The following is a 72,089-nucleotide window of genomic DNA, read 5'->3' as shown; positions in this document are numbered from 1 at the left end:
GTGTGAGGGAGAAGACAAGTGCTCTCTGAACAGATGATTGTGCATCAGTGCCAGCTGTCATTTCTCTTCCTGCTTTTATGGGACTATGATGTGTTTTACATGCTATCATTTACAGCTTTTTAGGGATAATCACATGTATTTTAGTTCAGACTGTCAAAATTAACATATTAACACAGATTGATCCATCATCATGATTCATCTGATTAAAAATTTGAATGCAATCTGCAGCACAGAATGACTGTGAACGTCTCTGCTAATGCATCTGGGTCAGTTTGTCCAAGTAGAGTTAAAGTCACACATGTGCAGTCGATCCGGTAGTGACAGACCGCAGAACCAACCAGAAAGAAGGAAGACGCTAAACAAGAACGCTGGTCCTCTGGATGGAAACATGAGGAGAAAAAAACCGAGACGGAACAGTCGACTGACATAAAGTATGATACACACTCTGCAGGAAGGAGTTTTCTTTTCACCAAAGCACTTCCAACTTAAAATTCCACATCAGTGTGAAGCATACGTCAGGGATTCTGCTGACACTTCGGCTAACACGTCACCCAGCTTGTGACAAACACGTTAAGTGCATAAATATTCCCTTCTTTCTTGAATCTGTTTGCTCATGTAAAATGAAACGTGATTAACCCTTTCATGCACAGTGGTCACTGCAGTGGACAGCTATTCTCCAGCTGTTCTCCTACATATTCATAGATTTTGTTGTTTTAGTTCCATATCAGCCGACACATCTGGCACTCATGCATCATCCCAAACACTGTAACTGATACCATTACTGGAATTGTGCTGTTCTTGGGAAACCTGATCTGTGGTAACATGTTTGAGTGCAAATCAGTGCTGTAATTAAAGCTCTACCTCCAGATGTGGCATGTCTCACAGCACTTAGTAAAAGTTTGAACATGAACAACCGCCTCCCTCCAAAGCCCCGCCCCCTTCCCCTGCCTGAGCTCTGAGGCTCCTCCTCCTCTCTCCTCCTCTCACCTGATGCGCGATGGAAACGGAGGAGGAAGCAGAGGCGGAGGTCCGGTCCGTTTTGGCGTGTCCGTGGACCCCTCCCTCAGTAATCATATCATCATCCACCTGCCGCGGGCCCGCGGCTCCTGTTCCATCAGTAGACCTGTTCCATCATAGACCTGGTCTGTGCAGTACTGGGTCAGGGTCTTCACTGCAGTGCCCAGGGGATGGGCGCACACACTGTGAACGTGCGGCCTCCGCGAATTTTCCATGGACATTTGAAGTTTCATAGTCCATACAATTATCATCCTACATCATCTTACATGTGTGACACCATGTACATGTACCTGTATGAGTCCCACCGTCAGAAAAGCTGAGCTTTATGCAGACCTGTTCAGTCCAGTACAGCTGACTTCCAGACTTTTACCTCCATCCTTCATTCATCAGACTCCCGTTTGTGCCCCTCAGTTGTCGTTTCTGTTCATAAATCCGTTTTTTCCCTTCCACATGTGCATGTCAGTTCTATCATTCACATCCTAGACAGTAGACTGTGGTCAGTGGTCAGTAGACTGTGGTCAGTGGTCAGTAGACTGTGGTCAGTGGACAGTAGACTGTGGTCAGTGGACAGTAGACTGTGGTCAGTGGTCAGTAGACTGTGGTCAGTGACAGGAGAAGCAGCGCCAGTGAAGCGTCAGATTCAGACGGACACATATGGGATGTGAGGCGGTGATAATGGATCGGATGCTGGACGGCCGTAATGGATGATTGACAGGAGGCTCAGTCAGGTTCGGCCAATTATTTCATTCGGACCGACTAAAATGATTGGTCAGACTTTTATCAGAAATATATGAGAATTAAACATTTTTGAGTTTCAATACCTGGTGGATTTCTTTTACATTTTAGTTTGACACACACTTATTAGGAGCATTTTAAGATGACAAAAGAAAAGTATAAAAATGCCACATCATACGGTAGAGCTTTAACAGCAAAAATGTTTTTTTTTTTTTTTGCACATTATCTCCATGATAATGACTAGTACTAGAGTATGTTAAAATGTGAGAAAACAGCAGGTTAGCTGCAAGAAAAATGTTCTTATTTCATCGTTTTCACTCAATACATTTGTAAATACATGTTTTTTTGCTTCAAAAATTAAACGTATGGTTTGCGGCTGAGTGGACATGTTTACAAATCTATGACAAATAGGTCCATAACATTTTTTCAATCACATTGTTTTTTTCATGCCTAAAGAGGAGTAAGAACACTCAGGAAAAAAAAAAAAAATCTTAATTAAGGTTCTCATAATTCTTGCATGAAAGGGTTAATATAGATTAAAAATGAATGATATTTAATCGTGATTAATCAAAATTAATCCACAGCAGCCCTGTGTTGAACCTCCTCAGACCCAGGACATGTCAGCAGTACCATTTTTTTGTTTTTTATTCAATCCTATACTGGAAACATCCTGATGCAACAGTTTTTTCAGATGCAGTTTTTAAAATGTTTATGGAATGTCCTTTGTGGTGGATGGTTTCTTTTCTTTTTTGTATAAAGTTGTGAAACTCTTGTCCACAAATGTGGACAGAAAACCCACAGCTGGGTCTGAGGAGGATAATCCCATTCAAAATTGTAATGGTTTGACAGCACTAATTTGAATCCCTCCCTGTCCTATCACCTACACCCCTTCTACCTCAGATCCAGCAACACAGTACCAGTCATCTTCACAGGTTTATTTAACCCAGCAAAACCCAAACATCCATTAATGACCAAAAGCATCTACTGATCTAAAATATTTAGTACTGCTGCTGATCAGCTTCAGTTAATGATAAATTTTACTGAAAAGTCACGTTTTCTGCACTTCCTCTGTTTTTGATATAATAACCCTCAACTTTATCTGAGCTTTTAAGAACATTCATGATCAGTAAATTAAATACAGGAACATACTCGATTTATACTGATAAAATACAAAATACAGAGGATAATTTTCTAAAGAAATGGTGATGAATCACTTTAAAAAGGTTAGATATCGAGAAAATTTTCAATTGGGAATCGACATAAAAATAGTTCTGGGTTTTTATGGGTTAAATTAAACTGTATTTTGGCAACCTCTACCAATATATTTAAAATTCTGTTAATTTTACTTGCCGTGTTCTTTATGGTGTATATTTAACCCACAAAGAACCGAACAGTCAGTGGCAACCAAGACCATCAACTGATCTAAAATGTTTAATGACTGATGATCCACTCATCCTATCAGTACATGTCAATAATTGGTGTCAAATACAGTTCTTCATCTTTTCATGGTCATCAGATATGACCCATTTGGACATTCAGAGGCTCCGTAGTTACCATGGAAACACCGTCATTCTACAACATTGATTCCCCAGTCAAACCCATGGAGTTGGATCAGTGACAGTGGATGGACACACTGGGTTTATGTTCAGTTAATGACAGACTGGACTGAAAAGTCACTTTTTCTGCAATTTTCTTTATTTTTGATATAATAAGCCTCGACTTTAAACTGAGCTTTAATGAACATCTACATCAGGGGTCTGAAACATGCAGCCTGAGGGCCCATCAAAGGTTCCAAGCCAGCCTGTGTGATGAATTAATAAAGTGCAAAAATTCCACAGTTAAAGCAGTCGAACTGATGTTAATTCAGGTTCCACATACAGACCAATACTATCTCCAGTCAAATAATGGTATAATAACCTACAGAATATAGTGACTCCATATTCTCAGTTTGATGTGAAAAAAATAATCTTACATTATGCCTATAAATAATGACAACTTCAAATTTTTGTCTTTGTTTTAGTGCAAAAAATAACATTAAATTATGAAAATACTGACATTTACAAACTATCCCATAATGCTAAAATGTGACTAACCTGAACAAATGTGTCCAACCTGAAATGTCTGTATTAAATTCAGTCCAGTTTGAACTCTTTTCTTCCTGTTCCTCAGTGTTTAGTGTCTTTGGAGATCTGATCCAGAATGCACATGGACTAATGAGAAGTGGAGGAAGAAGACTGGGAAAATTACACTAAATTTTCTTACGTTTTTTAATTTAAATTTCAGTTTTCTCAGGTTTTTTTTTTTTTTTTGGGATGGTTTATAAAAGTAAGTATTTTCATAATTTAATGTTGTTGTTTTTTTAACACTAAAACAAAGACAAAAATGTGCAGTTGTCATTATTTCAGAGTTCTTCTGTTCTTATTTTCCTGGTTCAGCCCACTGCAGATCAAATTGAGCTGAATATGGAACCTGACTAACATGAGTGTGGACAGGCCTGTATTAGATGTTACATTTGTTCAGTTCATTCTGTTTTAGAAGATCGTCTCAAAGCCATACAGCCACACCATTCCTCTGTGGTGTGGATGAAGTGGTGCTGAAGCCTAGCCTGGGGCACCTAACTGTTCAGTCTGCTGTCGTGTAACATAATGAACACAGAGGTGAATGCATCACACTGATTACGTCAGCGTACAGTAATCGGTCTTTTCCATGCTAACCCATGTCAATGGAAAAAAAATACGATGGAGCTGAAGCAGCGCACGACTCATCACAGGCCTGACACGATGGAAACCACTGTTGAACTGATTCACAGAGAAATGAGTCACGCCATTAACACATGGACATGTTTTATCCAGCTCGTCAATAATGATGCCAGTTTTCCGTGTTCTGTGTTGACATGTACTTTCCTGCAGTTAATGTTTCTATGTGCTATTTGTGGCTTTAGAACACAGGTGTCAAACATGAGGCCCCGTGGGCCAAATCCGCCCCACTAAAGGGGTCCAGTCCGGCCCTCTAAAGGGTCCAGTCCGCCCCACTAATGGTCCAGTCCGGTCTCTCTAAAGGGTCCAGTCCGGCCCTCTAAAGGGTCCAGTCCACCCCCTAAAGGGTCCAGTCCGGTCCTCTAAGGGTCCAGTCCGGCCTCTAAAGGGTCCAGTCCACCCCACTAAAGGGGCAGTCCGGCCCTCTAAAGGGTCCAGTCCGCCCCACTAAAGGGTCCAGTCCGGTCCTCTAAAAGGGTCCAGTCCGGCCCTCTAAAAGGGTCCAGTCCACCCCACTAAAGGGTCCAGTCCGGCCCTCTAAAGGGTCCAGTCCGGCCCTCTAAAGGGTCCAGTCCACCCCACTAAAGGGTCCAGTCCACCCCACTAAAGGGTCCAGTCCACCCCACTAAAGGGTCCAGTCCGGCCCTCTAAAGGGTCCAGTCCGGCCCCTGGGATAAATCTGTGAAATGCAAAAATGACACTGAACATATGAACCCTTTAGTTCAGGTTCCACATTCAGCCCAGTTCAATCTCCAGTGGTTCAGACCAGTACAATACTCCTCATAATAACCTAGAAATAATGACAACTCCAAATTATTTTCTTTGTTGTAGTGTAAAAAAAATAACATTACATGAAATGGTCACACTTACAAAACTATCATTTCACCAAAAAAATGTGAAAAACCTGAAAAAATGTAAACAACCTGTAATTTCTTAAGGAAAATTCAATGTAATTTTACTCATGTTCTGCCTGTTATTAAATGTTTTGTGTATTTGTAGATTCACTGTGATCTGTCCGTTGTATTTACCCTCCCACTACAATTATTGTATGAATTTTAACTTTTTTTTCCCATTTACTTATAATAGGCACAGTTTCCATGTCTGTAGCAGCAAATCTATGGGTTGAATTCAGACCAAATGTGGTTTCTAGATTACCAGTGACCCAGAATGGATCTCATTCCAGTTTGGGAACAGTAGGTCACAGTTCACATTTTTTATAAATGTTTAAAATCTTCCCATTTACTTCTAAGGGCCAAACATGTGTGAGGGGCGGGGTTTGTTGTGTCTGCCACCACTTCTGCACATGTAGAAATGAGAAGATGAGGCACAATATTGTTACATTTGCACTTATTTTTAAATAAAATAATTAATGACAACTCTGAATTGTTTTAGTGCAAAAATGACATTCAGTTCTGCCAATATTTACATTTACAAATGATCCACACAAAAAAGATGTGAATAACCTGAAAAAAATGAAATTTTGTTATGAAAATAAGTACAATTTTATCAATATTGGGCCTCAACTTGTCATTTATACACATGCATTACAGATCCAATCTACAAAGACACAAGTTTTTTAGTCACAGGCAGAAGGTTGTTAAAATTGCTCTGAATTTTCTTTAGACATTTCAGGTTGTTCATATGTGTTCAGGTTATTCACATTTTATTGTTAAAGGATAGTTTGTTAATGTAACATTTTCATAATTGTCTTTATAGTGTATAGTGTATGTCATAAGTGTCTTTGTAGATCTGATTCCATAATGCACATGGACAAATGAGAAGTGGAGGAAGAATATTGGTAAATTGCACTAACTTTTCTTATGTTTTTTAATTTAAATTTCAGTTTTTCAGTTTTTTCAGTTTTTTTTTTTGGATAGTTTATGAAAGTAAGTATTTTCATAATTTAATGTTTTTTTTTGCACTAAAACAAAGACAAAAATGTGCAGTATCATTATTCTAGGTTCTTCTGTTCTTATTTTCTAGTTCGGCCCACTGCAGATCAAATTGAGCTGAATATGAACTGAACTGACATGAGTTTGACAGCCCTGGCGCATACCCTGTGGTTCCACTGTAAACATTTTCGTATCACTGCTCAGTCCAGAACTTTGGATGATTTCAGTCATTTTTGGGAGAATCCATTTTGATATCAAGATGTCCAAAAAGATTTCATTCAGTTATGTTGCTTGTCGCAATTTTGTAACTTGGCACTTAAAGCAGTGTTTTCAACCTTGGGGTCGGGACCCCACGTAGGGTCACCTGGAATTCAAATGGGGTCACCTGAAATTTCTAGTAATTGATAAAAAATTAAAACCTAAGAATAAAAATGTATATTATATAGCCTAAATGTTGCCTAAAATGAACGTTTATTTGCAACATGTCATAGCAAACTATTACATGATCAAAAATAAATTGATTTTGGCCAAAAGAATGTCTCTGTTTTGAATGTCTGGGTCGCCAGAAATTTGTGATGTTGAAATGTGTTTGGGAACCACTGGTTTAACCCCTTCATTCAGATATTTACACTGGTTTCAGATGTTTGTGGCACAAGATTGTATCAGTCTGAGAAAGAACAGACTGTACCAACCAACTGAAAAAAGAGGACTGGGAGCAGTTCATGCAGTGTTTTTCAACCTTGGGGTCAGGACCCCATGTAGGGTCGCCAGGAATTCAAATGGGGTCACCTGAAATTTCTAGTAATTGATAAAAAAAATTTTAAAAATTCAAACTTACAAATAAAAATGTACATTATATAGCCCAAATGTTGTCTAAAATTAACATTTATTTGCAACATAGTATTACAAACTATTGCATGATCAAAAACAAGGTTAGATTTATCAGCTAAATCCAAACTAATTTTCTGACTAAAGGGCCTTCTGACAATAAGGTAGGCATCCTTGAGGAGTACTGATGGGTTCCTCCTCTGAGCCCCATTTGTATGTAGTCTATGGTGGCTCTGCATGCGGCTCTTTCATTGCTCTACACTGTAAAAAAAAAAAAAAAAAAACCTGTTAAAAAAAAACGGTAATATTCCAGCAACTGGGGTGCCAAAAAATACTGTTAAATAACAGAAAATAACCATCTCATAAAATATGGTAATTTTCATAATTAAAATACAGTTTTTTGCCCTAACTTTACATGAGATTTTGCTTTTTTTTTTTTTTTTTTTTTTTTTTACTTTTTAATGTTAATAAAGAATATTTACATGTATTAAAACAATCCAATTCCCTATAAATATATATCTAAATAATTTTCAGTGAGACTCAGTTTGTCCAATCCACTGATAAAAACTGTATTGGACAGTTTATCAGTGCTTATACATGTTATACATTCACAAAAATACATTTATTCAACATTTTTGTTGTGAAACCTCCTGTAATTACACAAGTATTTGTCAATTAACAAACAAGTCCTGGTTCACTGACAGAACTAATACTTCTGTTACCGTTAACTGTCAGTAATTTTATCTGGTTTATTATTATTATTTACAGTATTAAACTTTAAATTAACAGTTTAATCTCATAAATAGAAAAGAAATATTTGTGAAATTATGATACATTTTGCAAATGTAGTTTTAACTGTATTTTCTGTGAAAAAGAAAAATTTCTTTAAAAAATGGAAATTTTATGGATATTCACAGCTACAGGTTTTTCCTGTTATTTTCCATTTGACATGTAAAATCACAGTCTGTTTTTGTCATTTCATTGATATTTTCCTGTATCTTAAAAATACAGGAAACATCTGTAAAATAAACAGTGAAAATTCTGTTAAATTGCAGATTTTTTTTTTTTTTTTTACAGTGTACTGAGGCTCCCTATGGCTTTGGAAAATTACCAAGTACTTAATTTAAATGTATTTCATTTTAGTTACTTTTTAAAATGTAACTGTAATTTGAGGATTATGGTGATATTAGGTTTTACAGGTATTATCTCCTGCTCTGGTCGCTGTCCAGAAGGGAGGTGCTGAAATGCTTTGCACTGTGTCTGGAAGAGGTGAAAAGAGGTCGTCAAACACGTCTACATATGTCAAGATGTGTTGGAGATGAGTTCGATATAGGTTAAACATAGGTTCAAAGCATGTTTCTCATGGGTTAGAAAGATGTTTTGGATACGTTAGATATTATCTCAGTGTATTTCGACTTACGGGGCCGGAACGGATTAATTGTATTTCAATTAATTTTAATGGAGAAAATTTATTTGACATACGAGTAAAATGAGTGATGAGCTCAGTTACAGAATGAATTAAACTCATAAGTCCATCTGCTACTGTATATGAATTCTACCTGCATTGAAAAACCCAAAGTCCTCAAAGTTTGTTTGTTTGTTAAGTTTATTTCAGACACAAACATAATGCAAAACATACGAAAAAAGGAGAAAAAAAAAAAACTAAACTAAAAAAAGAAAAATAGAAATAGAAGTTGATGTCTTGGACTCTTTCTTGCCTAAACGTGCCAACCAATGTACTGCATCCCAAACATTCCGCTACTCTCCAAAAAAACCTTTCAAACCAGATCGGATGAGTTTAGACAACGCTCTTCTGCTCAGTCAAGGACTAATGTCCAATAGCACTTCCAGTACCGGGCAGGGAATTGGAAACGCGATAAAGCCGCTCCTGTGGTGAGCCTGCTGCGCTGCTGGCCATGAATCTGAATGGCTCTTTGCGAGTTCTGTCACGACTTTGAGCTGCTAACCATCTCCTCTAACTTCCTGAGATGTGGTCAGATGCTACAGGCCATCTGCTTTTGTGCCGCCACGCTGAATGTGAAAAGCATCTGCTGCAGCCGCTGACGACACGCTCCTGCTCATCTGAAGAAGTGAGCTTCCTGGATTTGGAAGTGGAGTAGATTCAGTGTCAACATCCATTACAGGCCTGGTAATTGAAACTGAGGGCTAATAGACTCTTGAGCAAATTGGAAATACACTGGAGCAGTTAAAAGTCTAGAGAAGTCATTTGCAGATAAAATGCTTTAGAATCACTTGTGAACTTCCACAATCTTTCACTTTTGTCTGCTTTGAATATTCACATTATTCCGGTTGCATTTCAGTATTCACATGGAAAAATGACGTAAACCAATCTATACGATTTAGATTATTGCAGTATAAATGGCTAATGAGAACTTATATCACACCAGTTATCCCTCTGGTATCCCGTCCACCAAGGCCTTTACTAAGCACCTAGTGTGCCTTTTGGCACACCTGTGGAATAATGTCAAAAAAATGTTCATACAGTTTGTTTTTAATTCTTTTACACTTTTTTCTATTCCATCAGCTTGAGCCGTAATAAAAATACCAAATACTCAACAATTGGTCACATTTTTAACCCTTTAAATGCCCTGTTTGTAATGGAAACAAACCATTTTTTTGATGCAAAAAACACAAAAAATTATTATTTTTTCAATATACTCCATAAAAAGTGGATCACATATTATTAGATTTTTTCATCCTGGCATATGTCAATGATTAACTCCAACACTGGTTATTTGCATTAGTATTTTGGTGCTAGGTCAAATGTTCCAAAATACTAGCATCTGTCACCAAGTGTGCGTAAAATGCACACCTATAAATCAAACTATTAAATATTATATATTGATTTATTTTTCTGCTCTAATTTGATTTTATTTTTGTAAATCCAGGTCAGCCCTAATCATACAGATCAAATAATCATTTATTTTACATTTTTTAACCCTTTAAACGATCTCTTTTCATCATGATGTCATGACATTTTCTGATGCAAAAAACACAAAATATGTTGGGTTTTTTTTTTTTCAAAATACTACATAAAAATTGGATTACATATTATTAGATTTTTGCAGCCTGGCATATGTCAATGATTAACAGCAACATTAACATCGTTAATAAATTTCTTTAGCCCCTCCCCTCTCAAATGAAGCCCAGATCTCAGTAAAAGCAGGAGTTATGCCTTAAAGGCTTTGGATCCAAAACAGTGGTTCTACTGTTGGAAATAGTGCGTTTTATGCACACTTGGCAGACAGAAGCTAGTCTGATCATTTTCTTTTGTTTACAATGTGCACATTTGAGTTGGTGGACAGAATTTAAAGATCATGCAAAAATGAACAACTTTTGAATTCTAACCTTATTTAAATTGTGAAAAAATAATATGAAGTTTTTAATGAGAAGTGCAAAGTGTGCCTAAAAAGCACACCTGGATACCGGAGGGTTAAATTAAATAAATATAACTGGAACATCCTGGATATTTGTACAAATGCATGGAGGTGAAGGGAACACTATTCATTGTGTGTGTCAGTGCAGTCAGGTCAGATCTTTTTGGGAGGAGGTTAAAATGACAAAAGAAAAAATGACTTTGAAAATCGTTCCAATAGATCCTGCACTTTTTGTTTTAGGACTTTACCCAAAAGGTCATAACTACAACAGAAGTGAACAAATATTAATAGATATGTGTCTTTCACATGCCAAAAGATCCATTGCAATGTTCTGGAAACAGACCAGCAGGCCCAGTATTACAAACTGGGAGAAGCAAATGTTGACAACTGTTCCTTTAGACAGACTGACGTACAAACCAGAAGAAAGGAAACATATGTTTGAAAAGATATTTGTTCAAAGTGTTGATTTAGTAAATGACAATGAGGAGGAATAAGTATTCAGTTGTGTAAGCCTTACAACAGGCTTAATGAGTTCAAATACCTGGAACTGGAACAGGGCGTTCAATTATGTACAAATGTTTATGAGTGAGACGTTTGTGATGTGTATGTGTAGTGTTTATTTGTCATTTTTTTGTTGCTTAAAACACTTGTAATGTTGTGGGTGCCTTTGTTAGTGAGGTACAGGTCTACATGCTTGCTACAACTGTGTGTATATTTACAAGTGTATGTGTGTGTATATAAAAAATATGTTAATAAATATATTGTTTAAAAAAATGACGTAAACTCATCAACCTGCATCATCTGACCTGTTTTTTTTTTTTTTTTTTTCATCAGAGCAGGAAGTCAAATACAACTAACGTAAACCTCCTGCATTTGCAGCTTGTGAACTTTCTAACAGGCCTTTCCTTGTGTTTACCCCTACAGGTACACTTCCACTCTTCAGGGAGTTTTCACCCTTTGCTGTTGCTGACAAACAGAATGGATTTGTTCTGCTGCACCTTCTTACATTTCTGCTGTTATGGCCACGGTCACCGGGTGGGAATTCATCCCTCACCACACTTTCCTCTCCTTCTCTTTTTTTAGTCTGTCTCAGTGTAACAGTGGTGTGTTTGGACTCCCCCAGTAGGTTTATAGTAACTATTTAAGACTCCTGAACATGGCACGGTGTTTTTTTGTTGTCTGGCACTTTTATATTTTCTCTTTTGGAGTAAGCTTTTTGAAGTTCTGCTCCTGTGTGATGTTCTGCGTCAATAAATATAAAAGAGACAAACATGCATATTTGTCATTCATAGACTATTGAAAAACATCATGTTTCCATGTATATATAAACATATATACACTGAGCAAAAATATAAATGCACCATATGACACTAATGCCGCGTTTCCACTACGTGGTATCAGCTCGACTCGACTCGGCCTTTTTGCATTTCCATTACGAAAAAGGACCTGGAATCTGGTACCTGGTACTAGTTTTTTGGAATCTGGTACCTGGTCCTAGTTTTTTGGAATCTGGCACCTGGTCCTAGTTTTTTGGAATCTGGTACCTGGTACTAGTTTTTTGGAATCTGGTACCGGGTACTAGTTTTTTGGAATCTGGTACCTGGTACTAGTTTTTTGGAATCTGGTACCTGGTACTAGTTTTTTGGCCTCACCTCCACTGAGGTTCCAGGACTGGGGACCAGATACTAAAGGTGACACTGTGTAAACACTGCAGACCTCTGATTGGTCAGAGTCGTCTCTGTGCCCCGCCCTTTTACAGAAAACAGATGCAGAAGTTTCCAGTAAACCTGTCAGTAGGTGAATCCACACGATGACAGTAAACTGTAAAACTACACCATGGTTTGTCCAGGAGGTTCAGACGCAAACATTCAGCAGGAGTTTGATGAGACAACACGCAACAAATGAGTTTATCAGCAACTGTGAGCAGACGACACAGAAGTAACGCACCGCATCGCTATGATGACCAGGTACTGTGAAGTCTGTAGTATCCTGGAATGGAAACGGTCTGGAATAGGACCTGGTACCCGAGTCAAGTTGAGCCAAGTCGAGCCGGTTCCACGTGAATCCCAATTCACCCCTTGGCCCCTCCCCCTTACCCCTCCCCCTCCGTTTTGTGCGTACATGTGAAGGGGTAGTGTTGTCCCGATTCTCAATTAGTCGGAGGGGAAGGGCTAAGGGGGAGGGCTGTATAACCCCCAAAACAGAGATATTTCAGGACCACACAGTACGAGAAATGTCCTATAATTCTGTTCAAATCATTGGTGAGATGGAGGTAAACACAGCCGAAAAGTGTAGCAGTGTGATGAAAGAAACACACAAATGTACGCATCTTCTTCGTAAACAACCGAATCATTTGATCAACAGTTTAATGCTGTTTCAGTGTGTTATAGATCACATTTCTGCGGTTTATAGTTGATAGTCGTAAAAAGATGACCAAAGCCCATGGAACAGACGGTTCCAGCTGCTGACGGCATGAGGAATACTGTCACAAACAAAGTTGTGTCATCTGTTAGTAGTGGCATCGATGACGGCTGATGATGGAACAGGTCTGGAAGGGTTGTCCCATTTCATTGGAGAATGGTTCAACCCCTGCCCCGTGCAGCTCCGTTTCAAGGGCATTAGGTGTTGCACAATATATGAAATCGTACACAGTTTATTGTGTTGATCAGTGTGGTACAGGTTAGTGTGGGGTAGAACATGTGGTGTCTGGTGTTCGGGGACATTCATGTGAGCAGGGTGGAGGACGGCTGAAAGAAACCACAGCTCCTTATCTCATGTGTCCACCACTGGCTTCCCATAGACCACAGGTGTCCAACTCCGGTCCTGGAGGGTCAGTATCCTGCATGTTTTAGACCAGTGTTTTTCAACCTTGGGGTCGGGACCCCATGTGGGGTCGCCTGGAATTCAAATGGGGTCGTCTGAAATTTCTAGTAATTGATAAAAATCTTTTTAAAAATTAAAACTTACGAATAAAATGTTACATTATATAACCCAAAATGTTGTGTAAAATTAATGTTTATTTGTAAAATATTAGAGCAAACTATTACATGATCAAAAACAAATTAATTTTAGCAAAAAAAAAAAAAAGGTCTCCGTTTTGAATGTCTGGGGTCGTCAGAAATTTGTGATGTTAAAATGGGGTCAGGAGTAAAAAAGGTTGAGAACCACAGTTTTAGATATTTCCCTCTTCCCGCCACACTGGTTCTATTAATAGTCAACTCATCATCGTGCTCTGCAGAAGCCTGAGAATGATGGAAGGGCTTCCAGGTGTGATGGAGGAGGGAAACATCTCAAACATGCAGGATACCGGCCCTCGAGGATCTGAGTTTGACACTCCTGCCATAGAGCAAAACACATGGAGTTGACAGTCTAGTCACCTGTGGCCTGTGGAATGTTCTTCCACTCCTCTGTCAGGACTACACAGAGCTACGGGATATGATCTGGAACCGTTCCTGCATGATCTGCGTCATCTGTGTCATGATGACACCTGAGGAAATGTGACATTTGGAGGTGTCCTTTTATTGTCCCAGTATAAGGAGAGTCTGAATACTGTTAACGCTGTGTGAGCAGCGTCTGGACATGACACAGCTGGACACACAGCTGGACCACAGAGGAAGTGCTCACTCACAGAGATGGACACAAAGTTTGTTCATACGTCAAGAGAATTAACCATGTTTTACAATTAAAAGACATCATGAGCACATTTTGGGCTGCGTGTCTCAAGTTACACAAATACTGTCCATGGTGCATTTATATTTTGGCACAGTGTACACTACCAGTCCAAAGTTTGGACTCACCTGGTTAGCTTACCGGCCGACGGCCATAAGCTGTTGTCGTCATGCAGTGTGCGCCGTCGTCGTCTGTCATCTGTTACAAAAATTTCAATCGTCTTCTTCTCTGAAACTACAATTCCGATTGACTTCAAACTTGGTATACAGCTTCTTTATGATGATGTCAACAAACGTTAGTGAAATTATTTGGATCCAGATCTGATTCTGGATTTGGTGCCACTTTGAAAAATGTCCCCATTATAAGAGGTAGGAAGTGGATGGATGCAATAACTCAGTAAATATAAATGATATTCAGTGTAAATTTCTACAGTCCAGCCCTGATGAGGAGATGACCCAAACATGGGCTATTTCTGTAATCGAATAAATACACAGAAGTGGGGGAGAATAAATGGCATCTGGATACATTTCCCAAAGTTTTTAATTTGGCCGGTAAGATACAGGGCCATAGGTCCTATTTTATTCTTTATTTTCATTGTAGATTCTCACTGAAGGCATCAAAACTATGAATGAACACATATGGAATTATGGAGTTAGAAAAAGTGTGACATAACTCAAAGCATGTTTTCTATTTCAGATTCTTCAAAACAGACACATTTTGCTTTTATTTCTGCTTTGTACATTCCTGTCATTCTCTGGATGAGCTTCATGAGGTAGTCACCTGAGATGTTTTCCACCAGTTTTGAAGGAGTTCCCAGTGATGCTGAGCACTGGCTGGTCATCTGTGGTCCATCTGATGTCATTTAAATGTGAAGGGGAGTCCAGACTTTGGACTGGTAGTGTAGATATAAGCATGTTTGGACAAACAGGTGCAACTGGGGAAGAGTGAGGGATGAAAAGTTAATGTTAAGTCACTGAAAACCACCAAGTAATTCCTGTTAAACGTTTAAATACAGTGGTGTTTTACACAGGAATGAAGTGTTTTTGTCATGTCGGCTTCTGGACTTTGTCTGTCTTTTCTGTTTTGTTTGTCATTTCCTGTTTTATTTTGTTAAGTTTCCCTCATGTGTCTTGTCTGTTGTCTTTACTTCCTTTTGTGTTCACCTTTCACCTGATTACCTTGCTCCTCCCTGATTATCTCCACCTGTGTCTCATTGTCTTCCCGCCCTCTTGTGTATTTAAACCCTGTGTCTTCCCTGTTCCTTTGCCAGTTTGTGCTCTGCAACTCGTTGTATTCACTTACCAGCGTTTCTTGGATCCTGTTTGTTCGTCTGCCGTGTTTGACCTGTTTTCGTCCCTCGACCTTCGATTCAGCCTGACCTCTTCCTGCCTGCCTGTTCCCGACCTGGTTCGTACCCGACTTCGTCTCTGCCTGCTCCCTTTATTACCTCAGCCTCCTACGTTAACCTGTGTTTCGACCTCCGCCTGGATTACTACCGTGAGTTTGCTCGTCCCCTATGTACCGTTGCTCGATTGATTGTTTTCCCGTGTATGACCTGGCTTGGCTATTGACCACCCTCTGTCTGTCCCTAGTGGGGATTCCGTGGGGGTTTTCCCGAGTCGGCCGAGTCGGCCGTCTGTCTATCCCACCCGCAGCCCAGACGTTTACCCCCGGAACCGGAGGCCTCTCAGAAGACAAATATTCTCTGTGTAGAGTTTTTTTTCTTCTGTAAAAGTGTTTAATAAAAACACTAAATCTTATTCGGTATTTGTGGTCTTGCTTTTGGGTTCTGCCTCTGTACTCAGTCTATTACAGTTTTTCAACCTTGGGGTTGGGACCCCATGTGGGATCGCCTGGAATTCAAATGAGGTCGCCTGAAATTTCTAGTAATTGATAAAATAAAAAATAAAACTTACTAATAAAAATCTATGTTGAGTTGACAGAGCCAATCCTAGTCCATAGCAGATAAACTGTGGTTGTGAAACTGCAGCACTGTGGTTCTGTTTGTGTCACATGTTCACTGTGGTCAGTTTCAGATGCTGCAGCTCTTTCATAATTCATAGTTTCAGTTCTTGTTTGTTCAGTATTAATTGTCCTCCTTGTAAATCCCAGCTGGACTGACTGGACAGATCCTGAGCCTTTGTGCAGTAATCTACACCTGGATTTACTGCCTCTGTCCACAATAAGAGACATTATATAGACTAAATGTCAAATAAAATTAACATTTATTTACAACATAGTATAGCAAACTATTACAGGATCAAAAACAAATTAATTTTAGCACAAAAAAAAAAAAAAAAGTCTCTGTTTTGAATGCCTGGGGTCACCAGAAATTTGTGATGTTAAAATGGGGTCAGGAGCCAAAAAAGGTTGAGAACCACTGTTTTAATGTCAGCCATAATCACGCTGCAAACTGGCTTAATTATTAGACTACTTGACCGATGAGCTGCCAAATTATTATTATTGTATTGATATTACAAACTATAAAAAGCAGGAGGTAGTCATATACCAGAATCATCCACAAACATCCACAGCTACCAAAACCATCAATAAATTAATGATTAAATTTTGTCTTTGTTTTAGTGTAAAAAAACCCATTAAATTATGAAAATACTTACTTTTATAAACTATCCAAAAAACAAACAAACAAAAAAAAACCCTGAAAAAACTGAAATTTAAATTAAAAAAACGTAAGAAAATTTTGTGCAATTTCAACAGTCTTCTGCCTCCACTTCTCATTTGTCCATGTACATTATGGATCAAATCTACAAAGACACTAAACACTGAAGAACAGGAAGAAAAATTGTTAAAATTGTGCTTAATTTTCTTGAGACATTTCAGGTTGGTCAGATTTGTTCAGGTTGTTCACATTTTAGAGTTACAAGATAATTTGGAAATGTAAATATTTCCATAATTTGTTATTTTTTGCACTTAAACAAAGAAAAAAAAAATTTAAGTTGTTAATTCATTAATAAGTCCTCACAAGTGTTTGCTCCTGGAGGATTCTGTTGGGTTTCTGTAAATTGGCTTAGAGTCTGTTTTTGTCCAACTCTATATATAAAGTGTCATCAGAGAACTTTTTGTGATCTGGCGCTATAGAAATAAAATTTTATTGATTGAGCGATTTGATTGTTTTTCCCCTGAAAGTCGTTTTGGAAAAAAGCATCTGCCAAATACATAAACACAAACATAATTCTAGATTTTTATTTTTTTTTTGGCTTAATTCAAGACTGTTTTACTTAATTGAAGATTTTTTTTGGCTTAATTCAAGATTTTTTTTTTTTGGCTTAATTCAAGATTTTTTTTGGCTTAATTGAAGATTTTTTTTGGGCTTAATTCAAGATTTTTTCCTTAATTCAAGCTAAATTTTTTTTTGCTTAATTCAATTCCAGACTGTGTAATTTTTGCACTTGGTAAAAACATCCCAGGGGCTGAACTGGACCCTTTGGTGGGATGCATTTGGCCCCCAGGACACATGTTTGACAGCCCTGGTTTCTATTATTTCTCTGTCACTTTGGCTGTGTTTTTAGACTGAAAACAGCCACAGTAAAACCACCAGTCTCCTGTTTTCTGTACCTTTGTGCCGTCTATAGCTGAACTAAAGATCTGTTTGGAATTGAACAAACAAGGTCAGAACTGTCAGTTTAGTCTGAACCGTGGATCAACAAACAACAAACTTTAGACTTTAATAAACCTAATAAACAAACTGACAGGTTGAAGAAATGCTGTGATTTTATCAGACTCCTTTTTTTTTTTTTACTTTCATTTAGAGCTGTGTCCTGTGGTGAAAACAAAAACAATACTTCTAGCTTTAATCAATTTGTTATTTTCTTTGACTCTAAGAGTTGGTTCTTACTGGTTCTCATGCTCAGCTGGGACTGGGTAGTAATTTCACTGGTCTACATTTTTATTATTATTATTTTTTAATTATCTGCTTCAGAGATTAAATGTACTAAATGTTACATTTTTAATCAGATTAATTGGAAAACAAATGACAAAAGTGCTGCTTTCTGATGTTTTCAAGATATACGATAAAGTCTTAATGCACATATATGTTGGTTTATGTACATTTATACAATATATTTATAAATGTTCCACTAGATCAGGGGTCTCAAACATGCGGCCCGGGGGCCAAATGTGTCCCGCCAAAGGTTCCAGTGCGGCCCGTGGGATGAATTTACAAAGTGCAAAAATTCCAGTCAGTCTGATCTACAGTCAGATAATAACAGCAGAATAACCAACAAAAAGAATGACTCCATCTTTTCTTCTCAGTTTGATGTGAAAAAAATTATTACATTATGTCTGTAAATAATGACAACTTCAAATTTAAGTCTGTTTTCGTGCAAAAAATAGCATTAAATTATGAACATGTTTCCATTTCCAAACTCTCCTGTACCAATAAAATGTGACTAACCTGAACAAATGTGTCCAACCTGAAATGTCTGTATTAAATTCAGTCCAGTTTGAACTCTTTTCTTCCTGTTCCTCAGTGTTTAGTGTCTTTGTAGATCTGATCCAGAATGCACATGGACTAATGAGAAGTGGAGGAAGAAGACTGAGAAAATTACACTTGTTTTTCTTAAGAAATTTCAGGGTTTTTTTTCAGGTTATTCACATCTTTTTGTTTGTATAGCTGATAAAAGTAAGTATTTTCATAATTTAATTTTTTTTTTGCACTAAAACAAAGACAACAATGTGCAGTTGTCATTATTTCTAGGTTATTCTGTTATTATTTTATTGGTGCGATCCACTTCAGATCAAATCAGGCTGAATGTAGAACCTGAAAGAACAGGAGTTTGAGAACCCTGTACTACATAGAACCTGTACAGTGAATGTATTGTCATGTGCAGACAGTGTTTGAAGTAGATCTGGTAGCTCTGAGACAAATATTCCTTTGGAGTAAATCCATTCTTTTGTTAATTCTCGAACTTCACATTTTGACCCATGACTGTATCTGGGAAACTTCAGCCAACCAGCATTTATGATTCGATTTTTCTTTATCAGTGACTCACACGTGGTAAAATGTCACTACTTTTATTCAGAAAGCATTTTATTTGTAGACCAGTGTTTTCAAAACCATTAGAAACCAGTTAAGTGACTTAATACCCCCTCTAGTGATCACTTAAATGTGACGGCCCATCAGTGTAAATCTATTCATTTAAATCTGTACAGGCCAAGAAATTGGTAAATTTGGTCTAACTTTAGTATTTAGTATTTACTCTAAAAACTCAGCAAAACAGCAAGTTTTGTGAAAATGGATGTGATGATATGTTTATGTCTAATAATGTAGTAATAGTATGTAGTAGTAATAGAAATACAACATACAGCTCCTTTCATATTAACATTATCTGATGTAGACGTATGTTAGTAATGTGAGGCTATAACTTGTACAGCACAGGTGAAGTTCATAAAACATTTATGTAAAGAGAAAAACCAACAGTTCAGCTGAGATAGTTGTCACTTACATGACCTAACAGTGACAATATGTTAGTTATACTTAGAGAAATTAGCAAAGCCCAAAGTCAGAGCTGTTAAATTCAATAATTTTATTACTGTAAAGCATCAAATCACCAATTAAACCCCATATTCTCTGCATATTATAGCAGTTTGTTCTATTTTAATATTTCATTTCTTTAATGTTGTTCTTTAAGAAACAGTTTAATAAAACATGGTAAATAAAGTATACATTAATACTATTTATTTATTTACTTATATTCACAAAGAGAAGTCAATTTAGACATTTCATAAATATGATTTCATTTCTCAAAAGTCATTTCCTTCAATTAGCAGAAAATATAAGCCTATTAATATTTTAAAACAGAATCTGTTAAAAACTAAAATCTAATGATACTTCCATAAAAACTTTAATATAAAATAGAAAACACAGTAAAACCCAATAAAGCAGACATCTTATATACATTATTTCCAAATATTAATGTGGAATGAATGTATCTTACAAAACATTTATCATGTTACATTTAATCATCCGAGTAGAAGACACTTTTCTCATAATTATGAAACACGTGCCTTGTTTTAATGTGATATTAGTTGATAACTGTGCCGTGTCTGTAGTTTACTCTCATGTGAGTGTAATACTCTGATGCAAATACACATGATTTTATTCAAAAGTAAAACAGGGCCCAATACAAACTGCTGTATCTTAAGCAGTGTCGGCTGTTTGTCTTTCAGACAGGGGAAGCTCACTGTCGGCTTACATAAAACAAAAAAAAAGTAGTTATTTAAACATAAATTCGTCCTCCGTTCCTTTTTCAGAAAATGCTCAGTGACCTTATCGTACCAAATAAACAAGAAAATGCTGAAATCCAGTCCAGTGTACCAGTTATTCCAGTGGTTGTGTTTTCTTCCAGGTCAGTAAATGAACAGTTCATTTGGTTTCTGTGATTTCACAGCAGAATGTGTGACGGTATTAAACTGAACTGTGTCAGTGAAGGAGCACATCTGAAAACAGCTGTCAATCAAACCGCATTCAGCCTTCGGACCCGTCCTCCGATCGGCGTGGGGAAGCTCGGCGTCCGGCCCGGCCGAGCTCCGCCCACGGCTCCGTTCGCCCCCGGAGACGCCGAGCGTCCAGAGGCGGGACGACAGGGTGTGATGTGTCCAGTGCTGGTCCAGTTTGTAGTGGTTTTTCCAGCAGTTCCTCTCAGTCCCATTGAAGTGCATGGACGCTGAGCGTCTACGGACAAATGCACTGAGCAGAGATGGAATGAACAAACACAGACACGGGAATGGAGGAGAAGTGAACAACATCCAGTCCACTGATCTGGGATCAAACTGATTCTGAACCAACTGGTCTGAGAGATGAACGTGTTCCAACACATTTGGAGTCAATGAAATGAAAACAACTGAACAGATTTGGGCATTTAATGGGAGTCATTTTAGTACAGGGCTGTCAAACTCATTTCCTTCCAGGTTCCACATTCAGCCCAATTTAATCTGCAGTGGGCCGGACCAGTCCAATACTAGCATGAGAACCAATAAATAATGACAACTCCAAATTGTTTTAGTGCAAAAAATAACATTCAGTTCTGCCAATATTTACATTTACAAACTATCCAAACAAAAAGGAGGTGAATAACCTGAAAAAAAATGAAATTTGTTACAAAATATAAGTACAATTTTATCAATATTCTGCCTCAACATTTATACACATGCATTACAGATCAGATCTACAAAGGCACAAAACTTTTAGTCACAGGCAGAATATTGTTAAAATTACACTTAATTTTCTTTTGACATTTCAGGTTGCTTATATTTGTTCAGGTTATTCACATTTTATTGTTAAAGGATAGTTTGTAAATGTAAACATTTTCATAATTTAATGTTTTTTGCACTGAATTAAAGAGAAAAAAATGGTGTTGTCATTATTTATGGGTTATTATGATATTATTTTTGAGTTCAATGCCCTAACTTGCACTTTGCAAATTCATCCTGTGGGCCGGTTTTGGCCCCCGGGCCGCATGTTTGACACCTGTGTTTTAGGGGAAGATGAGCTTCCATTGCAGTCTTTGAGAAATCGCCTCTGATCTTAAGCGCAGAGAAAATAATAAATGCAGGCATTTTTTAAAGTAAAGATCATCATTAAGGAAGTGATTGTTGTAAATGTTGTTTGTAGGTGTTCTTCAAGTGCGCCGCTGAAACATGACTGGAATTAATGTGAAAGTGGAGAGGAGAGCATCCCAGGGGTACTGGCTTTAAGCAGTGTGTTTATCGCAACATATTAATCGAAAAACACATTTATTTTCACAGTGTTATGACATTGATAAAAAGCGTGTGTGTGTGTGTGGGGGGGGGGGGGGGGGGGGGGGGGGGGGGGGGGGGGGGGGGGGGGGGTGGGGGGGGGGGGGGGGGGGGGGGGGCAGTAATGAGCCATCATATTAAAACAGAGTTGTCTGTTCCTCCTCTGGCCTCACTTCCCAGTGGAATTGGAAGGTAATTATGGTGATGGTGGCATATCATTGCTTTTTAAGTGGTTACTCACATCACCATCAATTATACAGTACCCATAAAAACATCATTTTCCTTTCATAGACAGAAAAGATTCAAACAAATACTGTGACTTGTCGTAATAACACAGACTAGAGGAGACCTGTGAGTTAGATGAGAGCTTTGTTTTAATTTAATTGAAAATTAACACGTTTAATATGAATTTGGTGAAATATTCATCCAAAAACACCCAGAACCTCGTTTGTGTTCCCAAATTATTCTTTCTCTATATTTAACTTTTCTTAAGTGATTTATCACCATTTATTACAATATTATCCTCTGTATTTGTGTTTTTTCAGTGAAAATCTGATATTTTTCTATATTTAATTTGTTTGTAGCCCCATGGGAATTCTAAGGTGATTTCTTAAATTCATATTTTTGATTTCATTGTAATTTTATTTTATTTTATTTTTTAATTTTTTTTTTTATTAAAATGTGAATATCACTATGTTTAAAATTCTGAAACATTGTGTGTATGTAAAAATAATTATTTGTTAAAAAATCGTTTACCTGTTATTTTGAGCCAATCCGTGTCGGGAGGAAGTGACGTGTGAGGAGAATGCGGAAGAGAAGGAGAGAGATGTGGAGTGGCAGAGGAACACGAGGCGGAAAAAAGAGTTGGCAAAACGCTAATTTGTGGATTTAATGTGGAAATGTTCAGAGACTACCGGACAGTGAGTCACTTATGGACATTCTGTGGTGTTTATGTGGATTTGCTGTGCTTCTTATGGACTACTCTAGCTCAGAGTTTTTCCCGGAGGATGCAGTGCATGCTAGCCAACCCCACTTAGCTTGTTTGGAGTTGAACGTGGACTGTGAAGCTCGTGGTCTGCTGACCAGACTACGGAGCCCCGTTCATCGGACTCTTTTCCTCGGAAGCTGGATTATTGAACGGGACGACAGCAGTTCCTATCAGCACCGCCAGAGCTGTGAGGCTTCAGAGAGGACTCCGCCGCCATTACTCAGCAGCTAGGAGTTGTTTTTATTTCTGCGCCACAGCGAAATGACCATGAAGTTTTAGGTCCATCTGCTCCCAAACTACGCTTCAGGCCTGCACCGGTTTGTGACTCATACATTACTATGTTTGGTATCCATTTTGATACTTAAATATGTTAGTTTAGTTAGGTAAACTGCCGGCTTTAGGGTTAAAATTATAAGGGTTATGATTTTTGTGTTCTGTTCATTTGAAGTGAACTAACGGGACTTAGAATACACTTTAAAGTGGACTGAACTGAATTCAAAGAACTGAACTGAAAAAAAGAAAAGACAATTTATGTGCCCATACCTTACTGTTGAATGTTTAATTTGCTTAAATGCTTAGTAAATTGTTCAACGTTCTGTTTGGTGTACGTGTACGTGTTTAATTGTGATAAATCATTTGGTGGGGATATTGATTTTAAAGGGGCGAATAGTAAACGGTGAAAAAATTCAAAAAGGGTTAAAACTAATTTGATGTGCATAAGTAAGGCAATGTATTGAAGCTAAAATACATTACACTGAGAAATTGATTTTATTTGATCTAAAACTTAGATGTTTCACTTATATAGCTATTACAGGTGTACTAAAAATAGTCTATTACTGTCATCAGAATATTCTGAATAGTTGAAAAGTTACATTTTGGTGATCTTATATTTACCTAACAAAGTGCATTGGGGAACTATAAAGAGAGAGAGATCTCTCGCAACACATGGATTCGGGGAGCACACTCCAACAAATAGCCAGACAGCTAGGGGGCGCTACATATTCATCATGTAGATGTTCATAAAAGCTCAGTTTAAAAGTGAAAACTGAAGAAAAAGGGACTTTTTCAGCAAAGATATCAATAACAGAATCTGACAAGTGTTCAGAGAACGCAAACCTCTGCCAAGCACCCCGAACGCTGTGCACGTGTGGATCGACTATTTCTGTTTAAACTGTGGATGTGCAAAACTAATTTCATAATGAAATTTCACAAATTGCATTTTTTATGATTTTTTGAAATGGTGCATAAAAAATAAGAAAAGTCAACAGAGCGGAACGGAAGAGAAATGGACCGGAACCATATTTGGTCCAAAGTTGCAGCTTGGTCCCAGTCATGTGTCTGTCCAATTAGATTCAGTTCACATCAATATTAGTTGAGTTCTAATTTTAAATGTGTGGGAAATGGGATTTTCAGTGTTCAGTGTAAATGTCCACAGAGTCCACATTCCACAGTGGATGTGGACAATTTAGTTCCACATACAAGAGATTGTTCTAAGCTACAGGTGGATCCAACTGGAGGAGAATTGGAGTTGTTTTGAATTTTGGATGAATTTTGGAAAATGTTTCAATGATGACAGATGGAAAACTGTAGATGTTGTGACCTTGCTGTGACCTTGAACTTTGTCCTACTGGGACCAAAATGGACTGGGTTGGTCCCAGGACCTAGGCCTATCTGTGGGGAAGATTTGGGAAAGATGGGTGGAAGAGTTTTACACTAAAGATGAAAACAAACAAACACACAAGAAAAGCACTCAGAGAGCGCAGACCTCTGCCAAGACGCCCCCCCCCCCCCAATCACCACCAAAATTTAATCATTTCTTCCTTGTGCCAGTATCAACATTTCCTGAAAATTTCATAAAAATCCATCCATAACTTTTTGAGTTATCTTGCTAACAAACAAACAAACACGCAAACACACAAAGCACAGTAATCACAAGACCTCCTGGCAGAGGTAAAACTAAGCATCCACATCCACTGTCTTTGATCAAACCCCGTCGGTTTTACTGGTGAATCAATGTTGTAGAAGTTGACAGTGTTTCCATGGTAACTATGGAGCCTCTGAATGTCCAAATGGGTCATATCTGATGACCCTGAAAAGATGACGAACTACATTTTACACCAATTATTTCCATGCATTAATCGGTTTAGCGGTTCAGAAGTTATTAAAAGTTTTAGATCAGTAGATGGTTTTGGTTGCCACTGACTGTTTGAGTCTTTGTGGGTTAAATATGCACCTTGAAGAGCACAGAAATTAACAGAATTAATTTAATTAATTTAATTAAATTAATTAAATTAACAGAATTTTGAATATTGGTAGAAGTTACCTTTTTAATTTAACTCATAAAGACCCAGTGTTACTTGTATGTCAGCTCCCAAATAAAATTTTCTCAATATCTAACGTTTCTTAAGTGATTTATCCTCTGCATTTTGTATTTTATTAGTATAAATCAGGTGTTTTCCTGTATTTAATTTACTGATTATGAAGATCTTCTTAAAAGCTCAGATAAAGTTCAGGGTTATTATATCAAAACCAGAGGAAACTGCAGAAAAAGTGACCTTTTCAGTCCAGTCTGTCATTAACTGAACATAAACCCAGTGTGTCCATCCACTGTCATTGATCCAACTCCATGGGTTTTTACTGGTGAATCAATGTTGTAGGAGATGATGGTGTTTCCATGGTAACTACAGAGCCTCTGAACGTCCAAATGGGTCATATCTGATGACCGTGAAAAGATGAAGAACTGTATTTTACACCAGTTATTTACACGTATTGATAGGATTAATGGATGAACAGGTTTTAAACATTTTAAATCAGTAGAAAGTTTTGGTCGGTGATTGATGTTTGGGCCTTTATGGGTTTAAAAAATATATATATATATTTACATTATTTTCCTAATTAAAAAAAAAGAAAAAGAAAATCCTTCCTGTTGGAGCCCACAGTTGCCTTGTGTGTTAGTGGTGATAGCTGTGGCTCAGTAGCACAATAATGTTAATCTAGGAAACAGATTCCTCAGAGTGACTTTGTGACCTCTGTGGAAAGGGAGTGGGAGCTTTTCCAAAATATAACACGTACGCAGGAGACTGTGTCGCAGGCAAAGAAAGAAAGGAACCATTCAATTTCACTTACTAAGGGGTGTTAAGGTCAAAGGTCAACTTGCATGGATGGAAAACAAGCGCACATGTTGGAAAAACTCAATTTACTGACCTGCCACAGTGTGATGTGGTGTAAACTTAGCTGAATGGGAAAAGGAGAAGCTATTATAGAACTGAAATAAATAATGTAGAAAGTTACACAGTGGTAAGAGTGTGTGTGTGTGTGTGTGTAGGGGGGGGGGGGATGTGTAGCCCATTGAACCACTACATTGACAGTACTACACATGTCCTCTCCCACTGTGTCCCCTTCCCACCACACACTAACCCAGTGGTTCCAACCTTTTTTGGCTCCTGACTCCATTTTAGCGTCACATATTTCTGGCGACCCCAGACATTCAAAATGGAGACTTTTTTTGCTAAAATTAATTTGTTTTTGATCATGTAATAGTTTGCAAATAATAGTTGCAAATAAGCATTAATTTTAGAGGACATTTAGTCTGTATAATGTCTATTATTGTGGACAGAGGCAGTAAATCCAGGTGTAGATTACTGCACAAAGGCTCAGGATCTGTCCAGTCAGTCCAGCTGGGATTTACAAGGAGGACAATTAATACTGAACAAACAAGAACTGAAACTATGAATTATGAAAGAGCTGCAGCATCTGAAACTGACCACAGTGAACATGTGACACAGAAACAGAACCACAGTGCTGCAGTTTCACAACCACAGTTTGTCTGATGTGGATTGGGATTGACTCTCTCAACTCACCATGTTTTTTTTATTAGTAAGTTTTTCTTAATTTTTTATCAATTACTAGAAATTTCAAGTGACCCCATTTGAATTCCAGGTGACCTCATGTGGGGTTCCGACCCCAAGGTTGAAAAACACTGCAGTAACCCTTCACCCCCACCAGGCTCTGCTCTCTTTTCTCCTCCACCCACTCATCAGAGACCATTAATGAAGCGTCCAAACCACTGACAGGACCGTTGTGTAGGTTTTGACATCTTGCAGTGCTTGTTGATTACTAACAGAGATATTTATTTATTCATTCATTCATTCATTCATTTTCTGAACCCGCTTTATCCTCACTAGGGTCACGGGGGTCTCTTGGAGCCTATCCCAGCTACACAGGGGCGAAGGCGGGGTACACCCTGGACAAGTTGCCAGTTCAGGGCACTAACAGAGATATTAGTACATACTGTATAATACATATGATAATAAAACTTTAAATGAGTCATCCAGTCTAAAGTGTTAGAAATAGTATGATTATTCTGTGTAATTTATTCAGCGTTTGCGATTCAAGTGTTGAAGGACAGACGGAGTGTATCCTTGTATTTTACATAGTCTGTATTTGGGGTTTGGCCTTGAATCGACCGTCAGTTTTTATTTGAGCAGATCCAGTGTTATGGTCCTGTTACTACAGATATTATCAGGGGTTTCAATAGATAATAATAGAAGTATCTTTGTAAAAATCCAACATGTGCATAATTCATTTGCTTCTGGTTCAGTTCATAGACCCCATTATCTGCTTTACTCTAAGGTGAGTTTTATTATATTCTTTATTAAAGACGAAACTATTTAGATTAAAATTGACAGACACTGTTAGGACTAAGAAAAGTGAAAAGAAGTAAATGACCCGTACACACTGCAAATTAATGAATACAACACATTGATATATAAGATCCATTGACTATTGGTTAAAAATGTTTCCTGTGCAAATTTAGAATTAATGACATTGACCAAGAGTCTTATTTTGCTCAGTTTTGTCACATGTAGACTCTACACATGTAGACTCTACTGTGAATTATGCACAAACACTGTTAACTAACTCAGGGCTGTTGAACCCATTCTAGTTCAGGGTCCACATACAACCCAATAGGATCTCAAATGGGCCAGACCAGTCAAATAATAACATAAAAACCTATAAATAACATCGCTGCAAAACATTTCCCTATGTTTCAGAGTAAAAAAGGTAAAGTTAAATTATGAAAATGTTTACATTTGCAAACTATACTTTAAAGAAACTTAAAGAACATGAACAACCTGAAATGTCTTAAGAAAAAAAAGTTCAATTTGAACAAATGGTGTCAGGCACAACAAACCCCCCCCTTGCACGAATTGTAGTTTATTTTGGCATCCATCCAGCTGATGTCATCATGTCTATGAGTGTACTGAGATCAGTTGCCTCTATATACACTACCAGTCCAAAGTTTGGACTCACCTGGTTTTTCTTTATTTTCATGACTGTTTTCATTGTCGATTCTCACTGAAGGCATCAAAACTATGAATGAACACATATGGAATTATGGAGTTGAAGAAAGTGTGACATAACTCAAAGCATGTTTTATATTTCAGATTCTTCAAAATAGACACATTTTACTTTTATTTCTGCATTGTACATTCTTGTCATTCTCTGGATGAGCTTCATGAGGTAGTCACCTGAAATGTTTTCCACCAGTTTTGAGGGAGTTCCCAGTGATGCTGAGCACTGGTTGGTCATCTGTGGTCCATCTGACGTCCTTTAAATGACAAGGGGAGTCCAGACTTTGGACTGGTAGTGTATGTGCCAAGTTTGAAGGAAACTGAAACAAAATTGATGTTTTTATAGGCGTGAAATGTTGCCCATTATAAGTAAATGGGGAACTTTTTTTTTTTTTAATTCATAAAAAACTTTAACTTTGACCTACTTTTCCCAAAATGTAATCAGATCTATTCTGGGTCACTGGCAATCTGTAAACCCAATCTGGTATGAGTTCAACCAATAGTTTTGCTACTAAAGCCTTAACAAACAAAGAAATAAACTGAACCAAAGACAATACCCCTTGCCTCCCCTTTGGGGGATGAGGTAACAATACTATTCCTCACTTTATTATTTATACATGTACATTACAATTTATACATCATGGTGGGTCTACAAAAGCAGCAAACATTAACAGTAATAGGCAGAATATTGATAAAATTGCATGTAATTTTCATTGTTATTCAGGTTAGTCACACAAAATAACAATTTGTGATTGTAAACATTTGCATGTAATTGTACTTTTTTACACTAAAAGAGAAACTCTTGGAGTCGTCATTATTCATAGGTTATTATGATAGTATTTTACTTGAGATCACATTGGTCTGTATGTGGAACCTGAACTAAAATAACTTAAAGCTATACCGTATGATGTGGCATTTTTACACTTTTCTTTTGTCGTCTGAAAATGCTCCTAATAAGAGTGTGTCAAACTAAAATGTAAAAGAAATCTACCAGGTATGGAAACTCAAAAATGTTTAATTCTCATATATTGTTAATATTTCTGATAAAATTCTGACCAATCATTTTATTCGGTCCAAATGAAATAATTGGCCGAACCTGGCTGAGCCTTCTGTCAATCATCCATTATCACTGTCCAGCATCTGATATGTGTCCCTCTGAATCTGACGCTTCACTGGTGCTGCTCCTCCTGTCACTGACCACAGTCTACTGTCTAGGATGTGTATGGAGAGAACTGAAATGCACATGAAGGGAAAAAAACGGATTTATGAACATTTAAAACTTAAATTCTGTTTTACAGACATTACAGTTTCAGATCCTGCTCAAATATTCATTTTCTATTTGTTCAGAACTAACATCAGAACAGTATTTTTGTGCAGTCCCACCAAAGGAACAAACATCTGCCTCTCAGACAGTAGAAAGTGCTTTTAGGACGCTTCAAATAACCATTTTTTTAATAAAAGAGTGTTAATTAATAATAAATAAAACATAAGCAATAAAGAAAACCAAAAAAACTCAAATGAGCCTCCACCATATCTGCATTTGAATAAATACCTGAAAATATTGATACAGTACTTTTTAATATCAATACAGTATCGTGAAATGAAGTATTGTGATATATTGCAGAACTGATATTTTCTAACAGCCCTAAGTGTTACTGTTAGTTAATAGGGATGTTAGAAAATATCAGTTCTGCAATATATTGTGATATTTCATTTTAAAATACTGTATCGATATTAAAAAGGACTGCATCAATATTTTTAGGTATTTATTCAAATGCAGATATTGCAGAGGTTCATTTTATTTTATTTATTTATTTATTTATTTATTTATTTATTTATTTATTTTATATTTCATTTATTATTCTTCAACACTCTTTTATTCAATAATGTTCGTTCCTTTGTTGGGATTGAACTCAAATCCTGTTCTGATGTTAGTTGTGAACTAATAGAATCTGAACATTTGAACAGGATCTGAAGCTGGAATGTCTGTAAAACAGAATTTCAGTTTGAACACAGTTGGAACATTTTGTGATAGAACATTAGATCCTGTTGGGATCAAATACAAATGTGTTTAGGATTTGTGCAGATTTTTGGTCTAATTCAATTCTTTCACAAAATAATCATTTATAAAAAGAAACAAAACCAACAAAAAGTGGCCTTTTTAACAGTATCATGATATATCATGACATATCGTATTGTGATCTTGTATTGTGATTTGTAACATATCACCAGATTCTTGCCGATACACAGCATTATTAGTTAATAGTGTGAAAAGAGCTCACATGTGCATAGCTGTATTGGAACATTTCTTTGTACAAAAACCTCTGAGTGTTGTTGTTCTGTTCTGTTTTTATGGCATAAATCATACCACTACTGCTCAACTTTAAAATGTCATGCCACTACATTTACTGAAAGTAGTATTTCCAATAATAAATGAATGGAATCAAAGACTCTTACTGAAAACATAAAAGGATAAAGTAAATGCGGAGTTCCATCAGGTGTCTGTTCACCCCTGCAGTCGACAAACATCTGCTTCATAAACAAACAGAGGCGTTAAGACAAATATGTGCTTTTAAATCCTCTCCTGAGGTTCAACAGAAGGTCTGCTGCTCCAGATGCAGCTTCTGCTTGTTTTCTGTGAACTGGGACAGACGTCTGAAAAAGAACCTGCCAAAAGTCCACATCAACTAAATGAAAGTTTCTGTCATTCCTTATGTTAACTCTGTCTAAAGCCTGTAAATCTGCTTTGATTTCACCCCAAGGCTAACGCTGAAGCCAAAGAGTGGAATCTTTTATGCCTCAGGAAGCATTTGACACCTAAACAAACTGCATCAGCTTCAAGAGGACAACATTCAGTCCTCTGGGAATAAAAATATAAAATAAAATGCATCAGTCTTCATGAACAAATAGTTCCGATCAGTGCTGATGGGGGTTTGCTGGGACATTCATTAATGTTCGTTCATTAATTCATTTAATTCAGGGTTGTCAAACATGCGTCCCGGGGGCCAAATGCGGCCCGCCAAAGGGTCCAATCCGACCCACAGGACAAACTTGTGAAATGCAAAAATTAAACTGAAGATGATCACAGAAAATTTGGTTCAGGTTCCACATGCAGACCAGGAAAAACATTATCATAATAACCTAGAAATTCTTGCAACTCCAATTTTTTTTATTTTTGTAAATTTAAATATTTTCATGTAATTTTCTTGTATGTACACTAAAACAAACTATAATTTCACAGAAAACATAAATATTCTGAACAAATATGAAAAACCTGAAATGTCTGAAGAGACGTAAGTGTAAATTTGATCATATTCTTCCTGTTACTGAATATTTAGTGTGTTTGTAGATCCACTGTGTTCTGCAAGTTGTACAGAACATGGTGTCAATGATAAACTGAGACAGAATATTGTTAAAATTGCACTTATTTTTCTTAACACATTTTAGGGTGTTCATATTATTCACATTGTTTTAAAGAACAGTTTATAGATGTAAACTTTTTCATCACATAAGGAAAGTTTGGAGTTGACATTTTTTATATATTATAATGTTATTATTTCACTGGTCAGAGCCACGTCAGATCAAGTTTGGCTGGATTTTTCCCCTGAACTGACATGACTTTGACACCCATGTTTTTTAAGGATAGTTGGTAGACAGAAACATTTTCATTGCATAATTTTACTTTTTTCACTCTAAAACAGAGAGGAAATTTGGAGTTGACATTATTTATATATTATAATGTTATTATTTCACTGGTCCGGCCCACTGCAGATCAAATTCGGCTGAATGTGGCCCCTGAACTAAAATGAGTTGATTATTTAAACCCTCAGAAAACACATTTAGGGAAATCTTCATTTACAATGGTGCTGATGTACATGAAATAAAATAAAATAAATACAGACAACATGAGGCATACAGATATAAAAACATGAAACAGGACACGACAATAACAGCTCTGACCATGTGACCAGGTTACCACCGTCATATTTTACAACATAATATACACTTTAATCTGAATTAACCCTAAAACTTAGATGTAACGTCACATCCCAAAAAGTACCAAGACAATCAGATTGCGAATAGGGCCATAAAGCCAACGGAGGTTTACCTCTATAGGTAATGCTTTTGACTGCAATGTGAAAGACTGGGGGTTTGATTCCTGGTCAAAGCAGCAGATTTTTTTTTTGGGGGGGGGGGGGTTGCCAAGGGCGGCAGTCGGTAAATCTGATCGGGTTGAAATTCTGTGAAATATGATTTGTTTTTTGATGACATTTCACAGCAAAATAAAGGCAGTGGCTACTGCCACAGTACTGTGGCACAAAATATGGGGTTGTCTATTGCAGGGTCTGCAACCTTTACTATCAGTCAGAGCCGTGTTGCCCCCTCTTCCACAAAAAAAAAAAAATAGTCTGGAGCCGCAAAAAATAACAGCTTATAAACTTGTAGAAGTTTTAATCTTTTCTTACATTTTATCTGTTACAACCACTGAATACAACAAACAGAAGTGCAGTGTGGAATGGATTTTTGAGTATGATTACTCTAAAAGTACACAGTAAAAGTAGTTTATAGTATTTGTGCTAATAGTATATGAAGTACTAATACCAAAAATACCAAATTCATGCGGTACTTATTGGAAAAAATAATTTTATTCATCATTGAATTTAGTCTTAAAGCCTATTTCAGATGAAAAAACAAACACTTTTGGAGCTTGGAAGGATTTTTGAGTATGATTACTCTAAAAGTACACAGTAAAAGTGTATTTTACAATATTTTGTGCCACAGTACTGTGTCAGTAGCCACTTCGAAAAAGAAATTAAAATCATTAGTAATACTGAACACCCTGTCCAGCATATAATGCACAGAAGATACTTAGTTTTTCTTTTTGTACAAAAAATAAAGTATTTTAAAGGATTAAATTATGAAAACTAGAAGCACTCGGAGAGCGCAGACCTCTGCCAAGGCTGATCAGTGGCCCCCCCCGTGGGCCCCCCCACCCCCGATCACCACCAAAATTTAATCATTTCTTCCTTATCCCATTTCCAACAAACCCTGAAAATTTCATCCAAATCTGTCCATAACTTTTTGAGTTATGTTGCACACTAACGGACAGACAAACAAAGAAACCCTGGCAAAAACATAACCTCCTTGGCGGAGGTAATTAATAATCTGAAATTGTTGGGAGGAAATAAATAAATAAATAAATAAATAAATAAATAAATAATTTTATTCTCCAACAACAGGGGCAGAAGTTTTCTTTTTTCTTTTTAACATCAGTGAAAATAGTTGTCACAGACAGACATTTCACAGACAGAATTATCAGCAGAACATGATATTTTAGACAAAAACATCATTTATCTGTCAGTATGAAACGTAAAACAGCTACTCCTGTCGCATCGTTCCATTAATTCATCCATTTATTCATTAGTTGTATGTTTTTCCAGGAAACCCTACATATCCATACATAATGCTCACATAACAGCCTCATGTCATACTGTGGAGGCTGTTCCGTGCTGTAATAAAGTGAGATGAATGTGTCCACAAACTACTTGTTAGTGCGAAGTTGGCAGCGCGTTTGCAGATGTTTGGCTCAGCATGTGTCATCTGATAAATCTGCCCCCGCTCTGGCACCGATGGAAGGAAGGAATGTTGGCTCCTCGCCCTGTTTCATCATGTGGAAGGGAGGGAGGCAGCTCAGCAACACCATGGAAAAAAAAAAGGAAAAATCCTCATGGAAGGAGGAAGGTGAAGCAGCTCGGCTGTAATTAGAATTAATGTGTGGAGAGGAAGTAGGGAAATGAACCATGGCAACAAAGCTCAGCTGTTCTTCTGCAGTTTCCTACAGGTCAAGGACTGGTGTGTCATCTGAAACTCAGATAGTCAGAATGAGTCTGTGGATCAGAACGGGGGCGAAGTAAATTTGGAGAATTCTTATACTGAGGGGAGATTATTTGAGGTGCCCGAGGACAAAAAGAATTGGATATTAAGAATGACTCATCCATGAAAGACACAAATGCATGTACTCCTCCAAAAACTGCTTTAAAATTCCTTAGATCTACTTTTTTTCTTTTCTTTTTTTTTATTCTGAGTCTAACTTTTGTAACCTGCATGTTTTTTTTTTCCCCTGAAAAGATTGATAGATATAGTTTGAAATTAAGAAAATATAAAGTTAGAGAAGCTTTCAAAGGCGGTCAAAGAAAGAATAAGATACAAAAAGTGCAGATGAGTTGAATTCTTCAGACTCAAATTAATTTTCATTTAACTCATAAAGACCCAAACAGTCACTGGCGACCAAAAGCATCTATTCAGCTATAAGTTTTAATTAATGTTGAACAACTAATCCTATTAAAACATAACAGGTGTAAAATACAGTTCGTCATCTTTTCATGGTCATCAGATATGACCCATTTGTACGTTCAGAGGTTCTGTAGTTACCATGGAAACACCGTCATCTTCTACAACATTGATTCACCTGTAAAACCCATGGAGTTGACTCACTGATAGTGGATGGACACACTGGGGTTATGTTAATCTGATGATAATCTGATGTTTTCTTATATTTTAACATACTCTAATTCTAGTCATTGCTCACTTCATTGAGATAATATGCAAAAAAAAACCAACCAAACAAAAAAAAAAACCAAAACTGTTAATTACAGTTTAATAACAATAACAAGAAATTGATTTCCACTCAAACCTGTCAGTGCAGATCAGGTTAATCTAGAACAGTACAGTTACAGTAACAGTATGAATTCCACTGTATGAGATGGTGCATGCACTGCAAAAATCTGAATCTCACCAAGTGTTTTTTTCTCATTTCTAGTCACAATATCTCATCGCACTTAAAATAAGACAGAATCACCTAAAGAGTAAAAATTTTTTGCTTAATTCAAGCAAAAATAATCTGCCAATGGAACAAGTGAAAATTATCTTGGTAAGATTTCTTGAAATCAGATTTTCCAGATCTATTGTCTAAAAATCAGTTCTTATTTCTCACTGAAAAGTTCCTCTTTAGGTGATTGTCTGATTTTAAGTGTGATCAGATATTTGGACTAGAAATGAGAAAAATACACTTGGTCAGATTTAGATTTTTGCAGTGTAAGTGTCCACTGTGTGCTGATATGGAACTAAAAATACAAAATCTATGAATATACTAGAAAACAGCTGTCCACTGTTGTGACCACTATGCATGAAAGGGTTAAAAAAGAAAGAAAGAAAGAAAAAGAAAGAGTTTCAAAGAAATGGAATTTTCTGTCAATGATTTAATGGTTCAGGCTTTACAGGGTTAAATGTGAGTTCAATGTTCGCTAGATCTGAACCTATTCCTAAAAAGTTTCAGCTCCTATTAAGCGTCTTAGCTCAAAAACAACATATGAGAGAGAGTCAAAAAGTTGTCAGACGAGCGCTGTGTCACGGGGGATGAAACTTGGATCTACCAGTTTGACCCAAAGAACAAAATCCAATCATAACAACAACATTAAAAAAGGAAGAGCTGGGCCTGTGCAGTTCAAGGCTGACACGTCTGTTAAATAAATAAATAAAATCAACTTTTTATCACTTTTGTCTGAGAACTTTTTGACTCTCCCTCGTATATCATCAAGATTTAACTTAATACAATATTTTAAAATGCACAAAAAAACCCCTATCATGATGGAAGCATATTGTTCCAAAAGCTGTCTCATTAAACTGAGTGATTCGGTTTGTTCACGTGTCGGCTGTTTGTGTTGTTCATGTCTACAACATTTATCACCACCTGGAGGAAGTGGAGTTTAGAACCGGAGATGAAAAATGACCAAAACAAACATAGACGTCAGCGTATCCAAACTGTTGATCAGACTAATATGTTCAATGAATTCATTCAAGTGTAGCAGTGCTGAGAGGCGGTGATACTTCATGTCAAATCTTCATACTGATGATGCTGCTTTTCATTAATAAACCACTAAATACTTCATTTAAATGATGTTTCAACACTGTGTCACAGTTCTGAGCTGATTCAAACATGAATTACTGATATTTACTCATAAAAACACAAAATTACAAGAAGCAAGAGATCACAGATTTGATTAATTTGATGTTTATTAGCAAAAAAACGGCTGCTTACACTCACTGTCACTATCTCATTAAGACCCAGTGCTACTTTTGTGTCAGTTCCACTTTATTCTTTTCTCCTTATTTAACACTTTTTAAGCAATTTGTCACCATTTATCATAATATTATCTTCTGTATTTTTGTAGTTTTCCAGTGAAAATCAGGTATTTTCATATTCTAAAAAATACAAAATTATATCTTCTCTTTACAAACATTTAATTGGGAAGAGTAGTACATTGGATGTGAAACAGAAATGGGAAAAAGAACTAAAAGAACTAGGAATATGTGTCTCAGAGGAGGAATGGGTCAGTATGTGGAGAACTCAACAGTCAAACACTTCTTCAAGAACATGGAGAGAACACTGCTGGAAAAATATAATTTGATTTTTCATAACTCCTAAAATTACAGTTGAATATATGTCCACAGTTCAACCATGTTGGACAGAACGTGCAGATGTCAGTGTGAATCATACTCACATCTGTTGGTTTTGTCCTAAACTTGCATCATTCTGGGATCATGTAGATTCAACAGTTGTTCAGATACTGGGTTTTGCAATTCCTAAAACATGTTCTGTGACGTATTTCAGATGGATTATTGGTAATAATGTAAGAAAAAATGATGGATACAAAAGGCTAAAAGGCTATTACCAAAAAATGGTGCAGATTAGAACCACCTACAACTAACGACTGGATCCAGACTGTGAATGGAATATTTCAGATGGTCTGACCCATAAACAGGTCGACACGGTGGTGCAGTGGTTAGCACTGGTGCCTCACAGACAGAAGGTCCTGGGTTCAATTCCAACACCAGTCGACGGGGGGTGGGACCTTTCTGTGTGGAGTTTGCATGTTCTCCCCGTGTCTGCGTGGGTTCTCTCCGGGTACTCTGGCTCCTCCCACCATCCAAAGACATGCACTAATAAGTTAATTGGTTAATCTAAATCGCCCATAGGTGTGAATGTGAGAGTGATTGTTTGTCTGTATATGTTCAGCCCTGTGATGAACTGGCGACTTGTCCAGGGTGTGCCCCGCCTTCGCCCATTAGTAGCTGGGATAGGCTCCAAGCGACCCCCGTGACCCTAGTGAGGATAAAGCGGGTTCAGAAAATGAATGAATGACCCATAAACTGAAACTGAAGAAGAACAGAGTCAGAATAAATGGAAGAAATGGACAAGTTTCATTTTAACGTCAGATTACTGAAAACAATTGTTAGTCACACAGGTTTATTATGGTCAGTGTATCCAAATGTCCCTTATGTTTGTTTTGTAATGTACAGAAATCAAACAATAAAAATAATTTTAAAAAAAGAATATCAGATATTTTCCTATATTTAATTTACTGATCATGTACTTTAATCATCATACTAACAATACATTTGAGGGTTAATATATAAAACATAGGATCAAGGGTACTGTAGTCCAATGGCATATTTAAAGACATTAACTGACATTCGTTAACTATTCAAGATCCTCTTAGGTCAAAGGTTGTGTCATCAGTCAAATGGTGATATAAGTATATTTCATCATATTACACATGCTGTTAATTTTGAATGTTTGGACTTCTGGTAGAATTTTTTTTCGTGTTTCTTTTCCTCTTGCTTGTACATGTTTTTAGCTGGAGCCAAAATCTACAGTCTGGGTTTGAAGGTCATGGCACCAAATGAAAGCCCAAATGTGACTTCCTGTCTATTACCAACAGAAATTATATCAATATCTTCAACTGTTTTCAAGTTATAGCACTTTGAAATGTGTCCCATTATAAACCAATGGGGATTTTTAACATTCCAAAAATTCATAAAAAAATTCAAAAATATTTCCCAGTTCTTTGAATAAACTTGGTAGACCTTACCCCAAAGATGTTCCACAACAAATATCAAGTCATGCTGATGCACGGTTTCGGAGAAGAAGATTCTTGAAAAATAGTGGACGGACAGATGGATGGACAGATGGACAGACGACAACTGAAACCAGTAATCCACCAGACCCTGTGGGCTGTTGGACTAAAAAAAAAGTTAAGTGAAAAGAGAAGAAAAACAGCCTTTTTCAGTCAAATCTATCATTAATCGAACATAGAACATATGTGTCCAACCACTGTCATTGATCAAACTGCATGAGTTTTACTGGTGAGTTAATGTCGTAGACCAGGGTTCTCAAACTCCTGTTCTTTCAGGTTCCACATTCAGCCCGATTTGATCTGCAGTGGACCCAACCAGTCAAATAACAGCAGAAGAACCTAGAAATAATGACAATTCCAGATTGTTGTCTTTGTTTCAGTGCAAAAAAAACCCATTCAATTATGAAAATACTTACTTTTATTAACTATACAAACAAAAAAGAGGTGAATAACCTGAAAAAAAAACCAAACAGAAATTTCTTAAGAAGAACAAGTGTAATTTTCTCAGTCTTCTTCCTCCACTTCTCATTAGTCCATGTGCATTCTGGATCAGATCTCCAAAGACACTAAACACTGAGGAACAGGAAGAAAAGAGTTCAAACTGGACTGAATTTAATACAGACATTTCAGGTTGGACACATTTGTTCAGGTTAGTCACATTTTATTGGTACAGGAGAGTTTGGAAATGGAAAGATTTTCATTATTTAATGTGATTTTTTGCACTAAAACAAAGACAAAAATTGGAAGTTGTCATTATTTACAGACATAATGTAATAATATTTTTTCCCCATCAAACCCAGTAGTAAATCTGCAGTGGTTCTTTGTGTGGGTTCTTCTGCTGTTATTATTGGACTGTAGATCAGACTGGTCTGGATGTGGAACCCACACTAAAATGCCTTGACTGTGGAATTTTTGCACTTCGCAAATTCACCCCACAGGCCGCACTGGAACCTTTGCCGGGCCGCATTTGGCCCCCGGGCCACATGTTTGAGACCCCTGTTGTAGAAGATGACTGTGTTTCCATGGTAACTGCAGATCCTCTAAACGTCCTAATGGGTCATGTCTGATGACCATGAAAAGATGACAAACTGTATTCTACACCAATTATTTACATGGATTGATAGGATTAGAGGTTCTAACTAAACTTACTAAACATGTCAGATCAGTAAATGTGTTTGGTCGTCAGTGGATGTTTGGATCTTTATGGGCTGTACCAAAAATGAACACTTCAGTATTATCCAAGAGGAAAAGTGACTACAGTCTCACTTCTATTTCTTATTCCTCCCCCAGTCGCGTCAAAGCTCCTGTACTCAAAGCAGCAGCAGCTCCTTCAGGTGGCCAAATTAATCCTCTATTAGAAGGACGTGGTGTAAAATTGCTGACGTCTGTGCTCAGGTACGTGGAAATGAGCTCCATCCTGTTATCTTCAACAGAGCCGGGCTGCTCATTACTGCACGGCAGCTGAGCGGAAACAAATGCAATCTGTATGGAAATGCAAGCTGCTTAGTCACAACACTGTCTGAGGGTAATGGTGTAGTACATCTGCTGCAGGCTTATGCCATGTTCACATCATATCAGCACAAGTTCAAGACATGACACCTTGTTTGTGCAGCCTGGAACACATTTATGTGTTTTATGTGTGGGAAGGTTCACAATCAGTGTTTTCTAAGTGTGTGTATGAGGTACTTTTTCCAGAAAATTAATAAATAGTTAATAAAGTTACAGTGACCATCATCAAATATGAATGACATGTGCAGCAAGTGTGGGGTAAGTCATCATGGAATTTGTAATGAATGATATTGTTCCTGTTTACATGATTACAAATACAACACTGATTCCAAAAAGTAAACTGACACTGTCAAATTCTAAACTAAAAGAACAAGTGGTGCCAGGCACAACAAACCCCACCCCTCACATACAGTGTAGCTTATTTTACAATATTATGTTTTTAAGAACAATGGCAACAAATTTAATCAGCTGCTTTGTTTTCCTCCAAGGCTAATGTTAGCATATTAGCATAGCTTGGTCAAATAAAAGTCTTCCTAATGAACCAATAAATATAAAAAACAGATAATTTTTGAACATGAAGCAGTTTTTAATAATAATAATGATGATGATGATGATAATAATAATAATAATAATAATAATAATAATAATAATAATAATAATAATAATAATATGTGGTGTCAGGCAAAACAAACCAACAAGCCCCTCAATCCAGCTGATGTCATCATGTCTATGCATGTGCTGATGTCAGCATATCAATGACCACCAATCACAAGTGTTTGCTCCTGAAGGATTCTGTTGGGTCTCTGTAAACTTAATTTGATTCTGATTTGAATTGATAAAGCACTTTGTGACTCTGTCTGTGAAAAGTGCTCTATAAATAAATTTACTTACTTTATATATGTGCCAACTTGTGCCAACAAAACGTTTGTTTTTTATAAACATTTGAAATTTTGCCCATTATAAGTAAATGGGAGAAAAAAAAAAGATTTTAAAAAATTATTATTTTTTTTATTTTTCCTTGACCTACTTTTCCCAAAATGTAACCACATCTATTCTGGGTCTCTGACATAAACCCGATATGGTGTGAATTCAACCAATAGTTTTGCTGCTAGAGTGTTAACAAACAAACAAACAAACAAACCAAACCAAAAACAACACCCCTTGCCTCCCCTTCAGGGGGCGGCGTAAATATAAAAATTAAATTAAAATACCACAATATATTTTATTCACAACAGAAATTACAAAACATATGATCCTGAGCACAGGAAAGGAAAACTTGTAAATGATTGTCCTGATTGGAAACAGCAAAATTAAACCATTTTTCAGATTTTTAATTGTGTTTTATGGAATGTCCTATGCAGTAGAAAGTTTTTTGTTTTTTTTTCTGAAGTAAAGCTGTGAAACTCTTGTCCCCTACAGAAGACAAAATGCATTGCTTGGTCTCAAGAGGATATGCAAAAAATAACTGATAAGAAGGAGGTAAATGTGAATTTAATGGTGGCAACTTATCTCCAAAAAGTTGGACCAGGTCCATGTTTACTACTGTGGATCATCCTGTCTGCTGTAACAACAGTCTAGAAACATCTGGAACAGTGGAGAGCAGGAGCTGGAGTCTGACTGGTTCATTCATTCGTTCATTTGTTCGTTCATTCATCCATTTGTTTGTTTGTTCATTCATTCATTCATTCATTTGTTTGTTCATTCCTTCCTTCCTTCCTTCCTTCATGTACCACATGTTTTCAGTTGATGACAGGTGTGTATTGTAGACTGCTCCGTTCAGCACATGGACTCTTCTTCTGCAGATCCCTGCTGCTGTAACAGATGCACATGTGCTTTAGTGTTGGGTTGATGACATGTTCCAAGGTCGTCCCTCACAGATACTCTGTCTGGATGGAGTGTGTACACCACTGATACCTGGATTTACCTGTGAGCGCTGATGTTTCCTCTCCAGATGTGCAAGCTGTCCACTCCTTCAGCACTAATGCATTCTCAGACCATCTGACTTCCAGAGATTCAAGTTAGGTTTCATGTGACTTCAGGACAGTTTTCCACTTTGCTTCAGTTTATTTTAAATGAGTTTTGGTTCAGAGAAGACAACAGCATAACCAGCTCCTGTCATCTTCTGTACATGATAGCAGCCTGAACCTGCATTTGTTGAGGGTACAGTGAACTGTGTTCACAGACTGTGATTTGTGAAAGTGTTTCTGAGCCCATGCAGTGATTTCCATTCAGAATCAGGCCAGTTTTTTTTTTAATACTTTGTATTTGTTTCATCAACAAACAGACTATACAACACACAACCCTGGGCTCACTGGTTGAACACACAATACTGAACTCACAGACAGCAGTAGTTATGTATTGTTTTGTTTATAGTCCAGCCATTTTCTCCAGTGCTTCATGAACATATGTTCCTTGAGTCGTAGGTAGTGAGTCAGTCTTTCCATGGAGTAGATTTCCTCTGTTACAGCCACTGATCCTCATGGGGTGCACCTGTTTTGAGCCAGTTCCATGTATTGGCCTTTTTAAAAGTGATTATAAGAATTTTAAAGACGTATTGGTTTTCTTTCTCTCATACATTTCCAGATAGCCATCCCAGCAAAAGGAATTTGGGGTCCTTAGGAATTGTGAAGGCCATAATACCCTCAATTGTTCCAAAAAGCCTTTCCCAGAAAGATTTCAGTTTTATACAAGTCCAGAAAATGCGAGAGTGATTAGGAATTGTGTGCCCACTCTGTCTCCAACAATACTGTTGATGTCCCTTTACTTTAGGAGTGATATGTGGTGGAATGAAGAATCTGATCAGGCTTTTCTAAGAAAATTCCCTCCATCTTTTAGAGCTAGTAAACCAGTGTTTTTCAACCTTAGAGTTGGGACCCCACATGGGGTCACCTGGAATTTCTAGTAATTGATTAAAAAAAAAAAAACTACTAATAAAAAATATATGTTGACAGAGCCAATCCCAATCCATAGCAGATAAACTGTGGTTGTGAAACTGCAGCACTGTGATTCTGTTTCTGTGTCAAATGTTCATTGTGGTCAGTTTCAGATGCTGCAGCTCTTTCATAATTCATAGTTTCAGTTCTTGTTTGTTCAGTATTAATTGTCCTCCTTGTAAATCCCAGCTGGACTGACTGGACAGATCCTGAGCCTTTGTGCAGTAATCTACACCTGGATTTACTGCCTCTGTCCACAATAATAGACTTTATACAGACTAAATGTCCTCTAAAATTAACGTTTATTTGCAACATAGTATAGCAAACTATTTCATGATCAAAAACACATTAATTTCATCAAAAAAAAGAAAAAAAACCTCTCTGTTTTGAATGTCTGGGGTCACCAGAAATTTATGATGTTGAAATGGGGTCACGAACCAAAAAAAGGTTGGAAACCACTGTAGTAGACGTTTGTTGTGTGTTGCACATAGTATACCAATCACTCTCAGACAAGACAATGCCAAGCTCATCCTCCCATTTTGATTTAACATATAATGTGTTGTTTCCATGTAATTTCCGCAGCCCTTTATATAATTTAGAAACAATTTTACCTGGCAGACCTTTGTAGGCATCTGTAAAACTGTTTATGAAGTCAGCCCCAATACCTGAAATCCCTTTTCAGATTTAGTCAGGCCTGTTTTTACTGCAGTTCTGCCTGAAGAGCCAAAGATCATCCAGTAGCATCCAGTGTTGGGTTTCAGTGTTGTCCCTTTCTCCAGATATTATTTTGATTATATTCCGTTCTGTAGGTAACAACTTATTCAAAATCTTCACTATTTTACATGTACTTGGCAAGTTCTTCCACCATTTGTAGAAATTTTGTAAAAAAAAAAAAATTTTTTCAACGAATGTATTTATTTATTTTCAAAGAAAATAATCCCTCTACAACAAATAAATAATAAACAGTAAGGTAAATAATAACACAAACAATAACATAGGTCAAAACAAAATTACCACAGTAAGGCTCATCTTCAGTAAAATAGACATAACAGGGCAGTAACATGCAACATAACTGGTCCAGTCTGAGACATAAATCATCCTCATCATTCTTAGAAGTCACTGATGGTCCAAGAGTTAACTTAGTGGTCTCACAGTGAAACGCATTTCAAATAGAACAAAACAAAAACAGACGTATACTAAATACATAGCACTACTCATTTGTTGATGGACACATACAGAGAACATGCCTCCAATGCTTTTGTCCCCTCTAAGAACACCATAAAAGATCTCCATATACTGAAAAAGCATACAATTTTTTTTTTTTTTTTCTTTTAATGGCACATTTTCTCAGTACAAATATTACACACAGATTGTTGCATTCTGTTTTTGTTTTTTTTTTTGCAGTGTCAGCTGTAACAGTACCTGGTGTTTCTTACTGTTACTGAAAGAACAGCAGCAGAAATGAGATACTCAGGACGTCAGGAAACAGTGTAAGGATTTTCACAGCGTGCAGGCTGTTTTTATGTATGAGGCAGTTGGTTTCACAGTTCAGGACCATGGACAGAGCATGATGGTTTTCCACAGTTCAGGACCATGGACAGAGAATGATGGTTTCCCACAGTTCAGGACCATGGACAGAGCACCATGGTTTTCCACAGTTCAGGACCATGGACAGAGCACCGTGGTTTTCCACAGTTCAGGACCATGGACAGAGCACCGTGGTTTTCCACAGTTCAGGACCATGGACAGAGCACTGTGGTTTTCCACAGTTCAGGACCATGGACAGAGCACGATGGTTTTCCATATTCTGGAAGTGGAAAAAAAAGACAGCAAACCAATTGTATCAAATAAAAAGGTAAGCTACTGTAAGAAGGTGATCATACACCTCAAGTATTTTTGATGATGAAAGTCAAAATCCCCTTCACAAAAATGTCATTTACTGTGTATGTCTCCTTCAGGCTCATACAGGATGATTCCAGAGTTCATTTCCACTGTGGGACATGAATCAAATAAACTTAAATGAAGACGGTGATGATAATACCAAGTGAATCTCAATACAAAGTGAGTTAAATTATAAGAATAGAATGTTGACAGAGCAGACAGATCCTCTGATTATCTAAGCCTACGTCTCTAAAATAAGTTGTGGAGCTATTTTTTATTGTTAGCTGTGAGCATAAAGTCTATGACAATAATAATATGATACATGATATGTGGATTAATTTTACAAAGAAGAGCATTCTCTGGAAGATCGTATATATTATTATATTTACATGTGAAACACGGAAGAGAAGCATGAGTTAAAAACATGACGGAAACACAAATGACAGAAACCTATGCAATGACACAAAAGATGTTAAAAAAAAAGGGAAATATTACAAGATGAAGACCTATATTTAATTACACATTATACTGATGAAGGAAGAGGCTGTAAAAAAAACATTATGGTAATTCATAATCCACTTTTTGCAAATTAAGGTCTCAAAAAGACATGAAATGAACTGAAAAACAAAACTGAATTCAAACCTCTCTCACTGTGGGGGATCTAGGACCACCTTAACCCATACCCAGTGCTACTTTTGTGGAAATTCCAAAAACAATTTTTTTTTTTTTTTTTTTCAATATTGAACTTTTCTTAAGTGATTTATCACCATTAATTATAATTTTATCCTCTGTATTTTGCATTTTTTAAAGCAAAAATCTGGTATTTTCTTATATTTAATTTACTGATCATGTAGATGTTCATGAAAACTCTGGTTAAAGTGAAGGGTTTTTACATCAGATACAGAAAAACTGAAGAAAAGGTAACATATCTGAAAAATCTGTCACTGACTGAACATAAACCCAGTGTGTCTGTCCGCTGTCACTGATCCAACTCCATGGGTTATACTGGTGAATCAATGCTGTAGAAGATGACGGTGTTTCCACGTTCACTACGGAGCCTCTGAACGTCCAAATATGGTCATATCTGATGACCATGAAAAGATGACAAACTGTATTTTACACCAATTATTGACATGTATTGATAGGCTTAGTGGATCAGAAGTTATTAAACAGTTTAGATCAGTAGATGCTTTTGGTCGCCAGTGGCTGTTTGGGTCTTTATGGGTTAAAATAAAAAAAAAAACAATTATAATAAAAGATATTGAAAAAATATATTTTAGTTCAAAAATCACAGAGTCTGTGCCTAGTTTTAATGCACGCAGTTGTTTTCATGGCTTTCGTTTTTACTCCATTTACCTCAGTACAAATGATTTTGAAATATTTTTTTGAAACCTTTATATTCCTGTTACCGCCTCCTTAGCTTCTGCTCTGTTTCCTGATGGAAAAGCCTGCATATTCTCAGATCCAAGTAAAAAGCTGCACCTAAATGTGCCGCTCTTGGATTGTGTTATTTGTTCACAGACTGATGCATAGAGTTAAATTACCAGTTGTTCCGTAGATCTGACTCAGATTGCAGCCCCACCCTAATTCTCTCCGCTTGGTACATCCATGTGTATATTTATTCACTGATGATCCTGAAATGGAAAAACAGTGACTGGTGTGATAGTTTGTTTTCCAGACAATAGCCTGTTCCAATCTAAAACTGCATCATTTTATAATCTCGGGAAATCATACTTTCAAGGGCTAATCCTCTCCTCTGAGTGTGTGAAAATGCTGTAGGAGTAGATTTATTAGACAAACTAAACAGTAAACCTCAAGAGAAATAAACATGAAATTGATTTAAATAAATCTAATTATTGGGGAAAGCATTCGAGCTGCGAGAAAATGCCGAGCGGTGGAGGTGATTTAAACCATGTGTCAAGATGCCGGCAGAAATGCTATTTTAGCATAATTCCACTCATCAGAAACGAAGCATTTAATAAGTGTGCTTTCCAAAAAAAATATAAACTGACAATCATTTGAATTTCATGCACAAGGTCAGAAAGAAGTGGATATATGCACATAGGAATACCTGCAGATTCTGATCAGAAGTCCCTTTTCACTAAAACTGCCAGTGTATGTTATCACCTCGGCACAGGCTTCCACTGTTTCCCATTAATACCAACAGACAGACCGCAAGGAAACATGTTCGCAAGAGCAGGAACGAGCTGCACAGTCCATCTAATTTAAGGTTACATCGTGTTCCCACCTGGATTTAACTGGTTCCATTATAGCTGCAGTGATTAATACGTTTAATCTGCTACAGCACAGGTGTCAAACATGTGGCCCGGGGGCCAAATCTGGCCCCCCCACCAAAGGGTCCATTCCGGCCCTGCAGGATGAAAGTGCAAAACTGAACCTGAACAGTCCAGGTTGAACAGATCCTTTTGGTTCAGGTTCCACATACAGACCAATGGGATCTACAGTCAGATATAAATATTAGAGCAGAATAACCCAGAAATAATGACAACTACAGATTTTCTTTGTGAAAAATGTAAGTGAAAAAAATAACCTTACACTGTGAAAATATTTACAAAACTATTCTTTCACAATAAAATGCAAGTAAAAACATAAATAAAAACACAGATGAACAACCTGAACTGTGCAGTTTGAACAATATTCTGTCTGTTCCTAAATGTTTGGTGCATTTATGGATCCACTGGGATCTGCAGTTGTGTTCAGAATAACAGATGGAATATTGGAGAAACTGTACAAATTTTAGTTCAAACTCCAACATTTGAACAGTATTCTGTCTGTTCCCAAATGTTTATGGAACACTGTGTGGAAATGGACATGTAGAAATAAGAAGTCCAGGTATAATTTTGTTCAAATTGCGCTAATTTTTCAAATGAAATTTCAGTTTTTTCAGGTTATTCACATCTTTTTTGTAAAATGTAAATATTTTCATAATTTAATTGGAGGTTTTTTTGTACTAAAACAAAAAGAAAAACTTGGATTTGTCATTATTTACAGGTTATTCAGTCATTATTTTACTGGTCTGGCCCACTGCAGATCAAACTGGGCTGAATATGGAACTGAACTCAAATGACAGACCTGTGCTACAGGTTCTTTAACCCTTTAGCTGAAGCAGAGTATCTGCTCATTTCTTTACCATCCATCAGTTTGATAAAGAGTATAAAGACTGGAATGTGTTTTAATGGAAATTATTCATGTGGTTGAATTAATCCAGACTGACCCTGTTCCAGAGTAATGGAGGAGAAGGGAGGCTTTCTTTGGAGATTTTCTTTTCCTGTATATTTGTTTTAGGCCTGGGCTCTGCAGCCTTTATTATCAGTCACAGACATTGTGCCCCCTCCCTCTTCTGCCAAAAAATAGTCTGAGCAACAGAGCTTATAAACTTTTAAAAGTTTTAATTTTATCTGTTACAACCACTGAATACAACAAACACAAGTGCAGTGTGGAATGGATTCTGGAGTATGATTACTCCAAAAGTACACAGTAAAAGTAGTTTATAGTATTTGTGCTAATAGTATATGAAGTACTAATACCAAATATACCAAATGCATGAGGTGCTTATTGGAAAAATAATTGTATTCATCACTGAATTTAGTCTTTAAGCCTACTTCAGATGAAAAAACACTTGGAGCTTGGAAGGGATTTTTGAGTATGATTACTCCAAAAGTACACAGTACTCATACAGTCGCTCTATGAAAAGTATCACTATTTATGGAAATGATTCTCTTCCAAACTCAACACTTCCTTCACAGTTCCCAGTTGTACTGCTCCATATTCTCCGTCTGGGTTCACATCCACAAGCTCCCGGAAAACGGACAGAATTACCTGAGTAATAAACAAAGGACGGACAGAACCCTCCGTCTGCGTCTGCATCTTTAACCTCGAGCAGAAATGAACCCTGACTTCTGTTGAAGGCACATTCACTCCATGCAGCTCATCTACTGTAACTGTCCAGTGAGTAGAACACAAGAAAAACACTAGCGGCTGGACTGACCGCAGTAAAGGGAGGAGCCACTACAAGGAGGAGGAGTAAAGGGAGGAGCCACTACAAGGAGGAGGAGTAAAGGGAGGAGCCACTACAAGGAGGAGGAGTAAAGGGAGGAGCCACTACAAGGAGGAGGAAGAGACCAGTGGTCACTCCAGTGGACAGCTGTTCTCCAGCTGTTCTTCAGCTGTTCTCTTGTTTATTCATGGGTTTAGTTTTATTTGCTTCTCAGCCAACACAGTGGACGCTTATGCACCATCCCATACACTGACATTCAGACCATTACTGTAACTTTCCTGTTCTTGATAAACCTGATCTGCATTAACATACTTGAGTATAAATCAATTGCTAATTGTTATTAGACTGTAATTAACTTTTTTTTTTTTTAACAAAAAGATGTTATTTTGCACATTATCTGAGTGTGTAATAAGTATTATATGTTAAAATGTGAGAAAACATCAGATTAGCAGCATTAAAAATGTTTTTTTTTTTTATATATATATATTGCTTAAAAAATGAAACGCATGGTGTCCAGCTGAGTGGACATTTTTGTATCTCCTTGAAAAATAGGTTCATTAAAAAAAATTCAATCACATTGTTTTCGTGCTTTTTTTGCCTGAAGAGGAATAAAAACACTCAGAAAAAAAAAAATCTTGATTAAGGTTCTCATAATTCATGCATGAAAGGGTTAAAATGACATACATCACATGTGTAAAAGATGCAGTTCAAAGTGGATTAGAAATAAAAATAACTCATTCATATTTCATATTCATTTAATATAAATGTATTCTTATGTTGTTTTCCTTGGTATTTTAATTTCACTGTTTTTAATTGTACTGCTGTTTTGTCTTTTTAATCTATTCTTGTATTTCAATCTTTCATTTTGCTTTTTTTATTCTGTACAACACTTTTTAATTGTACATCTGTTTTATGTCTTTATCCTTGTATTTCATTCTTTTATTTATTTTTTTATTCTTCTGTACAACACTTTAATTGTACATCTGTTTTATGTCTTTAATCTATTCTTGTATTTCATTCTTTTGCTTTTTTTTTTTATTCTTCTGCGCGACACTGTTTTTAATTGTACATCTGTTTTATGTCTTTATTCTTGTATTTCATTCTTTTATTTTGGTTTTCCCCCTGTAAGTTGCTTTGGAAAAAAGCATGTGCCAAATGCATAAATGTAATATTTTAACGTCCCCATGAGTAACAGCCAGTAGGGTCAGGACCTGTATTATGACATCAGCTGTTACTATTGTACCGACACTGAATTCCTTGTCGTTTCTGTTTGTAGTCTTTGTCAAACTAACCTCTGCTTTTTATCGTCTCGTTACACTCACAGCAGGACAGCGTTAACCCTTAGGGGTGTGAGCCTATTGTGGCCGTGTTTGAGTATTTTTGATTTTGCCGTTATATATTATATGAAGAAATGTTTACTATAGCCATGTTTGGTATCTTTTTTTTTCAAGCACAACTTCATCTTTATCATCTGTCTACTATTTTTTCCCTTTAACCTACTATATCAACATAAAAGGACAAAACACACAAAAAATATAAAATCCGATTTGAAAAATGTATATAATTTATTGCATAAATAACACACAGATGCTTAACGAACCTTTTCAAAGACTTTAAAAGTGAATATTGGTTCCAAATATTAGGGATAGAAAATGTAAATTGTAATAAATGAAAACTATACTCAAATATTTGACATAAAAGCAGATCTTTACAGGGGCGTTTTCTCTGCCCCCCCCCCCCCAGTTTTCTGGGTTTCCACATCCGGTTCAGATGGGGGTCATTACCTGTAATGATCTAATTCAGTCTGTCTATTAGAATCCATTTATTTCCATTTTGAAAAGGGACAAAAAATTATGAACATATGGTCAGAAATGTAAGGCTTGCTTTATATTGCAATAATAACACTATATCGCTTTGGTTTTGGTCCAGTTTCAAACCATCATATCTCCAGATTGTATTTGCTCTGTCAACATCAAATAAAAAGTGGGAGACTGTTTCAACTTCACACTTTTGAATGCAGTTGTCGCAGTGGTTTATGTGACCGACTTCCGATGCTACAACATGTTGAAAAATTTTTTTTTGCTAAAATTAATTTGTTTTTGATCCTGTAATAATTTGCTAGACTATGTTTCAAATAAATGTTCATGTTAGAGGACATTTAGTCTGTATAATGTCTCTTATTGTGGACAGAGGCAGTAAATCCAGGTGTAGATTACTGCACAAAGGCTCAGGATCTGTCCAGTCAGTCCAGCTGGGATTTACAAGGAGGACAATTAATACTGAACAAACAAGAACTGAAACTAAGAGCATGCGGTCACATGAATGGGTTAGTCAACATATGCCCTCTCAGATATTTTAACCTGCATTTTATTTGAACTTGATTTTTATTAGGAAAAGTGTGTGGTGTTCTCATTATAATGAAATATACCAGGGCTGTCAAACTCATGTTAGTTCAGTTCCATATTCAGCTCAATTTGATCTGCAGTGGGCCGGACCAGGAAAATAAGAACAGAATACCCTGTAAATAATGTCAACTCCAAATTTTTGTCTTTGTTTTAGTGTAAAAAAAAACATTCAATTATGAAAATACTTACTTTTATAAACTATCCAAAAAAAAAAAACCCTGAAAAAACTGAAATGTAAATAAAAAAAAAAAAAACGTAAGAAAATTTAGTGCAGTTTCCCCAGTCTTCTTCCTCCACTTCTCATTAGTCCATGTGCATTCTGGATCAGATCTCCAAAGACACTAAACACTGAGGAACAGGAAGAAAAGAGTTCAAACTGGACTGAATTTAATACAGACATTTCAGGTTGGACACATTTGTTCAGGTTAGTCACATTTTATTGGTACAGGAGAGTTTGGAAATGGAAAGATTTTCACAATTTAATGGTATTTTTTGCAGTAAAAGAAAAAAAATATGTTGTCAATTCTAGATTTTTTTGGCTTAATTCAAGATTTTTCTTTTACTTAATTGAAGATTTTTTTTTTTGTTTAATTCATGGTGTTTTGCTAAATTTGAGATTGTTTTGGGTTAATTGAAGATTTTTTTACTTAATAGAAAATGTTTTTTGTCTTAATTGAAGATTTTTTTTTTTTTTTTTAACATAATTGAAGATTTTTTTTTTTTTTTGGCTTAAATTCAAGATTTTTTCCTTAATTCAAGCTAATTTTTTTTTTTTATCTTAATTCAATTAAACAGTGGAATTTTTGCACTTGGCAAAAACATCCCAGGGCTGAACTGGACCCTTTGGTGGGACACATTTGGCCCCCGGGACGCATGCTCGACACCCCTGAAATATATATTGAATCATTAAAAAATTATATTTTATCAGTATTTTTTTTTTTTTTTTTTTTTTTATCAATTACTACAAATTTCAGGCGACCCCATTTGAATTCCAGGTGACTCCATGTGGGGTCCTGACCCCAAGGTTGAAAAACACTGTTAATTCAAGCCATTTGGTTAAAAGGAAATTCCGTTTCTGCATTTTGCCCCTCATAATACACACCTAGCATTAGCATTAGCTGTTAGCATTAGCACATAGCACACATTAGGAGCAGTTGAAGGCGCTCAGGGACCAACCAGACCTTCATCAGCGCTGAGGTCAAGGGCACTGACAGGAGAATGAATGTACGTGTTTGTATTGGTGGGGGGAAGCGCAGGAATCCCACGGGCCCTACCCTCATTCTGGGAGATCTGTTTCATGTATTCTCTGTGAAACTGTGCCCACAAATACTAATGTCAACATTGTTTTCATTTTGCAAAAGGTTACTGTGGATGAAGCCTCAGACGACATTCTAATTTGGAGTCACCAAACCACCGTTAAAACTGTGATATAGAACAGTTTCAATAAAATTAGATGAAGAGTCGGAGCTTTGTTTGTTTTTTGAACTGGCAGTATCTGTTTTCCATTTGAATCACATACAGTTCAGCTGTTTGAGTGCTCAGTGTTCTTGGTGCAAAAACACAATCAGTGCAGCATTTGTCCCCTACGCTCTAAGAAATAAAATGTTGGAATTTGTTGCATTTAGTTAAAAATGTTATATAACTTGTTCCATGAAATATGGTTCTATAAATGTAAATAGATGTTGCAGTTAATTGCAAAAATAACCTACTAATAAATCCAAAGTAACTGTGTCAATAAACCGAAAGTAAGGTGTCGCTTTAATGCTACAACTCAAGAATTACATTTTCTAATCAACAGTATTGGTTTGGATTTACACACATTTTGTTGTAAATTTAGTGGTGGAAGTCCGATTCTTTTCACTAACTGGATTTTTTCAGTTTGTTCATCTGTTGCGAATCGATTCCGAATCAATTTGTTAATTAAAAAAAAACAAAAAAAACACATCCTGCATCGATTCAGAATCGATTTGCAACAGACAAATGAACCAAAAGAACTGAGTTAGTTAAAAGAATCAGACTTCCATCATGAAATTTACAACAAAATGTGTATAAATCCAAACCAGTACCGCTGATATAAAGATGGAGGGTCTTAAACTGATGTTCCATAAATGTTCTGTCTTAAATGTTCATGTGTTTGTTCCTCATCCAGTCGGTCTGTGTCGTCCTTTACCGTCTGCTGCTGTTCTGTACCATTAGCGCTGCTGCACTTCTTTTCTTACCAGTGTTGGTCTGTCATTTCTAGACACTCAGAGTGCTTTCCATTACTGACCCATTCTTCCTTCACTCTCACATCGTCCCTCTGGTGGGGGTAAACTCCATCTGTATCCACAGCTGTCCTGGGGGGGGCAGACTGACAGAAGCATGGCTGACAATCTGGAGGCGCAGGGGGGGGGGGGGGGGGTCTGACTCAAGGACACAACGGACTGACTAGGACAGAGCGGGATTTGAACCGCCAACCCTTCAGTTATTGGACGACCCGCTCTACCACCTGAGCCTCTTGAGCAAGCAGTTTAATTCTGATGAGTATGTAAAATAAACCATCCATTCACCAAAAACAAATACAAACAAATGATTTTTACTGAATACACAGAGGACAGGGCCGGGGGGGGGGGGGGGTCTGATTGTTTTTCATGGTGGGGCTTTGACACGTGCTGATAATATGTAGTTTAAATATAGATATATGAATATATTATTACTATGGAGGACAATATAGAATATTATATGCATTTATATCGTATAAGTACATGTGTTTTTGTTTGTTTTGTTTTTGTTTTGATTTAGTTTTTTTTTAGGTTTTATTAATATCTGGTAGGGTAAGTTGTAAATGGGTATTATCATATTAGTGCATATAGGGAAAAGGATGTGTGATACTATTATTATTATTATTATTATTATTATTATTATTATTATTATTATTATTATTATATTGATATTCATACAAAATATTGGGGGTAGGAGTACATAAGTTTCTTCTTCCTACTCCTTTTTGAGCATGTATAATTCTATCTCATTTGTTTTATTTATCTCATTATTATTATTATTATTATTATTATTATTATTATTATTATTGTGGTTTGTTTGCTTATCAGTCATTTATGTAGCAGTACTTATATTTTGTTGTTTGATTTTGTTTTTATTTCACTGTTTTTACATGTTCGTACTAAGGATTTTGTTAATTCACCACAGACACATTAGGAGTTAAAGGGTTAACATCCATTTCATTTCCAACTTAAGGCATGAGTAGATTTATACGTGTTTCTATGATGCAGCTTCAGACTAAAACACATCTACATTTCAATCACATGACTTATTGTGGGTATTTCTAGAAACAGCTTCTAGAATGTCATTCCATTCAGTCATTAACTACTTTCTGTGAGCCACCAATAGTGGAATTTCCTAAATTATAACCAATAGCAGCCAGTACTGAAAGAATGAAACACTGCAGAGGTGACTTTCACACTGTAGTAGCAAAAAAAAAAAAAGCACCCGTCAGTGTTGTGAAAGTCAGGTCGTGGGTGTCTCCATCACAAAAATAAATAAATAAATAAAAATGCTAGCAGTAAATTCTCCCAGCAAACATTAAAATGAGCTTGTAAATCCATGGCTGTAGTGCAAAGATGATATAAATCAGACAATGAACCAGCATCAAAATGTCAACAGGGGAAAAACAAACAAACATCAAACTTTCTGTTCGTTGAAAACCTCTGCACTGTTTATCCACTTTTATTCATAAATAAATCTGAACAAATGCAGTCGCTGTTTTTAAAAACAAATAAGATCTGATATGAATATGTCTATTGTTCTGAATGTGTACATTAGAATGAGTGTGTGTGAATGCAAACATGCAAAGGCCCAAGACGCTGAAAGAGAAACAAAGGAATGGGATTCTGTCACGACATAATTCTGGTTTTATTTTCTTTTTCTAAATTTAACCTGTAAAGACCCAGTGTTCCTTTTGTGTCAGTTCCCAAATGACTTTTCCCTCTAGATTTAACCTATTTAATGTGTTTTATCACCATTTGTTGTAACTGTATCCTTTCTATTTGTTTTTTCAGTGTACAGCTTGTATTTGGGGTGGCTGTGGCTCAGGAGGTAGAGCGAGTGGTCCAACAGTCCAAAGGTTGACGGTTCAAATCCTACTCTGTCCTAGTCATGGGCGAGACACTTCAGCCACCTTACCTCCAGCGCTGCAACTCACACTGATGTATGAATGAATGCAGGTGGATGTTTGGTGGTGATCAGGGGCCTTTGGCGTGGACTGGTCCAGGACGTCTGTGTCTACAAACGTAGTTTAGCCCCGGCAGACAGAGGATGAATAATGGATCCATTATATGACATGAATCTAAGCCAGTATTTTTTATTATTTTCCTGTTTTTAATTCACTGATCATGTAGATATTCAGAAAAGCTCAGAGTCAATTCAAAGGATATTCTATCAGAAAACTGACAAAAAAAAGTGGCTATATCGTTAATTCAGTGTTTTTCAACTTTGGGGTCGCCTGAAATTTCTAGTAATTGAAAAAAAACTAACAAAAAAAACTTAATAATAAAACTATTTGGTGAGTTGACAGAGCCAATCCCAGTCCATATCAGACAAACTGTGGTTGTGAAACTGCAGCACTGTGGTTCTGTTTGTGTCACATGTTCACTGTGGTCAGTTTCAGATGCTGCAGCTCTTTCATAATTCATAGTTTCAGTTCTTGTTTGTTCAGTATTAATTGTCCTCCTTGTAAATCCCAGCTGGACTGACTGGACAGATCCTGAGCCTTTGTGCAGTAATCTACACCTGGATTTACTGCCTCTGTCCACAGTAATAGACATTATATAGACTAAATGTCCACAATAATAGACATTATACAGACTAAATGTCCACAATAATAGACATTATATAGACTAAATGTCCACAATAACAGACATTATACAGACTAAATGTCCACAATAATAGACATTATACAGACTAAATGTCCACAGTAATAGACATTATATAGACTAAATGTCCACAATCATAGACATTATACAGACTAAATGTCCACAATAATAGACATTATATAGACTAAATGTCCACAATAACAGACATTATATAGACTAAATGTCCACAATAATAGACATTACATAGACTAAATGTCCACAATAATAGACATTATATAGACTAAATGTCCACAATAACAGACATTATATAGACTAAATGTCCACAATAATAGACATTATATAGACTAAATGTCCACAATCATAGACATTATATAGACTAAATGTCCACAATAATAGACATTACATAGACTAAATGTCCACAATAATAGACATTATATAGACTAAATGTCCACAATAACAGACATTATATAGACTAAATGTCCACAATAATAGACATTACATAGACTAAATGTCCACAATAATAGACATTATATAGACTAAATGTCCACAATAACAGACATTATATAGACTAAATGTCCACAATAATAGACATTATATAGACTAAATGTCCACAATCATAGACATTATACAGACTAAATGTCCACAATAATAGACATTATACAGACTAAATGTCCACAATAATAGACATTATACAGACTAAATGTCCACAATAACAGACATTATATAGACTAAATGTCCACAATCATAGACATTATACAGACTAAATGTCCACAATAATAGACATTATACAGACTAAATGTCCACAATAATAGACATTATACAGACTAAATGTCCACAATAACAGACATTATATAGACTAAATGTCCACAATCATAGACATTATACAGACTAAATGTCCACAATAACAGACATTATACAGACTAAATGTCCACAATAACAGACATTATACAGACTAAATGTCCACAATAATAGACATTATACAGACTAAATGTCCACAATAATAGACATTATATAGACTAAATGTCCACAATAACAGACATTATATAGACTAAATGTCCACAATAACAGACATTATACAGACTAAATGTCCACAATCATAGACATTATACAGACTAAATGTCCACAATAATAGACATTATACAGACTAAATGTCCACAATAATAGACATTATACAGACTAAATGTCCACAATAACAGACATTATATAGACTAAATGTCCACAATAATAGACATTATACAGACTAAATGTCCACAATAACAGACATTATATAGACTAAATGTCCACAATAACAGACATTATATAGACTAAATGTCCACAATAATAGACATTATACAGATTAAATGTCCACAATAATAGACATTATACAGACTAAATGTCCACAATAATAGACATTACATAGACTAAATGTCCACAATAACAGACATTATATAGACTAAATGTCCACAATAACAGACATTATATAGACTAAATGTCCACAATAACAGACATTATACAGATTAAATGTCCACAATAATAGACATTACATAGACTAAATGTCCACAATAATAGACATTACATAGACTAAATGTCCACAATAACAGACATTATATAGACTAAATGTCCACAATAACAGACATTATATAGACTAAATGTCCACAATAACAGACATTATATAGACTAAATGTCCACAATAACAGACATTATACAGATTAAATGTCCACAATAATAGACATTACATAGACTAAATGTCCACAATAATAGACATTACATAGACTAAATGTCCTCTAACATTAACATTTATTTGAAACATAATATAGCAAACTATTACAGGATCAAAAACAAATTAGTTTTAGCAAAAAAAAGTCTTCGTTTTGAATGTCTGAGGTCGCCAGAAATTTGTGATGTTAAAATGGGATCGTGAGCCAAAAACGGCTGGAACCACTGCATTAACTAAACATAAGCCAAGGCCCAATCCCAATTCACCCCTTGGCCCCTCCCCCTCCGTTTTGCCCATACAGGTGAAGGGCTAGTGTTGTCCTGATTCTCAATTAGTCAGAGTGGAAGGGCTAAGGCGGAGGGCTGTTTAGTTCTTGAAACCGAGATAGTTCAGAACCACACTACGAACAGAGGGGTAGGAGAAATTTCCCATAATTCTATTTGAATCATTGGTGAGATGGAGGTAAACACAGGCACAAAGTGCAGCAGTGTGATGAAAGAAACACACAAATGTATGTTTTCTTCACAAACAACTTAATCATTTGATCGACCGTATAGATCGCATTTCTGTGGTTTATAGTTGATAGTTGTAAAAAGACGACCAAAGCCCATGGAACAGACGGTTTCAGCTGCTGACGGCATGAGGAATACTGTCACAAACAAAGTTGTGTCATCTGTTAATAGCGGCATCGATGACGGCTGATGATGGAACAGGTTGTCGAGGGTTGTCCCATTTCATAGGAGAACGGTTCAACCTCTACCCCGTGCAGCTCCGTTTCAAGGGGTAGTGTCAAGTGCAAGGACCAAGGAGGAGGGGTAAGGGGGAGGGGCTAAGGAGTGAATTGGGACTGGGTTTAAGTGTCTCCATCCACTGTCATTGATCCAACTCAGTCAATGTTGTAGAAGATGACTGTTTCCACGTTCACTCCAGAGCCTCTGAACGTCCAAATGAGTCATATCTGATGACCATGAAAAGATGAAGAACTGTATTTTACACCAATTATTCACATGGATTGATAGAATTAGAGCAGGCCTGTCAAACTCATTTAGGTTCAGTTCCATATTCAGCCCAGTTTGATCTGCAGTGGGCCAGACCAGTAAAATAATGACTGAATAACCTACAAATAATGACAAATCCAAGTTTTTCTTTTTGTTTTAGTACAAAAAAAACAAAAAACAAAAAAAATTAAATTATGAAAATATTTACATTTTTCGAAAAAGATGTGAATAACCTGAAAAAACTGAAATTTCATTTGAAAAATTAGTGCATTTTGAACACTATTCTGCCTGGACTTCTTATTTCTACATGTACATTTACACACAGTGTTCCATAAACATTTGGGAACAGGCAGAATATTGTTCAAACGGAACATTTCAGGTTGTTCATCTGTGTTTTTATTTATGTATTTATTTGCATTTTATTGTGAAACAATAGTTTTGTAAATGTAAATATTTTCACAATGTAATGTTATTTTTTTCACTTAAATTTTTTTCACATAATTTTTCACAGTAAATGTGTGTTTGTCATTCTTTCTGGTTTATTGTGTTGTTCTTTTGACTGTAGATCCCATTGGTCTGTATGTGGAACCTGAACCAAAAGGATTTGTTCAACCTGGACTGTTCAGGTTCAGTTTTGCACTTTCATCCTGCAGGGCCGCAATGGAACCTTTGACGGGCCAGATTTGGCCCCTGGGCCTCATGTTTGACACCTGTGAATAAGTGGCTGAACAGTATTAAACAGTTTCGATCAGCAGATGCTGTTGTTCACCTGTAGCTGTTTGGGTCTTTAAGGGTTAAAGGTGGCTGTTTCTTGTCAGTGCCAGTGAAGTCTGTCCGGCAGTAGGTCAGTAAATCCCTGAGGTCCGGCTGTAATTCCAACATAAATGACCATATGAGTGGTCATCACACTGATAATCAGTGATTCAGCCAAAAGACATTTTGCATTAGTGTGATAAATTAGTTTTGTCAAGTAAATTGTGCTCCGACATTCTGGAAGTGCTGCACCTCATCACTCCTCATTCTTATTCAGTGAAAATCATCTCCAGAGTTGTAGTGGGGAGTGTGTTTGATGGAATTTTATTCAGACCGGTAATGAAATTCTGAATCCAGGAGCAAAATTTAATTCTAGGTTTATGCTGTTACTGGAGATTGCTTTGCAAATTTCTCAACAATATTTTTCCGGACACACTGAGTAGAAAAAGCACAACAAAGAGTCACGCATGAAGACGAAAGTGATGACATGAGAGGCTTCGGATTCAATATGCAACTGTCTCTGGATCAACACAAAAGCCGGCCGAATAAAAGATGATGATTTGTGTAGAACAAATTGGACACGCTGCTCTGTTCTTCCTTCGTCTTGATTTTTACTTGGATGTGAATGTTTTTGTTGAACTAAATTGATCTGCCATATGTATTCATTTCCAAGAAAATTATTCTGGAACAGCTCTGTTAACAGCGGCCGCATTACCATAATGCCTGTTGGCCTGTTTCCATAGAAACTGTAGAACTGAACGCTCCTTTGTGGAATTGATATTTTTATAGTGTCTGAGCCTGTCATCTAAGGAAAGACACCCGCAAAGCTAATTTTAGTCGCTGATGAATAGTAATTAATGGAATTGACACATTACACAACCTTGTTTTGCTGTTTATTTTCATGAATACAGCAGTGGATTTCTTACAGATAAATGTATGCATATGACACAGTTCATACATGAATGGAGCTGAAAGAGCTTCACAGAAAAGAACAAAAACAAACAACTAAACACACTACTGCTGATAATAACCAGCTGGAAGTAGCAAGATGATGGCTGTATATTATTTATGTCACCAGGAGTCTTTCAATAAAAACAATCATTTCAGATCTTTTTTATGTTCTTCTGTAACAGTGTTACTCAAACTGTGGGGTGGGCCCACCAGGGGAGGTGTGTGTGTGTGTGGGGGGGGGGGCATGGGATCACTCCTGGGTGTTTTTTTTTTTTTTTTCTTTAGTTTAGAACAGGGCTGTCAAACTCATTTTAGTTCAGTTCCAAAATACAGCCTAATACAATATAAAGTGGGCCGGACCAGAAAAATAAAATAAATAATAGGATAACTTTTGAGTGTAAGAAGGAAAATTCCATGATGAAAATTTACAAATTGTACTTGAACATAACATGAACAAATATGAAAAACCTGTAAATATTAAGAAAAATAAGTGCAATTTTAACAATATTACACATTAGTTTATCATTTATACATGTGAATCACAACTTACAGATCACAGTGGATCTAAAAATACACCAAACATTTAATAACAGGGAGGATATGATTCAAATTCCACATACTTCTCTTAAGAGATTTCAGATATTCACATTTTTTATAAAAGGCTAGTCTGTAAATGTAAACATTCTTGTGTAATGTAACTTGTTTTACACTAAAACAAAGAGAAAAATCTGCAGTTTTCATAATTTATAGGTTATTATGATAGTATTTTACTGGTCTGATCAGTTTTAGATTGAATTGACCTAAAATGATTTGAACCTCCTTGATTGTTCATAACTTCAGTGTCATTTTTGCATTTCACAAATTCATCCCAGGGGCTGGAATGGAACCTTTGGCGGGCTGGATTTGGCCCCTGGGCCGCATGTTTGACACCTGTGGTTTAGAACATGTAGCAGGTGGAACTAATGTTTTAGCACTGGAGCACCCTGGACTCATTTTAGGGACGTACAACAAACAAATCTACTACCATGGTGATCTGTCTGGACCAGACAGAGGCCGTTTGTCAATACGCGCTCTTGTCTGTTCTTACGTTCTCGTGAAACGTCATCAGTCGCGGCCCAAGTACTGTTCCAATTGCAAGTTCACATAAACCAAGAATGCATGGAATATTGGATGTTCTCGTCCGCTAGCTTAAACCAAGGATGCACTGGCTGGTGACTTGTGCAGACTTGGCTGGCAAATAATTCCCAAGATGCAGTTTGTGGTGGCCCAGTCATGAGCCTGCTGACGAAATGTATTACAGTTTTGAAAAGTAAACAAAATGTCTAAATGACATGTAAATAGTATAAATGTACTGAAATCAACTGAGTGACACTGTGGTGATTTGAGGGAAATCCGTTGGGGAGCAGATGACAGAAATACAGCAGAGACAGAGAGGAGAGTTCACAAGTACACAGCCGTTCATTACAGATTTAGACTGGTGTTCTTAGGAGGTACGTTCTCTGAGACCGTTCTTCAAGTTCACAAGACCGTACTCTGCATTTTTGGTATTGAGAAACAGCCACAGAGGATAGGTGTGGAGAATGGACCAGGATTTGACTGGAAAAGAAAAATGTGCACTGTTTCTGTTTTTGCACAGTTTGTACAGTTTGCACTTGCATTTATTGTAACTGTTCATCTTTGTTTCCAAAATTTGTTTGTTGTTCTAAAAAAAGTAACTTTATTGTCATAGTTGTAAGATAATTGTGCGTTTCCTATTTTTATTTGAAAAAATATTGTCTCGGGGAGTAGTCTTGTTGAGTTTATATGTATTATTCAAGGAGAAATCTAAGCTATTTTTAAATTGCACAACAAATTATTCAAGGAAAAGCAAAAAGTATTGTTACAATATTGATTTTTCTTTCAAGAAACGTTAGAATTGCACCACTGTTACAATGTTGTCAGGGTTGAGGGGGTCCTGGCGATTTTTTTGTCCTCCAAAGGGGGGTCGGACAGAAAAAGACTGAGAACCACTGCTCTATATAAATGTGGTGTCAGTGACACAAAACAGAAATCAGGATTTAATGTTTACATGTGCAATGGTTCAAACAGGAACACTGATGTGCATGACTGGAATAAAGCACATTATACATTTGAGGTGAACACTGTAAAAATTCTACTGATAAATAATGTTCTTTAGAAAGCAAAATCATTTTGTCCAGTGTGACTCTTGGTATATGAAGTAATTTTATTCAAACCTCTTAAAGGCTTTACTTCTACTGCACCTCTAGAAAATCACAGGGATGTAAAGTGAGGAATAAATCTACCCTTTGGTAATATTTCTGTTTTCTGCACACTTCCCACTGACACATTCAGATTTGTGTTTGTCCTTGAACACTTCAAATGCTCTAAGTCATATGATGGAGTTCAGAGGGAAATTCATGTTGAGTTCAATTTGCTTTTCCAGACAAACCATTGGTAAGTCTCTTTTATTCAACAAAGAAAATTATATATATATATATGCATTTCTATTTTAGCCAAACATTTTGTATATATGTATCAAGAAATAAAAATAATAATATATAAAGACATAATACCAATAATAATAATAATAATAATAATAATAATAATAATAATAATAATAATAATTATAATAATAATTATTATTATTATTATTATTATTATTATTATTATTATTGTAAGATGAAGAAGAATAAAATCTAAATAATTAGTTTTTTCCTTATTAACAAAAAGTGAAAAAATGACCTGATATTGTTCTCACACTGGGATTCTTTCCATTTCATAACCATCACTTATTAAGCTGGGCTTTATCTTTAAATGTGTGACTCTATAACTCAAATGTCTTGTAAATGAACCAAAGTGAGGATTCAGCTGTGCCTTTTCACACATGTATTTTCCACTATTTCTGAGAGTAAACAGCAGTGAATGTATGAACAGATGTACAGAAAACACACGTGCTCCCAGACAGACTCCTTTAAATGTGGACAGGTTTTGCAGCTGCTGCAGGCGCCTAAAGCAGAATTCAACTGTTCTGTGTTCGACTAGATCTCCTACATTCAACTCTCCTGTGTCCTGCTGAAATATCTGATGCATGAAAACAGGCCTGAATAAGGGAAGATGTTTAAGAGAAATTCTGTTCGATATGTGCCCGGCCAAAGATAAGAGAATTAATGAATTTGGAGATAAGTAATTTAATTTCTCTGCCACCTCGGTGGGGAGAGATAAGCACATAATGGAGAGGAGGAAACTGTTGGCTGAAACTGAAGGGAAAGGCCGAGTTCACGGCCTGCATGAGAATACCCAGCCAGTCAGTAATACAAATGCATTTCAAACAGGAGAAAAGCACTTTCAGCTGACAGTCTGATGCTACTATTCAGTGGTTTTTCTGGACTGCTGTTAGTGTTTTATGTTTATCAGTGTCAGCACTTCAGCCGGCGCTGCTGCCGAAATACTGAACTTTCCTGGACACGCATTCTGTGTTTTTTTTTTTTAAAACATGACTGTAGTGACCCCGTCTTACACTTCATAACACACAGGAGCCATTTGGATTCACAAGGTGGAGTATTTTCTTTTCTTCCATTTTGGCTGCTGAAGTGCCTTTTGGCTTTAGTCAATAACAGAGCGACTCCCACAGATGCCGAGCTTCAACCCACTGTGACATCCCAAACACTCCCACTTCCACTCCTACCACCCACTCCTCGTACTCTTCTCTTCTGTCAGACTCCATCTTTCCTCCTCTAAACTCTCTACATTCATGAACCGTAGCACCACAAAATGTCGCTCCATTCGTTACATCCCACCCCTTATGTTGCCTTCAGGTGCTATTGGAAAAATGATCATACCACTTGTGAATTCAAAATTACGAATGCGTTGTGTTCAAGTGCTTTTGTTGTCGAAATGAAAATGGCAACAGAACTTCTCATGACCTGCTACTTGATTTTTTGATTTTGATTTTAGTGATTTATTCTGAACATGCAATGAAATTTAACATATACGCAAAGTAACCAAACATACATAATAATACAAACATCAACAGTCATAACAATCTGAGACAGAAGAACAGCACAATAGTTCCATTTACATTTACCCAAAAAGGGGTGGGAAGAACTGCAACTTATTTAATCCCACCCCCTCTCCCTAAAATATTATTAATCCTCTATATGTCCCTCTTCCTTTTCCATTACTCCTCTATATTTATATATCTGTTCACATACTTGAGTAAAACCAGAGGTGTAGTCCAGAGTACACAGAGTACTCCTGCTTGTTTTTCAGTCACTACTGCGTAGACCCTCTTCTAAACCCCCCTGATGTGCACCATTCAGTCATATTTGAGACAAACTGCCCATTTTTTCCCCTCAGATGGTGAAGCCATGACCCGCCCTACTCTGCCTCTAATTGGCTAGTACTCGCTGCCTTCACTGATTATCTAATCATGGTTAATTTTAGGCATGAGGACTGATGAGCCAATCAGAGGCAGAATAGGGCGGGTCACGCAGAGGAGAATATTGCTAACTAGTGCTGTCCACCTCTGGAACCTGATTGGACAGCTCCTCAGGTGCCAGTGCCACCCCAAGTGATTGACAGGTCACTGCATGTCTCGTTGAAAGATACGCGATTATTGGAAATGCAAAGGAGAAAGGCAGAAAAAACGTCTTTCAAGTGAGTGACACATATTTAGAGAACCTACTTTCATGGAATACAGAATTCTGAGGTCAGTCTGAAGGTGGTTTCAGAATGAGTCACTGTTTTACACTACCCGACATATGACTGAACATTTAGAGAAGAGATGGAGTCACCAATAGTTCAACTGTGGGAGTAGACTAATGTTATGAAAGGCTAACATTATGAAAGGCTAATGTTATCCTATATTTGCCTCATGTTGAATCCATTTCCATTCATGCAGTTGCTTGTGTTTCCAGTAAAACCTACAAACTGTTCCTGATCAAGTTATGATAATTTTATAATAGTGAGTAAATGAGTAAAAGACATGATGACATCAGCTGGATCCATGCCAAAATAAGCTACAATACATGCAAGGGGCGGGGTTTGTTGTGCCTGGAACCACTTATTATTATTATTATTAGTAGTAGTATTAGTATTAATAATAATTATAATGATAAAAACAGCTTCATGTTCACAAATTCTATCTGTTTTTTTTACATTTATTGGTTCATTAGGAAGACTTTTGTTTGACCAAGCTATGCTAATATGCTAATATTAGCCTTGGAGGAAAACAAAGGAGTTGATTAAATTTGTCAGCATTGCTCTTAAATGCATAATATCATCCAGTTTGTGTCCTTGTGTGTGATACTCTAGAACACAGGTGTCAAACATGTGGCCCGGGGGTCCAGTCCGGCCCCTGGGATGAATTAGTGAAATACAAAACTTACACTGAAGATATGAACAATCAAGGATGTTAAAATAATTATAGTTCAATTCCATCTAAAGTGGGTCAGACCAGTAAAATACTATCATAATAAACTAAGAATAATGAAAACCACAAGTTTTTCTCTTTTTTATTGTAAAAAAAAAATAAGTAAAATTACACAAAAAATGTTAACATTTACAGACTAGCCTTTTACAAAAAATGTGAACAACCTGAACAAATATGAACAACCTGAAATGTCTTAAGAGAATTAAGTGTAATTGCACTAATATTCTCCCTCTTATTAAATGTTGTGTGCATTTGTAGATCCACTGTGATCTGTATGTTGTAATGAACATGTAAAAATGAGAAGCTGAGGCCAAATAATGGCATAAATTGTTAAAATTGCACTTTTCTTTCTTAATAAATTTCATTTTGTTCATGGTTATTTATGTTTTTCCACATTTTTTAAAGGATAGTTTGTGAATGTAAACATTTTGATACTATAATTTTTTCCACTCTAAAACACAGAAGTTAGACATACAAATTTTGGAATTGATATTATTTGTATATTCTTGTAATTATTGAATGATCCGGCCCACTGCAGGTCATTTTGGGCTGTATGTGCCCTTGAACTAATATGAGTTTGACAGCCCTGCTCTAGAATGGTAAATACAGTAAATTGTGCTTAGTGTTATTCTTTACAGTGTTATTAGATGGTCTGTGTCTGACGTTACAACTGCTGAAGTTCTTAGACATGAGCAAACTGAAAAACACAAAACATATTATATATTTAGTCTGGTTCTGTGTGTTCAGGAGCGTCCAACATTCACTTTGCTTGTAAATAATAAGTAACATTGATGGACTGAGCTGTGGGTGAGCTCTTCCATCCTGTCTTCATCCACAGTTCCACTTTTCTCCTCGAACACTCTCGTCTTCAGAGCGGTACAGAACGATGACGCTCTCCTCTGGACGTCAGCTCCTGTTTTCACACTGTTCTTTCATTTTCACTTGTTCTGAAAGCTCTGACACACGCCTGGACCTTCATATGGTTGTTAACGTAGGATTGTTCTTCACCAAGAGTCACTTTGATCAGATGAGTCTCCATTCTGTAATCTGTTTGTCCTCATTGTAATCTATTACTGTCTTGTAAATTGAACCACAGATTAATTGAACATGTTTTAATTCAATATAATTCAGTAAATCTGGATCAGATCAATATATGTTTCAAATAACATCTCTAGTCAGACATTCACTCAAAGAACAACCACAAAAAAGAAATAAAATAAATAGATAATAGTATTTTTAATCTGCAACTGGGTTGAACTCATCTAGCCTGAAGGCATTCCATTAAAAAAGGAACAGGATTTGATTTAGTCAGGCAAAGCTATTCCTAATCCTTCTACTCATTTAAAAGTCTGTCATTTAAAGAAGCATATGGAGAAATAGAACCGATGGACTAAAAGGACAGACTGCGCATTTTCTGTTTATATTATAAGGTCTACATCAGGGCTGTCAAACTCATTTAAGTTCAGCTCCACGTTCAGCCCAATATGAGCTGAAGTGGGCTGAACCAGTAGAATAATAACAGTGAAAAAAAGTCAAATTAAATTATAATGATGTTAACATCTACAAAAATCTGAATAACATGAACAACTGGAAAGATCTTAAGAAAAACAAGTCCAATTTTAACATTATATAATTATTACTAGAGTTTTTTATTTTATTTTTTTTTTTGCTTGATTCAAGATTTTTTTTTGTTTAATTCAAGATTTTTTTTTTTTTTACTTAATTCAAAATTTTTTTTTGCTTAATTCAACTTTTTTTTTTTGCTTAATTCAAGAATTTTTTTTACGTAATTCAAGATTTTTTTTTGCTTTATTCAGGTTTTTTTTTTTTGCTTAATTCAACTTTTTTTGCTTAATTCAAGATTTTTTGGCTTAATTCAAGATTTTTTTGTTTAATTCAAGATTTTTTTTTTTTTTGCTTAATTCAAGATTTTTTTTTTTTTTTTTTTTACATCTACAAGAATATTAATAAAACAAACAACTGGAAGCATCTTAAGAAAAACAAGTCCAATTTTAACAATATACTGCCTCAGATTATCAGTTTATCATTTACACATGTGCATTACAACTTACATTAGAATTACAAATGCATGAAACATTTAATAACAGGCAGAATAATGGTAAAATTGCATTTACTTTTTTCAAGACATTTCACGTTGTTCATATTTTTTGTAAAATAACAGTTTTAATATAAGCATTTTCATGTAATTTTACTTTTTTACACTGAAACAAATATAAAATTTGCTGTTTTCATTATTTATAGGTTTAATATAATAGTATTTTACTGGTTCTGACCCAGTTGAGATCTAATTGGTCTGTATGTGGAATCTGAATTCAAATGAGTTTGACATCCTCGATTGTTCATATCTTCAGTGTAATTTTTGGATTTCACAATTTCATCCCACGGGCCAGACTGGATCCTTTGGCAGGCCAGATTTGGCCGCTGGGACGCATGTTTGACACCTGTGGTCTACATTATTGGTCAAACTCTGTCAGAGGTTTTGTGAGTGCACAGAACTGACGCTTAGCAAAAGACATTCAGTCGAGGATAATCTAGAGCTTAAATCAGTTGGTCTTTGACATTTACTGTACAACACTCTTACAACAAAAACTAGATCTCCAGTCATCAGGGACCATGATGACCAGATATATACACACACACACACACACACACACATATATATATATATATATATATTATATATATATATATATATATATTATATATATATATATATATATATATATATATATTACACAATAAATCTATGGAGAAGACAAAAAGGGTGGGTTTAAGAACGAGGCCAGGTACACCACTGAGTGATTTCCCACTGGGATTAAAGGATAAACTCCAAGGAATTTCTTCCTACTTTTTTTCGTGTTGAAGTTTGCCCAGTAATCGACCCGTTGCCACACAACTTCTCCCAAGAATGATTACCAGCTAAAAAAAGCGGACCTACTTACGTGCCACTTTTTCCTGTTCCCTTTTTTGCTGTCCCTTTGCTATGCTAATAACAGGGTTTTTTTATTCTATCAGAGGGACGTAAGAAGACATCTCAACTGCTAAGCTAAATATATACAGACACCGGTGACAGACCTTATTTTTACCTGCAGACCCACAGGTAATGTTTTTCACATCTCACGGGCACTTTATGCTGTCTTCACAATTTGATCCTAATCACTTCATATCATTGTTTTCTGCCATTGCTTTAAGTAGTGCTTTATAAAAATACCAACGTATGGGATCTTTGGGGATCTAAAGTATAAAGTGCTCATATACAGTTTGACAGAAGACAAATCTTTGCCCTGGGTATTCATTTAAGCTATTATACACTATAGTAGAGTAAAGACATTCTGTCAGTCCTTCTGAAGGAGAAGAACTCCTTTTACTTTCAGTTTACAACTACCTTTCAGTCCGTGACCTTTCTGAAGTCAGTGTAGAAGTGGGAACAATGTCAAAAGCCTCCAACAGACTGAGATGTCAGCAGTCTGTTTGCAGTTTCTTTCAGTTGTGTTCAACACATTTGTGTAACAGGGTCAATTATTTCGCAGCAGTGTGGGTGTGTAGATGATACTGTGTATTGCTTGTTAAAATCACAGAAAATCTCTTCCTTTTATTTTCATTTCTTTTGGTTAATGCCTGACATTATGGGCCTCAGAGTCAGTACGTGGAACTTTTAATTTGAGTCTGTTCCCCAACGAGCAATTTCCAGTGTGACACTGCCCACTAGAACTGGAGTTTTCGCACCTTTACCGTCTCCCTTTTGTTCTGGATCTCTATGGGAGAGGTAAGCAGCTGTGCAGTTGATGAAATTTTTTGGTTTAGCCTCTGTTAATTTAATTTTTAAATGAACTGGCTAGTTCAAACTGTATGAGGTGCTTATAATGTGTGTGCCGAAACACATTTCTGTTTCATTTGGTTTGTGTAGGGGCATGTTTTACGGGGGTCGGTCAGGTTTTTATGCTTTATGCCACTTTTGTCAGGAACAAAAGAAACAATAAACAGAGACTGCCTCCAAAGTCCTACGTGTGGGTCTCATCCTTAAAAAACACAGCGCAGAGTCCAACACCACCGCTTACATTAGGGTGGTCTAAAAAAATGTTTTTCAGATTCTCTGGATTCGAACCCTGCATTTGGTTCCATATCTGGCCAAATTACTTCAGTCCAAATTTGATGCAAATTAATTAATATTCAGAGGCGTCACAGACAGGTGCAGATGTCTGTATATACTCTAACAGAACTGTCCAAATGAATAAAGCAGATTAGAATAATTTGTAATTTTATTCTCCAAATCAAACTGACACTCACATAAAAATGTTCCTTAGAAAGTCCAACAACCACTGTTGGTTTATTGAAATGACCAAAAATGTTCCTGTGTTCTTTGACAACTTGTTGCCAGTACTGTTTGTGATCTGCATTTGTTGTTCGGCTACAGTTGAAGTCTGGAATAAGCTCCGCCCCTCTGTCAGTGACATCATTGACAACTTTAGTGGAATGCCCAGTTTTCTCCTCCTTCTGAAAGTCTGCATCATCAGCCCAGTCTACTGGAGGAACTGTTCAGAATGTTTGTGGCAGATCCAAAGTTCAAACAGACGCATGGTGCTGGTGGAGACAAAAGCCCTGATCTGCTTCCCTTCACAATCTGATGGATGAAGGACATCCCAACGCTTTAGAGGAACCAAAGAACCTGCATTTAACATCATGGTGTCCACCATCAGCTGCTTCTGCTCTGGTGTCACACTGGAGTCACAGAATGGACCACAACCAGTTCTACACTCCAGTACCACAGATGTGGGCGGAGTTACTTCATCCATATATTTACTCCAGTACCACAGATGTGGGCGGAGTTACTTCATCCATATATTTACTCCAGTACCACAGATGTGGGCGGAGTTACTTCATCCATATATTTACTCAGTACCACAGATGTGGGCGGAGGTTACTTCATCCATATATTTACTCCAGTACCACAGATGTGGGCGGAGTTACTTCATCCATATATTTACTCCAGTTCCCAGTATTCCACACATATTGTAAAGGTATAAAAGCCAAGAGGCCTCTGTGTGCATGTGTGTGTGCATGTGTGGTGTGCATGTGTGTGTGCATGTGTGTCTGGGGATTCACCCAAAAATCTGTTTGAGAGCTGACTGCTGCAGTTTGGTATACTTGTGTATTTTTGGTCAAGGAACAGACTAGCTAAAATGGCAAGTTGATTGGGATGATATTTTAGGAGATATTAGTAATTTTGGAAAACAATAGCCTTACAATCACGTTGCTATGCCCAGAACACTTTGGCGGTGACTGCTGGACAAATGCAGTACAGCATGCACGAATACACAGCAGCAGAAAAACTACCACCATCTAGAACCCATGGATCCCAATGGTTAACTCGCTTGAATATTATATACGGTATATTTATTTCCCTTCCCTTTGAATTGGACAGTGCAGATAAAGGGTTGGACAAATGATACATATGAAGTGTAAAGATGTCAAACACCTCATAAAAGCCATCATGTTTGGCACATACAGTGGGAATTAACATTAGAAATATCATTAGCTGGCATCAAACTCTGTCCATTTAATAATGGTCCTCCCATCCCTCACATATTGTATTGAAGTGTGGGGAAACAGTTACCAATGCACCTTTAATCCAGTAGTCAGATTACAGAACCAGCAGTACAGATCAGACAGAAGACTGCATTCTACAACACACTCAGACTCTGTTTTATTCAGACAAGCTATGAAAAATCCATGATCTTGTAAAATATTATACAGCAATAATCCTAGTTAAAACATTCAACAAATTACTACCAGTAATTTACAAAAAACTGCACCATTTTGGAGAGTACTCCAATTTAAGAGGTTTTGGAGATTTGGTATGACCTAAATTTGGAACCACTGGTAAATGTTTGTATGTGTCTGTATGTGCAGTGAAACTGTGGAACAGTCTGGACATCCAACACAAGCAACGGACAATACACACCCATTTAAACTGGTCTGGAAACAGAATGGTTGGTCCCGTATGCAGATGGAGGCTCTGAAAAACTGAAACAGAATATTCTGTGTTAATGTTCGTGTGTTTGTTGTGTCCTCATCTCGTCGGTCTGTGTTGTCCTTTACCTCTGCTGTTGTTCTGACCATCACGGGATGTGCTGTTCTGTACATTAGTGCTGCTGGAGTTTTGTTTTTTGTTTTTTTTTTACCATTGTTGGTTTGTAATTATTGCTGTTCTTTACCACTCTTGCTATTGTAGTTTTTTGTTTTTTCCATTGTT

General features: G+C 36.6%; 1 long non-coding RNA gene across 1 annotated transcript; it reads right to left on the bottom strand.

Moving 5' to 3' along the window:
• Nucleotides 1-26,178: 26,178 nt before the first annotated feature.
• Nucleotides 26,179-38,282, bottom strand: LOC115438695 (uncharacterized). The gene is made up of 3 exons (XR_003938132.1): nucleotides 38,136-38,282; nucleotides 35,220-35,224; nucleotides 26,179-26,193 (listed from the first exon to the last, which is right to left on the bottom strand). It is a non-coding gene; the product is annotated as an uncharacterized LOC115438695 (long non-coding RNA).
• Between the last annotated feature and the right edge of the window lie 33,807 nt (nucleotides 38,283-72,089).

Source organism: Sphaeramia orbicularis, chromosome 3, assembly GCF_902148855.1.
Source record: "Sphaeramia orbicularis chromosome 3, fSphaOr1.1, whole genome shotgun sequence".
Classification (NCBI taxonomy): domain Eukaryota; kingdom Metazoa; phylum Chordata; class Actinopteri; order Kurtiformes; family Apogonidae; genus Sphaeramia; species Sphaeramia orbicularis.
Note: the sequence above shows the minus strand (reverse complement) of the source record. Positions and strands in the feature narration are given on the sequence as shown.